The sequence below is a fragment of the Oncorhynchus keta genome, chromosome 9, assembly GCF_023373465.1.
Source record: "Oncorhynchus keta strain PuntledgeMale-10-30-2019 chromosome 9, Oket_V2, whole genome shotgun sequence".
In the NCBI taxonomy this organism is placed as follows: Eukaryota; Metazoa; Chordata; class Actinopteri; order Salmoniformes; family Salmonidae; genus Oncorhynchus; species Oncorhynchus keta.
Window position 1 is genome coordinate 19,411,169 of NC_068429.1, and position 72,089 is coordinate 19,483,257.

General features: G+C 41.8%; 1 protein-coding gene and 1 long non-coding RNA gene across 27 annotated transcripts; one reads left to right on the top strand and one right to left on the bottom strand.

Annotated features, from left to right (window-relative positions):
- The first annotated feature begins 21,488 nt into the window (after positions 1–21,488).
- LOC127931787 (uncharacterized) lies at positions 21,489–23,010 on the top strand. Of its 26 annotated transcripts, XR_008143015.1 has the most exons (5): positions 21,489–21,803; positions 22,148–22,242; positions 22,457–22,551; positions 22,628–22,760; positions 22,878–23,010. It is a non-coding gene; the product is annotated as an uncharacterized LOC127931787 (long non-coding RNA). The 26 variants fall into 26 exon arrangements; XR_008142994.1 differs by lacking the exon at positions 22,148–22,242 and adding an exon at positions 21,993–22,068 and having other exon boundaries at positions 22,495–22,722; XR_008143000.1 differs by lacking the exon at positions 22,148–22,242 and adding an exon at positions 21,993–22,049 and having other exon boundaries at positions 22,476–22,722.
- Positions 23,011–23,674: 664 nt separating this feature from the next.
- On the bottom strand, positions 23,675–52,900 carry LOC118373187 (neuropeptide FF receptor 2-like). Its single transcript, XM_035759269.2, has 6 exons — positions 52,720–52,900; positions 47,979–48,335; positions 27,185–27,284; positions 26,907–27,027; positions 25,979–26,749; positions 23,675–23,821 (listed from the first exon to the last, which is right to left on the bottom strand). Exons 2-6 carry the CDS (start codon positions 48,325–48,327, stop codon positions 23,804–23,806), a joined length of 1,359 nt encoding a protein of 452 aa, XP_035615162.1. The 5' UTR covers positions 48,328–48,335; positions 52,720–52,900; the 3' UTR covers positions 23,675–23,803.
- Between the last annotated feature and the right edge of the window lie 19,189 nt (positions 52,901–72,089).

The window sequence follows — 72,089 nt, forward strand, 5'->3', positions numbered from 1 at the left end:
ATGCTCCTTACAGTAGACCTTACAGTGAAATGCTCCTTACAGTAAACCTTACAGTGAAATGCACCTTACAGTAGACCTTACAGTGAAATGCACCTTACAGTAGACCTTACAGTGAAATGCACCTTACAGTAGACCTTACAGTGAAATGCTCCTTACAGTAAACCTTACAGTGAAATGCACCTTACAGTAGACCTTACAGTGAAATGCACCTTACAGTAGACCTTACAGTGAAATGCACCTTACAGTAGACCTTACAGTGAAATGCACCTTACAGTAGACCTTACAGTGAAATGCACCTTACAGTAGACCTTACAGTGAAATGCACCTTACAGTAGACCTTACAGTGAAATGCTCCTTACAGTAGACCTTACAGTGAAATGCTTACTTACAAGCCCCTAACCAACAATGCAGTAAAAAAAAAAGGAATAAGAAATAAAAAAGTAACAAGTAAGTAAAGAGCAGCAGTAAAATAACAATAGTGAGACTATATACAGGGGGGTACCGGTACAGAGTCAATGTGCGGGGGCACCGGTTAGTTGAGGTAATTGAGGTAATATGTACATGTAGGTGGAGTTATTAAAGTGACTATGCATAGATGATAACATTAGAGAGTAGCAGCGGTGTAAAAGAGAGGGGGGTGCAAATAGTCTGGGTAGCCATTTGATTAGATGTTCAGGAGTCCTATGGCTTGGGGGTAGAAGCTGTTTAGAAGCCTCTTGGACCTAGACTTGGCGCTCCGGTACCGCTTGCCGTGCGGCAGCACCCTATAACTAGGGTGGCTGGAGTTATTGACAATTTTTAGGACCTTCCTCTGACACCACCCGGTATAGAGATCCTGGATGGTAGGAAGTTTGGCCCCAGGGATTTACTGGGCCGTACGCACTACCCTCTGTAGTGCCTAGGGGTCGAAGGCTGAGCAATTGCATACCAGGCAGTGATGCAGCCAGTCAGGATGCCCTTGATGGTGCAACAGTAGAAACTTTTGAGGATCTGAGGACCCAAGTCTCTTTTTGCCACTTTTGTATGTCACTTCTGGTTACAGTAAGTGATTTCTCACTTAATGAAAGTTATCTTGGAGAATGTCATGTAGCATTGCACTAGGTCATGGTCTAAGCCATTGAGATACATCTGTATTACGCACTTGATTTATCTGGTAAAAGCTTTTTTCCTTTGCTGACAGGTGTGTAAAATTGAGCACACAGCCATGCAATCTCAGTAGAATGACTTTACTGAAGAGCACAGTGACTTTCAAAGTGGCACCGTCATAGGATGCCACCTTTCCAACAAGTCAGTTCATCATATTTTTTGCCCTGCTAGAGCTGCTTTAAGTGCTGTTATTTTGAAGTGGAAATGTCTTGGAGCAATAATGGCTGAGCCGCAAAGTGGTAGGCCACACAAGCTTACGGTACCGCCGATTGCTGAAAAAATAATCTGTCTTCGATTGCAACACTCACTACCGAGTTCCAAATTGACTAGTCGGGAGCATCATTAAATGTGTCTCCATGACCGAGCATCCTAAGCTCAATGCTAAACATCGACTGGAGTGGTGTAAAGCTTGTCGCTATTGGACTCGCATTCTCTGGAGTGATGAATCACGCTTTACCATCTGGCAGTCCAACGGACGAATCTGGGTTTGGCAGATGCCAGGAGAACGCTACCTGTGCCACCATAGTGCCAACTGTAAAGTTTTGTGGAGGAGGAATAATGGTCTGGTTCTGTTTTTCATGGTTTGGGCTAGGCCCCTGAGTTCCAGTTAAGGAAAATCTTAACGTTACAGCATACAATGACATTCTAGATAATTCTGTGCTTCCAACTTTGTGGCAACAGTTTGGGGAAGGACTTTTCCTGTTTCAGCATGACAATGCCCTGGTGCACAAAGTGAGGTCCATACAGAAATGGTTTGTCGAGATTGGTGTGGAAGGATTTGACTGGCCTGCACAGAGCCCTGACCTCAACCCCATCGAATACCTTTGGAATGAATTGGAACATCAACTGCGAGCCAGGCCTAATCGCCCAACATCAGTGCCCGACCTTACTCATGCTCCTGTGGCTGAACAGAAGCCCCCGTTGTAATGTTTCAAATCTAGTGGAAAGCCTTCCCAGAAGAGTGGAGGCTGTTATAGTAGCAAAGGGGAGCAACTCCATATTAATGCCCATTATTTTTGGAATGAGATGTCAGATGAGCAGGTGTCCACATACTTTTTGTAATGTAGTGTATGTCATATATATATTAGGAAAAGTGTTTATTTCCAGCAAGTATATTTTATGGGTTTTGTTTCTGTAACTAGCTTGACTGGCTAGCCATTTCGGTCTGTGTAGCTAGCTGAACCCGAAGACATGGCATTACTTTTTTTCTGATTGAAGCAGATACAGTGCCTTCAGAAAGTATTCAGACTCCTTGAATTTTTCCACATTTTGTTACGTTACAGCCTTATTCTAAAATGGATTAAATAAATAAAAATCCTCAGCAATCTACACACAGTAACCCATATTGAAAATTGATAAACAGGTTTTTAGAAATTTCTTACAAATTAAAAAAATATCTTATTTACATAAGTATTCAGACCCTTTGCTATGAGACTCGAAATTGAGCTCAGGTGCATTCTGCTTACATTGATCATCCATGAGATGTTCCTACAACTTGATTGGAGTACATCTGTGGTAAATTCAATTGATTGGACATGATATGAAAGCCACACACCTGTCTATATAAGGTCCCACTGTTGACAATGCATGTCAGCGCAAAAACCAAGCCATGAGGTTTAATGAATTGTCCGTAGAGCTCAGAGACAGGATTGTGTCAAGGCACAGATCTGGGGAAGGGTAGCAAAACATTTCTGCAGCGTTAAAGGTCCTCAAGAACACAGTGGCCTCCATCATTCTTAAATTGAAGAAGCTTGGAACCACCAAGACTCTTCCTAGAGCTGGCCGCCCGGCCGAACTGAACAATCGGGGGAGAAGGGCCTTGGTCAGGGAGGTGACCAAGAATCCAATGGTCACTCTGACAGAGCTCCACAGTTCCTCTGTGGAGATGGGAGAACCTTGCAGCAGGACAACAACCCTAAGCACACAGCCTAGACAAACCAGGAGTGGCTTCGGGACAAGTTTCTGAATGATTTTGAGTGGCCCAGCCAGAGCCTGGACTTGAACCCGATCAAACATCTCTGTAGAGACCTGAAAATAGCAGTGACGCTCCCCATCCAACCTGACAGAGCTTGAGAGGATCTTCAGAGAAAAATTAGAGAAACTCCCCAAATACAGGTATGCCAAGATTGTAGAGCAGCGTTTCTTAAAGTATGGGTCGCGATCCACCTGCTAATGGTGGGTCGCGACGTAAATTTATAATTATTTAATTAATTACTGGAATTGATTTGGCCAAGTGCAACTGCGCTCTTGGTTCAGTGCACTCTCTGCTTATCAGTGGTCTCTGCACATTTTGGCAGCTGCGCAAGTGGGAGTGAGAGAGGTAGAGGGAGATGCCCATATGCTTCGCTGTTTAACTGATTATTTTCTGCAGTTTTCTTGAAAATCACTCTGTGACCCACACGCTGCAGCGCTGTCATTCAAGCCACTGACTTGTTATACCCAGTCCCACTCGCCATCACTCACCACTGTCATGAAGTGGACTCATGCTAGCCACAAGTTCTGACTGAGCTCTGGTCCCCCCTTGAGTTGTGCCGTGGCGGAGATCTTTGTGGGCTATACTCAGCCTTGTCTCAGGATGGTAAGTTGGTGGTTGAAGATATTCCTCTTGTGGTGTGGGGGCTGTGCTTTTGCAAAGTGGGTGGGGTTATATCCTTCCTGTTTGGCCCTGTCCGGGGGTGTCCTCGGATGGGACCACAGTGTCTCCTGACCCCTCCTGTCAGCCTCCAGTATTTATGCTGCAGTAGTTTATGTGTCGGGGGGCTAGGGTCAGTTTGTTATATCTGGAGTACTTCTCCTGTCCTATTCGGTGTCCTGTGTGAATTTAAGTGTGCTCTCTCTGATTCTCTCTTTCTCTCTTTCTTTCTCTCTCTCGGAGGACCTGAGCCCTAGGACCATGCCTCAGGACTACCTGACATGATGACTCCTTGCTGTCCCCAGTCCACCTGGCCATGCTGCTGCTCCAGTTTCAACTGTTTTGCCTTATTATTATTGGACCATGCTGGTCAATTATGAACATTTGAACATCTTGGCCATGTTCTGTTATAATCTCCACCCGGCACAGCCAGAAGAGGACTGGCCACCCCACATAGCCTGGTTCCTCTCTAGGTTTCTTCTAGGTTTTGGCCTTTCTAGAGTTTTTTTTGGCCTGTTCTATGGAGTTTTTCCCGGGACCACCCCGTAGAATGTAGCACACCACCGTGCTAAATGGCTACAACTGCATTGCTTGCTGTTTGGGGTTTTAGGCTGGGTTTCTGTACAGCACATTGAGATATCAGCTGATGTATGAAGGGCTATATAAATAAATTTGATTTGATTTGATTTGATTTGAGTCGTCATGAAACGCAAATACAGTGATGACTTTTTGTCTCTTTCATACAAACTTTGAGAAATGACGAGGAGCATCCACAGTGTGTTTTGTGTGGGGAAGTGCTTAGTAATGAGTCTCTCAAAACAAACAAATTAATAAAACGACACGTTTTATCCAGGCACAACATGACGGTAAACCCAGGGAGTTCTTTCAGAACAGGGCAGATTGCTTCCGGAAACAGTACTTCGAAAGTGGAAAAGTAAGTCAACTAGCAATTCATTGTTGTCATTTTATAACAGGTGATGATATCAGAAATAAAGGAGTACTATCTCTCACAGAAGTAGATGTGAATTTCTCTTTCAAACCATCCCCTGGTCTTGTAATGTTACACAGCTAATAGCTAACAGTAGCCAAAGCAAGTGTTGTGTCTTTGGCTATGCCAGATTAAGTGATATGACATGCTATTCTACAAAATAATTTCTCCATAATTAATATTACCTGATTGAGCTCATCATGTAAATGTAATTAACTAGAGAGTTGGGGCACCACAAAATAATTTTATAGAGCTGTTATCTTCTGAATAAACTCTTAAAGACCTATTAATATTTTACATCAATAGCAGTCAATATTAATCGTCATCTTAATTCAGTCTCATCTGAAAGTTGTAAATTCTTGGTTATCTGCACGAACCCTGGCTAACAAGTTGAATCAGCAATACCAAATTGGGTTTAATTATTTATTTACTAAATACCTAACTAATCACACAGAATTACACATACACATAATTAAATCATAACTTGATTACAAATTACGTCATAGGAAAGGAAAAAGGAAAATGTCCCTTGTGGGCGGAACAGATATGACAGCTTGTTACACAAAAGAAAAGGGCTGGGTTTGAGTGAAAGAGCGGGAAGACTGGGGAACAAAGGGCGAAGCTGTGCTATCGTAAATACAGTATCTTATGCATTCTAAATTACCGCTCATGTTCATATAGCCTAGGGGCTATTGAGCTTCTTATCTGTCATGTGTTGGAGTTGAGTTGCTCTGTTACACAAACACTTACATTTTTCTTTACAGTTAAGTTGCCCTGGTCATGTCAGTATACAGAAACTTTTATTATGAACTAATGGCATGTTGTACCTCTACCTTGCTACCTTGCAGATAAGCCAAGGAGGAGGACAGATGAGAACAGCAGCAGCCAGGGACAACTGGTAGGGAAGAGGATGATTTAGAAGACCCAGACACAGGCCCAAAGCAAGTTAAGCTACCCCAGTATCCCCTTGACCATTTTGGATTGCAAAACTAGTCGGAGACACACCAGACAAGACACAGAGACAGCAACAGAATATCAGGTGATGGAGAAAGACACCAGACAAGGCACAGAGACAGCAACAGAAGAATATGATATGATGGATAGAGACATCAGAACAACAGAACAGGCCATAAGAAAAAGTGGACAAAGGAGACTCAGACAGCAACTGACAAGACACAGAGAAAGTGACAGAAGAGGGCAGATAGAGAAAAAACAGTTTAAAAAATAAATAATCATTTAACCTTTATTTAACTATGCAAGTCAGTTAAGAACACATTCTTATTTACAATGACGGCCTACCAAAAGGCAAAAGGCCTCCTGCTCGGACGGGGGCCTGGGATACATTTTTTAAATAAAATGCAATATAAATATAGGACAAAACACACATCACAACAAGAGAGACAACACAACACTACATAAAGAGAGACCTAAGACAACAACATAGCAAGGCAGCAACACAACATGGTACAAACATTATTGGGCACAGTCAACAGCACAAAGGTCAAGAAGGTAGAGACAACAATACATCACACAAAGCAGCCACAACTGTCAGTAAGATTGTCCATGATTTAGTCTTTGAATGAAGAGATTGAGATAAAATTGTCCAGTTTGAGTGTTTGTTGCAGCTCGTTCCAGTCGCTAGCTGCAGCGAAATGAAAAGAGGAGAGACCCAGGGATGTGTGTGCTTTGGGGACCTTTAACAGAATGTGATTGGCAGAACGGGTGTTGTATGTGGAGGATGAGGGCTGCAGTAGATATCTCAGATAGGGGGGAGTGAGGCTTAAGAAGCATCAACCAGTGGGTCTTGCGACGGGTATACAGAAATGACCAGTTTACAGAGTGTGTGTCCTATAAGGAGCATTGGTGGCAAATCTGATGGCAGAATGGTAAAGAACATCTAGCCGTTCGAGAGCACCCTTACCTGCCAATCTATAAATTATTTATCCGTAATCTAGCATGGGTCGGATGGTCATCTGAATCAGGGTTAGTTTGTCAGCTGGGGTGAAAGAGGAACGATTATGATAGAGGAAACCAAGTCTAGTTTTAACTTTAGGTGGGTTGAGCACACAGTAGATTGTATTACTTCAAGCTGCTCTACAGATTCTAATTTGTTGTATTTATTAGCAAAAATTATAGCAGATGAAATACAGTGAAAAAGTAAAAACATGGTTTACAAAGAATTTGCAGGTGAAAAAGCCTGTAATATTACTGTTAAAACAATTGTTTACTGCCGCAAAGTACACATCAGGGTCATATCGGTTGTTCCAAAATGTGAGGTGTGATGTTGCATGCAGAATGGTTTGGATAGAGAATGGTTTGCCACAGTGACATAAAAATACTAAATATACTGATGTACAACACATTGACAAAACAGTTGAGGTACAAATAAATAGTTTCTCTGAATCAAAATAATTACACAAACATAGTGGAGACACCACACAACGGTTGTGGAAACATTTTTGTACAGAGTGACTCTCCGTTGAATCAAAAATATGCTGTGCATCAGTTGTAAAACCTCAGTGTACAGTCCACTGTGAGGTGTAAAGTAGTTGAATGGTTTAGATCGTGAATCGTTTGTATATAAGATGGTTTAGATACAGGGCGGTTTATATAGAAGATGGTTTAGATACAGGACAGTTTGGATACAGGGTGGTTTGGATACAGGTCAGTTTGGATACAGGATGGTTTGGATACAGGATGGTTTGGATACAGGATGGTTTGGATACAGGACAGTTTGGATACAGGGTGGTTTAGATACAGGAGGGTTTGGATAAAGGATGGTTTGGATACAGGATGGTTTGGATACAGGACAGTTTGGATACAAGATGGTTTGGATACAGGAGGGTTTGGATACAGGAGGGTTTGGATACAGGATGGTTTGGATACAGGAGGGTTTGGATACAAGATGGTTTGGATACAGGAGGGTTTGGATACAGGAGGGTTTAGATACAGGAGGGTTTAGATAATGGACAGTTTGGCAAAGTGACAGAAGATCCGGTCAGGATGAGGGTTTTATAACCTCTATTTCCAGGTATACTTGGCTGACTGTATGCAGAGACATAAAAATGGTATCCACGAGTTTATATGTCTCTGGGTAAGCAAAAAAACATAAAATGTCTCTGGTTCGAATACCCAGAAAAATCGGAGAAATCTGAGAACTCGAGAAAGGCACTTTGCTCCAGGGGCACTGTACTACTATGGCTGACCCTGTAAAACAACATATTTCACTGAACCTACCGACCCAGTGTCTCCTAAAAATCTCAAATTACCTGGTAGAACTGACACAATTAAGTGAATCATAGAGGTCTTATAACTTATTCCATTCTACAGGAATTTGTTTTGGCTCATGTCTCTTTATATTCATGTATACTTGGGGCTATATAGCATCTTATCTGCCATGTTTGGAGTTCTGTTTCTCTGTTATGCAAAGACTTGAATGTTTCTTTACAGTTGAGTTGCCCTGGTCATGTCAGTATACAGTCATTTATTCGGACTCCCAATCATGGCCGGATGTGATACAGCCTGGATTTGAACAAGGGACTGTAGTTACGCCTCTTGCAATGAGATGCAGTGCCTTAGACTGCTGCGCCACTCAGGAGCCCAGACATGTTGTTCCTCTTCCATCCTACCTTGCAGAGGAGCTACGGAAGAGGCCGGATGAGAACAGCAGGCCAGTGGAGCATTTAGAAAAGCAGCAGCCAGAGACAACTGGTAGGGAAGATTTTGGTGACCCAGACACAGGCCCAAAACAAGTTAAGCTACCCCAGTATCCCTTTGACCATTTTGGATTGCAAAACTAGTGGGAAACACACCAGACAAGACACAGAGACAGCAACAGAAGAATATGTGATGGAGAGAGACACCAGACAAGACACAGAGACAGCAACAGAAGAATATGTGATGGAGAGAGACACCAGACAAGACACAGAGACAGCAACAGAAGAATATGTGATGGAGAGAGACACCAGACAAGACACAGAGACAGCAACAGAAGAATAGGTGATGGAAAGAGACACAACAGACAAGACACAAGTTGCTAAGTGATATATAGGTTTTTGGCAATACACTGTAGATGTATGTGTTCCATCGAAGAAAGTAGAGAGTGTTCTAGAGTAGAGCGATCCACAATACCTACTGTAACTGAATTCTGTTAGTGTCTGCTGTGTCAGGTGGGAAGATGCAAGGTACCTGAAAAAAACCTAGTCTCTCAATGTTCTAATCTCTCAATCTCTCTGATCTCAAAGTGCACCAAACTCATGCATTTAGCTGTTGAAATTCCTTATTTTTTGTCTGGGGAGGATGCCCCCAGACGCCCCTTCTGGCTTTGAGCTAAGCCACCGATGTCTTAAAATCCCCAAAATGCCCCTGGCATCTGGTGGTTTGTTTAACATAAATTACCAACAACCAAGGAGTGAAACCAAACTTCTCCTGATATTATGCTATTATCCTTAACTATTATCAATAACAACCCCATTAGCTGAATATTTTACTGTGATTGTTTAATGACAAAACAGAGTGGGATACATTTGCTTTAATTAAGGCTTAGTTTAATCTAAAAAGACCACACAATTTCAGACACTTTCTGAACCACACATGGGACAAAGGATTTCACGAAGAAAAGAGCACTCAGTGTAGGCAGCCATTTTCTAAGTTGGCAAAACACTGTATGGTGATGTGTAGCTTCTATAATGCTTCAGATAAATAATAAAAGACAGTATTACACGTAAGAATCGATTGAACACTACTCTACTTCTATGTGGAATAGTGTGTTGTATTTTCAGAGTAGAACATAAAATGGACAGCATTTAAAATATTCCAAAGGTTCCATTTCAATACAGTATTCATCATCAAAACCAGAACCAAAAACAAATGATTGATATACACTGCTACAGGGCTCCCCAACTGGCAGCCCGAGGGTGAAATGATTTTTTTCTGGCCCCCCAAGTGTTCCCACGCTTTATAGAGAGATACGTGATTGTATACATATGTCAGCAAGATTTTAAATGCTTATGTTTGGGCTTCTTGCAGTCCATTTTCAGGCTATAAATTATTTGTAATTATCTTCCGTCCCTCCGACCATCCGCTCAAGAAAAAAAATCGCCTGCAGCTGAATCTAGTTGAATATGCACGACTACATTGTGAAAATGTGTTGCTCTTTTCAACTGCGAAAAAAAGACACAACCATTGATGGTTTGTTTGATTTATTCCATTATTTAATATGTGTAGATCACTTTACTCCTTTTAGCAGTGGAGTAGCGCATTTTCTCTACGCCCCCCACTAGGTCCGAGCAAGTTCTTTTTAGTGGGGGCTGCATGGCGGGGCCTGTGGGTGCTGTAGGGGCTGCGGGGCCTGTGGGTGCTGTAGGGGCTGCGGGGCCTGTGGGTGCTGTAGGGGCTGCAGGGCCTGTGGGGGCTGTAGGGGCTGCATGAGCTGCGGGGCCTGTGGGTGCTGTAGGGGCTGCATGGCGGGGCCTCTGGGTGCTGTAGGGGCTGTGGGGCCTGTGGGTGCTGTAGGGGCTGCGGGGCCTGTGGGTGCTGTAGGTGCTGCAGGGCCTGTGGGGGCTGTAGGTGCTGCATGAGCTGCGGGGCCTGTGGGGGCTGTAGGGGCTGCGGGGCCTGTGGGTGCTGTAGGGGCTGCGGGGCCTGTGGGGGCTGTAGGGGCTGCATGGGCTGCGGGGCCTGTGGGTGCTGTAGGGGCTGCGGGGCCTGTGGGTGCTGTAGGGGCTGCAGGGCCTGTGGGTGCTGTGAGCCACTGTATTTTAGCTCCTAGTGTAGAAAAGGGCCTCAAAGTGCACACCAGGGTCATATCAGTTGTTACAAAACCCTGTGAGGTGTGATGTTGCATGCAGAATGACTTGGATAGAGAATGGTTTGGCACAGAGACTTTACCCCATGCACTCTTTGTTGTACAACTGACAAAACAGTTGTGATACAAAGGAATAGTTTTTCTGTATCAAAATAATTACACAAACATAGTGGAGACACCAAACAATGGTTTTGTAAACATTTTTGTGCAGACTAGCAGACTAACTCTCCATTGAATCACAAATGCACTGTGCATCAGTTGTAAAACCTAAATGTGTACAGGCCACTGTGAGGTGTAATGTAGTAGAATGGTTTGGATGAATTATATTTTGGAAACAGGATGGTTTGGATACAGGATGGTTTAGATACAGAATGGTTTGGATACAGGAGATATTAGATACAATATGGTTTGGACACAGGATAGTTTAGATACAGGATGGTTTGGATACAAGATGGTTTGGATACAGGAGATATTAGATACAATATGGTTTGGACACAGGATAGTTTAGATACAGGATGGTTTGGATACAAGATGGTTTGGATACAGGAGATATTAGATACAATATGGTTTGGACACAGGATAGTTTAGATACAGGATGGTTTGGATACAAGATGGTTTGGATACAGGAGATATTAGATACAATATGGTTTGGACACAGGATAGTTTAGATACTGGATGGTTTGGATACAAGATGGTTTGGATACAGGAGATATTAGATTCAATATGGTTTGGACACAGGATAGTTTAGATACAGGATGGTTTGGATACAAGATGGTTTGGATACAGGATGGTTTGGATAAAGAATGGTTTGGATACAAGATAGTTTAGATACAGGACAGTTTGGCACAGTGACAGAAGGTCACACAGAGAAACAGAGGGGAACAGAGAACGAAGAGGGGATGTTTTGGGATAGCTGCAGTAAAGGAAGAGAATGTGCTCAATTGTAAATCCTCTTGTGTTTTGAGAAAAGCATATTGTTACAGTATAATCCCCTTCGAAAGGGAAACTGCGATACATACACAAGCGTACCTGTAGACTTCCAGTCATTGCGCTAATGCTAGACAGCATTTGCTATGCGAAACTACCTTTAACTTCCTTCATACTGCACACAGAGACATGCAAATGGTATCACAAGTTTACTTTTTTTTTTATCTCGCAGTATCCCTTTAAACACCTACTATATCATGGTGAGACAACTGTTTCCACATAATTAACTACAGCACTACGTTCCTCTTTTCTTCTTTTGTATTCTATTTTACTCTGTGATTGCACCACAATCAGACTGAGTCATCAACAGCATGATTATCTGTAAAAGCATATGTGAAAGAATCTGAAACTAATTTAATGTGAGACTTTTTGTGGACTTTATCAGCAACATTCCTACATGGCAATCTGAGAGACATATATATTGATTCAGCTGGGGCACTGCGTTTCTCTAGGTATAGTAGAGCCAGTGGGAAATCTGTGGTGGAATCAGACATAATCAGTCTAACCTTATCAGAGGGAGAGATGGAGAGAAGTAGGTAGGGAGTGAGAGGGTGAGAATGAGGGAGAGTAAGAGAGAGAGAGAGTGTAAGGGAGAGAGAATGGGAGAGTAAGAGAGAGAGAGGGAGAATGAGGGAGAGTGAGGAGAGAGAGAGAGAGAGAGAGAGAGAGACGGAGAATGAGAGAGAGAGAGAGAGAGAGAGAGAGAGAGAGAGAGAGAGAGAGAGAGAGAGAGAGAGAGAGAGAGAGAGAGAATGCAGGAGAGTAATCTGCCCTGCATCTCATTTTCCTTCTTAAATTCATATGCATTATCTCCATTTAAAAAAAAAACTGAAACAGCTTTTTCCTGGAATCTAGAGCTATAATCATTATGCCTACATCTCCGTAAAAAGATATTTATATTTATATATCTAAGCATACCTCTTGAGCTGTGTGTATCCTCCTGACTGGTGGTTCTTTTTTTTATAAAGAAACAAAATATGCTTCTCTGCATCACTCCAAAAATCTTGATAAAAGATTAGAAGGAATGTGAGTCTTATTCGGTACATTTAGTTATCGCTTGCTTTTCTACCAACCTACCAACCTTGCCAGCAGGTCATACTGCAGCACACCTTGCGGACTGCCGCAGAATTCAATGACGTGTTCAATGCCGAACTCCACCATTTACGGTCGGCTTTCACGACACCATGGAACTGTGATTGGCCACCATAAGGCACGGTTGCAGAAATTATCGGATGATTTAAGAACTCTTGTGTCTGCAGACAGGACAGACGGGAGCAACATCTGCTGCACCTTTGGCTGTTCCTAATCCTCCACTCCCTACCAGCTCAACGTCTTCCTCTCTTCGGGAGCCTCCTCTCCTGGCACCGGAGCGCTATGAGAGGCATCCTGGGAGGTGTCGTGGGTTCCTGCTCCTCTCTGGTCTTCGAGCTGCAGGCATCAACGTTTTCAACCAAGTATTCCAGAGTGGTATACGTCATCTCCTTGCTCTCAGGACGGGCTCTGGCCCGGGTCATGGCCATATGGGAGCAGCAATCAGACATTTGTTTTAATTGTCAAAGCTTCACAGAGAAGATGAGGAGATATTTTGATCACCGCACCCCAGGCAGGAATGCTGCTCAAAGACTAATTTTAGCCGGAGCGTAGCAGATTACACTATTGACTTTCAGACTCTCGCTGCTGAGAGTGGTTGGAATACAGAGGCACTTCACTCAGCCTTTCTGAACGGACTCAGCGAGAATCTCAAGGATGAACTGGCTTCCCGGGACATTGGACATTCCTGCTTTCATAGACTCTGGGGCTACCGGCTGTTTTTTGGATCGCACATTAGCTCGACAACACGGGCTGCCTCTCACGAAGCTGGACATTCCATTGTCAGTCACTGCGCTGGATGGTCAATCCCTAGGGTCTGGGAGTTCTGGATTACCATGCGGACCTTATCCACTTACATCTGGGGGACTCTCCTGAGCTTCCACTGGTTCTTGGACATCCGTGGCTTTCTATCCATAATCCTCAAATTGACTGGCCATCGGGAAGGATTCTGGGATGGAGTCCTTCATGCCAGCTCACCTGCCAGCAGCTCTCTCCTCATCCTTCCGGTCCTGCTCATCTGGAGGCCCTGATGCTCCTGTTCCCCCGGTTGGGGATGACAAGCCTGATCTTTCCCACGTACCTCGGGATTACTTTGATATGGGTCAGGTCTTCAGCAAATGAAGGGCCAGCGAACTGCCTCTTCACAGGTCCTACAATTGTGCCATCGACCTCCTGCATGGCACTACTCCTCCGAGAGGAGGGCAGTAATTCTCTCTCAGGGACAGAGAATACAGCCACGAAAAGTTATATTAAGGAGGTGCTGGTAGCTGATTTTCTTCGGCCATCCACGTTATCTGCAGGAGCGGGTGTTTTCTTTGTTGGGAAGAAGGATGGAGGATTACATCACTGTATAGATTACCGGGGTTTGAATAACATTACCATCAAGAACCATTACCCTCTGTCTCTTATGTCATCAGCTTATGAGAGACTCCAGGGAACTATGTTTTTTTTTAATGGTTTTACAGAACGCGTACAATTTGGTGCGCATCAGACAGGGAGACAAGTGGAAGACACCGTTCAACACCCCTAATGGACATTATGAGTACCGGGTCATGCCGTTTGGACTTACTAATGCTCCAGCAGTTTTCCAGGACCTGGTTAATGGTTAATGATGTGCTGCGTGACTTCCTTCACCAGTTCGTGTTTGTATACCTGGATGACATCTTCTCCAGGTCCATGGTTGAACATGTCCAACATGTACGCCAGGTCCTTCAAAGACTCCTCTCTCACCACTTATTCGTGAAGGCAGAAAAGTGTGAATTTCATGTTCCTCACATCTCCTTCCTGGGGTACATTGTGTCTCAAGGCTGTGTACGGATGGATTACCAAAAGGTAGAAGTGGTGGTCAACTGGCCGCGGCCCAGCAAGTCCAGCGTTTTGGGGGTTTTGTTAACTTCTAGATTTGTGAGAGACTTTAGTTCTGTGGCTGCGCCATTGACAGGGCTAGCCAAGGGCTCGGCTGGGCATGCAAGCTGGACCTCTGCTGCTGAGAGGGCATTCCAGGACCTGAAATGTCGGTTTTCTTCTACACCCATTCTAGTTCATGCAGAGCCTTCTCTTCCCTTCGTCGTAGAGGTGGATGCCTCTGACATTGCCGTTGGTGCGGTTCTGTCTAAGCGCTCGGCTAAAAACCAAAAGCTTAATTCCTATGCCTTCCAGATGTCTCACTCCAGTGGAGAGGAACTATGATGTCGGCAAGCAGGAGCTGCTTGCAGTCAAACTGGCTTTGGAGGAATGGCGGCACTGGTTGGAGGGTTCGGAACATCCTTTTACGGTTTGGACGGACCACTAAAACATAACCTACATTCAGGAGGCTAAACGTCTCAATCGCCGACATGCTCATTGGACTCTTTTCTTCACTTGATTCAGATTCATGTTATCCTACCGCCCAGGGTCTAAGCACTTGAAGCCGGATGCTCTGTCTCGCCAGTTCCCCAACTCCAGTGAGGATCGGCCGCTTGGGATCCATCATCCTTAAGTCGTTCATCCTCGCGACAGTGTCCTGGGGTATAGAGACTGTAGTGAGGGAGGCGCAAGGTAGGGAGGCAGTTCCTGATGGCTGTCCTTCTAACATACTTTTTGTTCCTCTTGGGGCACGGTCCAAGGTACTTCAGTGGGCTCACTCGTCGCATCTCATCTCTCATCCGAGAGGGCAGCGAACGCTTTTTGAGGAGGAGGTTTTGGTGGCCCTTGGCGGAGGTGGACACTCGGACCATCGTGGCTGCCTGTCCGACATGCGCCCGAAACAAGACTCCTTGTCAGCAGCCTCTGGGGCTTCTTCATCCGCTGCCAACACCTTCTCGACCCTGGTCTCATCTATCTACGGATTTCATCATGGGTCTTCCATCCTCAGAGGGCTACACTGTCATCCTGGTCATTGTGGATAGCTTTTCAATGGCAGCACATTTTGTTCCAATGCCTAAGCTTCCAAGTGCCCGAGAGACTGCTCAGCTAGTTATTCAGTATGTTTTCCATCTTCACGATCTTCCTCTGGACATTGTCTCCGACCGGGGCTCCCAGTTTGCCTCCAGATTCTGGAGGGCGTTCTGTACTCTTCTGGGGTCGTCAGCCAGTTTGTCCTCGGGCTATCACCCTCAGTCCAATGGCCAAACGGAGCGGGTGAACCAGGATCTGGAGACCGCCTTGCGGTGCAGTGTGTCCACCAACCCCACCACTTGGAGTCAGCATCTTCCCTGGGTGGAGTACGCACACAAAACTCTCCAGTATTCCTCCACTGGCCTGTCACCATTCTGGGGGTTGTATGGGTACAAGCCTCCTCTGTTTCCAGATCAGGAGATTGAAGTGGCGGTTCCATCCACTCAACATCTCATCTTTTGTTGCCGTCGGACTGGAAGAGGGCTCGTTCAGCGCTCCTGAGGTCCTCTGCCCGGGCTCAACGACAGGCCAAGCGTCATCTCCGTTCTCACCATCTCCTGCGTCCAGGCCAGATGGTCTTGTTGTCTACTAGGGATCTGCATCTATGCGCGGAATCTAGGAAGTTGGCACCCCAGAACATTGGGCCATTCAAGGTTCTACGGTGCATCAATCCAGAGGCCTATCGCCTTTGTCTTCCCTGGCCCATGAGGTTTCACCCCACCTTCCACATCTCCAGACAAGCCGGTGGTGTTCAATCCTCTGGTTCCGGCCACTCGGCCTCCAACTCCGCCTCGCAGGATAGCAGGACAGCCAGCCTACACTGTGCGACGCATCCTCTCCAGTCACCATTTCCAGCATGGGACTCAATATCTCGTGGACTGGGAGGTTTTACGGTCCTGAGGAGCGATCTTGGGTTCCGGCTCCGGACATTCTGGACCCCGGACTCATTTGGGAGTTCCGTCGCCTCTCTGCTACCCCTAGTGGAATGTCAGGAGCCATTCATTGGGACCATAACCCCCCCAAGGGAATGTCAGGAGCCATTCCCTCAGGTTACCGCTGGAGGGCACCCTTGCCTTGTCTTCTAGTTTCCAGGTTACCCTAATTATTACTTATTGGTTTTGATTACCTTCTCTGTTCACCTGATTGCCTTGCTATTTAGGTTCCTCTGTTGCTTGTATCTGGGCTTAGGTCTTAAGTTTTGTTCAGTGCACTCTTGTGCTGTTGCCCTGTTTTTGTCAAGACTTTAAGTACCTTTACCTCTGCTTGCTGTGTTTCTCTGTGACGAGATTTGAGTTTGTACATGCATCAGTGTAACAAGGTGTAGACCTTACAGTGAAATGCTCCTTACAGTAGACCTTACAGTGAAATGCTCCTTACAGTAGACCTTACAGTGAAATGCTCCTTACAGTAGACCTTACAGTGAAATGCTCCTTACAGTAGACCTTACAGTGAAATGCTTACTTATGAGCCCCTAACCAACAATGCAGTTAAAACATATATGGATAAGAATACGAAATTAATGTAGCAAGTAATTAAAGAGCAGCAGTAAAATAACAATAGCGAGACTATATACAGGGGGCACCGGTACAGAGTCAATGTGCGGGGGCACCGGTTAGTTGAGGTAATATGTACATGTAGGTAGAGTTACAGTATTAATGTGACTGTGCATAGATGATAACAACAGAGAATGCAGCGGTGTACAAGCACCAAATACGTCAAGGGGTATGTAGGCACTGTATGTAGACATTGGATTGATGCTGGAGATAATAAATATGAGGTTGAAAACTAGCGGAGTTGCCATTTAATACTGTTCTCTGATTCATGTTATACATTTACGACTGTTGAAATCACTGATGCATTGAAACTTTATTTTTTCAGGTTGAAGGACAAATAAATAAATACAGGACAATAAGGGGAGGTTTAAAATCACAATGCTGCACAGAGTACCATAATGTACCTTACATGCCCTATGGTTCGTGAATGGTGTACTTGATTTTGACATACACTGTAGCTATATGTGTTTATCATATTTATCATAAGGCTGTTGTTTTGTATTTTACTATACAGTATATAATGACGATGTACGTCATCTATGGAACGATTATTTTTTTACTTATTTGCCGTTTATACAATGAAATAAGATGCTACTATATCTGTAAACACATATTTTTGATTGGGTTGCTGATAAGCAGATAAAGGAATCAGAATGAATTACACATTGTGGAAAGGAGATCCAAGCTATATAGCCACATATAGAAGCACCCGCCTGCTGCATTCATGATTTACTATGTCAATGGTGTTGTGAGTTCACATTAAAGTTGCATTAGCCTACCAGGAACAGGGTTTGAGAGCCCTGGCCTATGTGATGAGAGTTAAACATGCGCCTGTGAACAGATGGGAGGTGCAGGCTGCACTGCCTTAGCCTGGTAGCAAGTGATTTACCTTTCAACGAGGAACAGTATGTGAGAATTAAATACAACAACAATAACAACTGTAACAGCAGCAAACATGCAGAGTACTTTGCTAGGTTTGATTAAGCATTAGCAGGCACCGGTGGATGTGATTTGGCAATGTGCCATAGGAGGGCCGTGAGTGTGTAATCCTGCAGGATTAGTTGGAAGACAGACAAAGATGGGAATGGAGAGGGATAAAGGAGAGAGAGAGGGAGAGGGAGGCAGAGTGGGAGAGAGAGCAGCAGAGAGAGAGAGATGCAGAGAGGGAGAGAGAGAGAGATAGTGGAGAGAGGCAGAGAGAAAGAGAGAGAGGAGAGAGAGAATGAGTGAGAATGAGATAGAGAAAGAAGGAGAGTGCAAGTCTCAGGGTTTTCATTGACAGCGTATACCGTATACCTTCCATGTTCATCCATTAGGATTAAAAACATCTGTGGATTAAAAAGGTTTGCACATTTATTTTTGACATTTGTTTCATCCCCTTGTTTCATCCGTAGCCTGGTCTGTTTATTTTGGAATTAGGTATTATTTAAATTGAAAATTCACAGAATCCATTAGCTTAGCTAAAATGGCTGGAATCGCTACAGGGTTTACTGAACTGAACAGCCACACTTAACATGCCATAGATCTTATACAAGTGTAGCTGCCAGTTTATTACCCTGTAACAGAACCATATAATACCGTTAGTAGGCTATAAGTAGACTAGGTGTGCAATTATGCAGTAGCACTTCACTTCACTTTCCAAAAATGGTAAGTGCTACTACAGTAGGTTCAGTAATTATAATGCTCTGTGCCATTCCTGTGAAATGTGTTGCCAACAACAAATCATCAAATCAAATCAAATGTATTTATATAGCCCTTCGTACATCAGCTGATATCTCAAAGTGCTGTACAGAAACCCAGCCTAAAACCCCAAACAGCAAACAATGCAGGTGTAAAAGCACGGTGGCTAGGAAAAACTCCCTAGAAAGGCCAAAACCTAGGAAGAAACCTAGAGAGGAACCGGGCTATGTGGGGTGGCCAGTCCTCTTCTGGCTGTGCCGGGTAGAGATTATAACAGAACATGACCAAGATGTTCAAATGTTCATAAATGACCAGCATGGTGGAATAATAATAAGGCAGAACAAGGGCATTGTGGTGAATTCCATGTCTAAATGTGGTGGAGTCCTTGTTGAATAGACAATAATATAACTTTATTGAGTCCCGGGGGGGCATTAAGATGGAATTACTTTTATACTACTTCTGTATATGACTACTAGCCAAAACTCAGACAAGGATGATGGAACTCTAGGGACTATTTGAGCTCTCTAAAACCCAATTGACTCCATACTCCTCTTATAAATATCCAGCACAGTCCAAATCTCACAGCAGACTTGGTATACTATTCACTATTCTCTATGTTTCATCTCCAGACATAGCATACAGTAGATTTCTGGATTTTGCTAGTGAACAGAACATTGATATATTGAAAAAGTGATGTGAAACTGATAAGTGAAAATGAATTTCATGGTGAATTACAAGTCCCTCAAAGCATACATTCGTTCACAAACTCAGTGACTCAACCACTTCTTTTCCATGTAGATTTATAACATGTTTATTTTGAAGCCACAATGTTCTCCTCCATTAGCAATGATACGCTCATACAGAGTACAAAGCATTTACGCAGAAGCCCAGTAACACAACATAACAACCCACATGTAAAATAGTACAGTTTACTATAGAATACTACAGTACTTACTATAGAATTCTGTGGTAAACTGTAGAATACTATACTACACACTGTAGTATACCTCGAGCATGTGTAGTACTTACTATAGAATGTTGTAGTATACTGTAGAGTAAATACTACAGTATACTACAGACCACAAAAACACCACAGCAAATACTATAGTAATGTTCACAAAAACACTAGTCTGCAAAACACTTTAATAGTACAGTAATATCCGCAAAAACACTACAGTAATTACTATAGTATACATTCAAGTATTTGATTTGCATATACACTGCCCATTAACCCATATCCCAATGTGTGCCACCCATACGAAACCTACATGCCAAGTATAGGCCATATAATGTGTTCCCTACAGTTTATTAAACAAAGAGCAGAAGCTCTGAATCCTACCTACGTGTTATGGAAAATGTGCTCTTTGAGTATTTTGTCCAGTAGGTTTCCTCAAAGACAAAAGCCCCCACTGCTATGTCAATGATATAACAAAAACAGTATTGTAAATACTACTGTAATGTCTTCACAAACACTACAGTAAATACTACAGTACTTTAGCCTGCAAAACCACTACAGTGAATACTACAGGAAAGTCCGCAAAACCACTACAGTGAATACGAAACCTTTTGTTCATGTGGGAACACACGCCTGTGACATCTTCAAAATTAAATCATTTTTAACTAATTTATTATGATTACTTAGCAGCTGTAAACAGTTCAAATGATTGTACAATCTCAGAGGCTGGGTGGACTCATCTTCAACCGATAAGCGGAGGTATTTTTTTTTTAATGTTACATCTTTCTTGAACCGGACAATCACAACACCGCTATTGTGGCAACACTTCATGACAAATCACAGCCCTGTCAGTTTCATGACAACAACAGACAACCTATCATAACATTTGATGACATTTGATGACTTTGACAGATATGATACAGTACATCAACAAACAACAAACCCTTTTATACAACAAACCCCGTTCCTGTCACGCTCTGACCTTAGATATCTCTGTTTTCTTTATATTTTGGTTAGGTCAGGGTGTGATGAGGGTGGGTATACTAGTTTTTGTATTGTCTAGGTTTTTGTATGTCTAGGGGTTTTGTAGGTCTAGGTAATTTGTATGTCTATGGTGGCCTGATATTGTTCCCAATCAGTGTCAGCTGTTTATCGTTGTCTCTGACTGGGGATCATATTTGTTTTTTGTGTTCGTGGGTTCTTGTCTATGTGTAGTTTCCTGTTAGCACTCATTTGTATAGCGTCATATGTCGTTTTGTTATTTTGGTTAGTTTGTTCTGTGTTCATCCTTATAAAGAATGTACGCATACCACGCTGCGCCTTGGTACGATTCATATGACGAACGGGACAGTTCCTGTAGGTTTTTGCTCCAACCCTAATTTAGCACACCTTAATCTGATAATTAGCTGGTTGATAAGCCGAATCAGGCTATACTTCTGGGGTTGGAACGAGAACCAACAGGAGGATAGCTCTCCAGGAACAAGTTTGGAGAGCCCTGGTCTAGATCCATAATTCCCTGTTTCCAAACAGTGTCATTGTGTCGACTGACATAACTGTGAGTCAATCACCACCTTCCGGAGACACCTGAAACCCCACCTCTTCAAGGAATACCTAGGATAGGGTAAGTAAGGGTAGGTAATCCTTCTCCCCCAACAAGATTTAGATGCAAGTGGCTGTTCCACTGGTTGTCATAAGGTGTATGCACCAATTTGTAAGTCGCTCTGGATAAGAGCGTCTGCTAAATGACTTAAATGTAAATGTAAATGTAAATGTTACTATTTTAAGACACAGTGTTGCGTGGGAACTAGAAACCATGATGGAAGTGAAATATTAGGCTACCAGTTATTTTCCACATCATAAAGGTTGTCCAACATCATAAAGGTTGTCCAACATCATAAAGGTTTTCCAACATCATAAAGGTTTTCCAACATCATAAAGGTTGTCCAACATCATAAAGGTTTTCCAACATCATAAAGGTTTTCCAACATCATAAAGGTTGTCCAACATCATAAAGGTTGTCCAACATCATAAAGGTTGTCCAACATCATAAAGGTTGTCCAACATCATAAAGGTTGTCCAACATCATAAAGGTTTTCCAACATCATAAAGGTTTTCCAACATCATAAAGGTTTTCCAACATCATAAAGGTTGTCCAACATCATAAAGGTTTTCCAACATCATAAAGGTTTTCCAACATCATAAAGGTTTCCAACATCATAAAGGTTTTCCAACATCATAAAGGTTTTCCAACATCATAAAGGTTTTCCAACATCATAAAGGTTGTCCAACATCATAAAGGTTTTCCAACATCATAAAGGTTGTCCAACATCATAAAGGTTTTCCAACATCATAAAGGTTTTCCAACATCATAAAGGTTTTCCAACATCATAAAGGTTTTCCAACATCATCCAACAGGTTTTCCAACATCATAAAGGTTGTCCAACATCATAAAGGTTTTCCAACATCATAAAGGTTGTCCAACATCATAAAGGTTTTCCAACATCATAAAGGTTGTCCAACATCATAAAGGTTTTCCAACATCATAAAGGTTGTCCAACATCATAAAGGTTTTCCAACATCATAAAGGTTTTCCAACATCATCATCAAAGGTTGTCCAACATCATAAAGGTTGTCCAACATCATAAAGGTTGTCCAACATCATAAAGGTTTTCCAACATCATAAAGGTTTTCCAACATCATAAAGGTTTTCCACACATCATAAAGGTTTTCCAACATCATAAAGGTTTTCCAACATCATAAAGGTTGTCCAACATCATAAAGGTTTTCCAACATCATAAAGGTTGTCCAACATCATAAAGGTTGTCCAACATCATAAAGGTTTTCCAACATCATAAAGGTTTTCCAACATCATAAAGGTTGTCCAACATCATAAAGGTTTTCCAACATCATAAAGGTTGTCCAACATCATAAAGGTTTTCCAACATCATAAAGGTTGTCCAACATCATAAAGGTTTTCCAACATCATAAAGGTTGTCCAACATCATAAAGGTTTTCCAACATCATAAAGGTTGTCCAACATCATAAAGGTTTTCCAACATCATAAAGGTTGTCCAACATCATAAATCCAACATCAAAGGTTGTCCAACATCATCCAACATCATAAAGGTTGTCCAACATCATAAAGGTTTTCCAACATCATAAAGGTTTTCCAACATCATAAAGGTTTTCCAGCATCATAAAGGTTTTCCAACATCATAAAGGTTGTCCAACATCATAAAGGTTTTCCAACATCATAAAGGTTGTCCAACATCATAAAGGTTTTCCAGCATCATAAAGGTTGTCCAACATCATAAAGGTTTTCCAACATCATAAAGGTTTTCCAGCATGAATACAGCTACAGAATTCCACCGCCACAGTATTTATATGACATATAGATTCCTTAGCATCCAAATGAAGTAGGCTGTCAGTCATAAAGTAATATTTTCTTTGTTAACAAGGATAAATTAGTCAGAACAACTATTCCTGTTCAGCAGAAGAGTTTACAATATTTTGGCACACAGAAAAGCAGCAAAAATGAATATTCACAATCACTATTAAAATACAAACAAAACAACATAAAATAATATCCTTCGCTGTATCTCATAAGTACACTGCTTTAATTGTTGGTGGTTGGTTGATTCTATTCCCTTTTATTCCCAGTCCTCTTGTCTAAAGTGTGCAGCAGCAGGAGGCATCTCTCATCCCTGCATGGTCTCTTGTCATGTTCTAATCAGTCCCAAGGCAACTGAATAGGCACATCACTGCGTTCGCCTCGGCTCTGAGTGCCCCTCCCTTTGACTGAGAGGTGTGGAGCACAACAAGTGTCCCTCTGCATCCATCCTCTCACTCCCCTCTTTGACTGAGCATAGCCCAGAAAGAGGTGCAGGTACTCTATTGTCCACTGGTAAGGATGAATCCATGCATATCATATGACATTCAATAAGATGTCCCTCTTAAGTGTGAGATGTCATCCTTAAATGTCACCAGTCAGTCATGACCCTAAAGAGCCATGAGGAAATTGATGTCCATTGGCTACTGCTCGGCTGAATGAAGGTTGACTGCACAATTTCTTTGTGACATTAAGTGTGTCTCATAGGTCATATATAACCTGTGGAAGGAAAAAAAGGAGAAAATGTGCCCTCTTAAACATCAGTTTAAGAACAATATGTTCTACTTATGGTTTTCAATACAAAAGAGGTACTGGAATGGAAGGTTGCATATTTGGTGCAAGCAAATGGAATGCAATGTTTGAGACAAGACAATCAAAGTGCAGTATGATACAAGATGATGCTCAAATCAAATCTTTCTTACATCTATAGTTAATGTTGTCTTTTCCAATCAGACTTACCCCATAGAGAGATTGGCATGTAATTGAACATAATCAAGAATTGTGTATAAAAAGAATTCCCTGTTAATCATCTTCCCTCTTTGCCACAATCAGTGTCTCTGTATGGATTAATCCACCATCCACTAAACACGGAAACATATTAATGACATTCAGAAAGAGATGTTTAGACAGATTGTACATACTTCTGCTAAGCAGAGATGTGCCTGCAGCGTAAAACATATTGTGCTAGTTTAGTGACAGGTAGTCTAGCGGTTATGGCCAAAAGGTCCCTAGATCGAATCCACGATGTGACTAAGTGAACATTCTGTCAATGTCCCCTTGAGCAAGGCTTTGCTCCTGTAAATTGCTCTGGATAAGAGTGTCTCCTAAATGATGTAAATGTAATTTGAAAAATACTCAACATTTTGAGTATTTCCAAGATGAGGTATTTGTATGTATAATATACTTAACATTTGGTTTTTCACAAGTCCAGCATCTAAAAAATGCCTTAGATCCAACTGTTATCTGTTAGATCTAGTTCATCATTTTGATTAGTTACTTTCAGTGATTGTGTCTTATTGTTTTAACATTGATTTATGTTTTTGATTATCAGTCATTTTAACCCACTTTCGCAGGCATTGTTGAGCATAGTGCTCAATCCACTAGCAGTAGAATAAGTGGTGGTAGAGCTGCAAGCAGTGTGGAATGTTGCATTTGCCTCGGTCATAAAGGGTGGTGCTCATGACATTGTTGAGCATAGTGCTCAATCCACTAGCAGTAGAATAAGTGGTGGTAGAGCTGCAAGCAGTGTGGAATGTTGCATTTGCCTCGATCATTAAGGGTGGTGCTCATGACATTGTTGAGCATAGTGCTCAATCCACTAGCAGTAGAATAAGTGGTGGTAGAGCTGCAAGCAGTGTGGAATGTTGCATTTGCCTCGATCATTAAGGGTGGTGCTCATGACATTGTTGAGCATAGTGCTCAATCCACTAGCAGTAGAATAAGTGGTGGTAGAGCTGCAAGCAGTGTGGAATGTTGCATTTGCCTCGGTCATTAAGGGTGGTGCTCATGACATTGTTGAGCATAGTGCTCAATCCACTAGCAGTAGAATAAGTGGTGGTAGAGCTGCAAGCAGTGTGGAATGTTGCATTTGCCTCGGTCATTAAGGGTGGTGCTCATTACATTGTTGATGTTGGGAAAATGTTGTGTCATTGGCTTTGATATCCATGTACCATGATCCAGTACACCTCAAAGCACAACAAACTGCTTAATACTAATATAGAAATATAGTTTTCTTTCTTCAAACATGCATATAATATTGTGTAAAAGTGTCATGAAATCTAAAAAAATGGAATTACCCACAATCCTTTAAAAACGGGGCCACATGGCAAGTTGTTGCAATAATTTAGAGAATATGGTGCAATTTGGGCCTCAGCCTGTATCCTCTGTGCTCATTGCAGGGTCTGGCTCCTCTGGCCGGTCCCAATGGGCAATGGCACGTACAGTGTATGTGTTATAGTACATGTTAAAATGCTGTGTTTAAATCTGGGATATCTTCTCCATGGACACATTATGTGGGTGTTAGGGTCTTCTCAGTGCAGCGTCTGCCTCAGGTTTCTATGGCAGGTACAGTATTATGTGTTCTGGGATACCTTCTGCATTTCCTGAATGTCTATAGCACAGTATGGGTATTGCAGTAAATGTAACAGTACATGTTTAAATGTCATGTTTAAATCTGATACCTACTCCAGGTTATATGAATGTCTCTCTATGGCATGTACAGTACAGTATGTGTGTTACAGTATATGTGATTAAAATCACATCTTTAAATCTGTCCACTACATGTCCCAATGGCACATACAGTATCTATGAAATGTTTAAATCTGTCCTGTACATGTCCCAATACAGTATGTTTTGAAATGCTCAAATCTGGGATACCTTCTCCAGATCCTCCATGATCAGATCCTGCTCCTTCACGTCGCTCTCTGACGATCGCCCGCCGGATGTCCGCCCGACAACTTCCTCCCGACCCAGCCCCTTCCTGTTCACCAAAGCCAATTCCGACCCCCCTGAGCCAGCCCCGGTGGGCAGGTGCAGGTTCGCTGGTAACACTGCGTTGCCTTGGATACGATGCGAGTAGGTCTTCTGGCGCTCCATGACTGCGGAGCACAGCTGGAATTTAAATGCGGCCTGGAACCCCCGTCGGAAGTTCTCATTGAAGAAGCCGTAGATGATGGGGTTGACGGAGGAGTTGAAGAAGGCCAGCCAGTGGGCCAGCGGGTACACGTAGATGTTGATGATGCGGTGCTGGCTTGCCGTCAGGCTGGCGTAGTCGCTTAGCATCATCAGCGTCCACAGCGGGAGCCATGACAGGATGAAGAGAAGCGCCACTACCAACAGCATCTTGATCACCCTCTTCTTCTTCTTCGACTGGCGGTGGTTGTCCAGGCTGGGTTTCGTCCCACCGCTGCTGCCACTCCCACTGCACCCGCCGGAGGAGGGTATGGCCGTCTTAAAGAGGGTGAATCCGATGCGGGCGTACATGATGACAATGAGTGATAATGGGGCTAGATAGATGTTAGCGAATAGGACGGTGGTGTAGATCTTCCTCATCTCTTGATTGGGCCAGTTCTCACGGCACCAGTAGAAGGGGCGGGTGTTGTTGTAGCCGTCCCCCAGTAGGATAAGGACACGCTGCTCCTTGGTCACCTTGGAAATACAGAGTCACAATTTTAAAAAACAGAAAGGGATGAAAATGTGTCTGATGCTTACACTTTACATTGATGTTAAACTTGACATGTTGATGTGTCCCTCTCAAATCCGTTGATTAATAAAACCTGACATGCACCAGCATTAGACAGTGTACCTGGAGCATGACCCCTGAGGGACACATTATGGAGATAGCCAGCACCCAGATGATGATGATGATCAGTGTGGAGGTGGAGATTGTCAGCTTCTGCTTGAAGGGGTATACGATGCAGCGGAACCTGTTCAGATGGGAGGTGAGGGGGAGAGCATTCTGTAAAATGTCTGTATTGTGAAATTGTCTGTTGTGTTGTGAAATTGCATTGAAATTTACTAAACACACACAAACACGCACAATAAATTTCATAAAATGATTTAATCAGTTGAAAGAAACCTCACCTATCCACAGCTATGGCCACCAGAGTAAAGACTGAAGCTGACACTGATATGCCTTGAACCATCCCACTCAGTTTACACACTAACCTCCCAAAAGGCCAGCCTGTCAAAAGAGACATATTTAGAATATACAAGAAAGGAGATATCTGGGACAAATAATGAGTCATGTGAAATGGATTCTGAGGTGAATCTCTTTTCACATAAAATGTTATTTGTCAGTTACGCTGAATACACCAAGTGTTGCCTTTAATGTGAAATGCTTACTTTACGAACCACTTTCCAAACAATGCAGTTTGAAAATTAACAAAGAAATAAAAATAAAATAGAAGTAACACAAAATAACACAACAAAATAACGATAACGAGGCAATATACAGATTATATACAAGGAGTAACGGTACCGAGTCAGTGTACTGAGGTACGTGGTAGTTGATTGATTAATTGAAGTACTATGTACATGTAGGTAGGGGGCAAAAAGCAGAACATCCGGGTAACCATTTAATTAACAGTTCAGCATTCTTATGGCTTTGGGGTAGAAGCTGTTCTCAAGCCTTTTAGTCCCAGACTTGGTGCTCCGGTAACGCACTGCGGTAGCAGAAAGAACAGACTGTGACTTGGGTGGCTGTAGTCTTTGACAATTTTTCCTCTGACACCGCCTGGTATAGAGGTACTGGATGGCAGGGAGCTGAGCCGTACGCATTACCCTCTGTAGTGCCTTATGGTATGATGCCGAGCAGTTGCCATACCAAGAGGTGATGTAGCCATTTAAGATGCTCTTGATGGTGCAGCTTTAGAACTTTTTGAGGATCTGAGGGCCCATACCAAATCTTTTCAGCCCCCCGAGGGGGAAAAGGGTGTTGTCATGAATGGGGTGTGCTCGGCCCTCCATTTCCTGTAGTCCACGATAAGCTTCTTTGTCTTGCTGATGTTGAGGGAGAGGTTGTTGTCCTGGCACCACATTGACAGGTCTCTGACCTCCCTGTAGGCTGTCTCATCGTAGTCGGTGATCAGGTCTATCACTGTTGTGTCGTCAGCAAACGTAATGATGGTATTGGAGTTGTGTGCAGCCTCGCAGTCGTGGGTGAGTACGGGAAGGGGCTAAGCACGCACATCTGAGGGGCACCCATGTTGAGGGTCAGCGTAGAGAACCGTATTGTTGCCTAACCTCAACACCTGGGGTATGCCTGCCAGAGGGTCCAGTATCCAATTACAGAGGGAGGTGTTTAATCCCAGGGTCCTTAGCTTAGTGATGAGTTTAGAGGGCACTGAGCTATAATCAATAAACAGCATTCTCATGTATGCATTATTTTAATCAAGGTGGGAAAGGGAAGTGTAGAGTGCAATAGAGATTGTTTCATTTGTGAATATGTTGGGGCTGTATGTGAATTGGAGTGGGTCCAGCCTTTCAAAGCATTTTATGGCTGCAGATCTGAGCGCTATGGGGCAATAGTCATTTAGACAGGTTACCTTGGTGTTCTTGAGCATGAGTACTTTGGTAGTCTGCTTGAAACATGTGGGTATTACAGACTGGGTCAGGGAAAGGTTGAAAATGTCAGTGAAGAAAATTGCCAGCTGCCAGAAGCGAGCATAGAAGGCATTTAGCTCCTCTGGTAGGCTTGCGTCACTGGGCGGCTCGCGGCTGGGTTTCCCTTTATAGTCCATGATAGTGTGCAAGCCCTGCCACATCTGACAAGTGTCAGAGTTGGATTAGATTTTAGTCCTGTATTGATGTTTTGCCTGTTTGATGGTTCATCGGAGGGCATAGTGGATATCTTATAAGTGTCCAGATTTGTGTCCTGCTCCTCGAAAGTGGAAGCTCTACCATTAGCTCAGTGTGGATGTTGCTCGCAATCTATGGCTTCTGGTTAGGATATGTACATACGGTGTGGGGACTATGTCGTCGATGCACATATTAATTAAGCTGGTGACTAATATGGTAAACTCCTCAATGCCATTGGATGAATGCCGTAGCATATTCCAATCTGTGCTAGCGAAACAGTCCTGTAGTTTAGCGTCCGCTTCATCGGACCACTTCCATTTTGAACGCATCCTTGGTACTTCCTGTTTGAGTTTTTGCTTGTAAGCAGGAATTGAGAGGATAGAGTATTGGTCAGATTTGCCAAATGGAGGGCAAGGGAGAGCTTTGTCTGCGTCATTGTGTATAGAAAAGAGGTGACCTAGAGTTTTTTTCATCTCTAATTGCATAGTAGACTTGCTGGTAGAAAGGAGGTAAAATATTTCAGTTTCCCTGCATTAAAATCCCTGGCCACTTGGAGTGTCGTATTTGGGTGAGCATTTTCTTGTTTGCTTATGGCCTTTGTCGTGTCTTTGGCATCATTAACTTTTTATGGCTGCAGGGGCAGTATTGAGTAGCTTGGAAAAGGTGCCCATTGTAAATGGTCAGCTCCTCGGTCTCAGTTGCTAATGTATGCATATTATTATTAGTATTGGATGGAAAACACTCTAAAGTTTCCAAAACTGTCAAAATATTGTCTGTGAGTATAACAGAACTGATATTACAGGCAAAACCCTGAGGAAAATCTAAACAGGAAGTGGCCTCTATTTTGAAAACTCCATGTTCCATAGCCTCCCTTTGCTGGATTTAAAGGGATATGAACCAGATTCCTTTTCCTATCGCTTCCTCAAGGTGTCAACAGTTTTCAGACATAGTTTCAGGCTTTTATTTTGTAAAATGAGCCAGAACGATAACATCGCGTCAAGTGGTCACATGAGTTTTGCTCGTGCAACAGAGTTTGGATAGGTATTGCTTTTCCCTCTCCTACTGTGAAAGACATTTGCGGGCGATATATTATTGATTATATATTTTAAAAACAACCTGAGGCTTGATTATAAAAAACGTTTGACATGTTTCTGTGGACATTATGGAAACTATTTGGAATTTTCATCTGCGTTGTCGTGACCGCTCTTTCCTGTGGATTTCTGAAAATAATGCGGCAAACAAATGGAGGTATTTTGGATATAAAAATAATTGTTGTGTAACTGGGAGTCTCATGAGTGAAAACATCTGAAGATCATCAAAGGTAAACGACTAATTTGATTGCTTTTCTGATTTTCGTGAACAAGCTACCTGATGCTAAGTGTACTTAATGTTTTGTCGTGCGATCGATAAATTTACACAAACGCTTGGATTGCTTTCGCTGTAAAGCATAATTTCAAAATCTGACACGACAGGTGGATTAACAAAAGGCTGTGTTTTCCTATATTGCACTTGTGATTTCATGAACATAAATATTTTTAGTAATATTTATTGAATGTAGCGCTATGCTATTCAGCGGTTGTTGATGACACTTATCCCGTTAGATTGAAGACATATTTTATCAAATAATTTCTCTAATTATTATTACGTGATTAAACTAATCATGTAAATGTAATTAACTAGGATGTTGGGGCACCAAGGAAAATCTTCAGATTACAAAGTTAGAATTTTCCTAATATAACTCAATTAATCTTCTCATTAATTAATTATTCTTTACCACACATTAGTCTCATTCCAAACGTCATAAATTGTTGGTTATCTGCACAAACCCAGCCTTTACTATGAATCATCCATACATCAATTGTCTTAATAATTAATTTACTAACTAACTAAATAATCACAGAAATACACAAACAAACAAACAGTAGATATGGTTACAAGGAAATGATAGGGGAGGTTCCCTAGTGGGCTAAGCCGATATGACGAGGTACGCATGGCCCGAAGAGGATTTCTTCAGGTGTAGGTTTTATTCGTAACAGTAGAAAAGGGCTGTCCCATGAGCCAGACTTTAAAGGGAATACAATTCTGTCACGTTCTGACCTTTATTTCCTGTGTTTTGTATTTAGTTAGTATGGTCAGGGCGTGAGTTGGGTGGGCAGTCTATGTTTGTTTTTCTAGGTTTTGGGAATTTCTATGTTTCGGCCTAGTATGGTTCTCAATCAGAGGCAGGTGTCATTAGTTGTCTCTGATTGAGAATCATACTTAGGTAGCCTGGGTTTCACTGTGTGTTTGTGGGTGATTGTTCCTGTCTCTGTCTCTGCACCAGATAGGACTGTTTTGAGTTTTCACATTTCTTGCTTTTCTGTAGTCAGTTGTTCATGTGTACCTTTACGCATTAAAAAGAACCATGGACAATTACCACGCCGCGTATTGGTCCTCTGATCCGTTTCGCCTCTCCTCTTCGGAAGAAGAGGAGGAAATTCATTACAAATTCTCTCACATTAATGGTTTAAAATCATATTACATAATTTCACAAATAATTTAATCTGTACTCATTCATTTTATACAATAATTAGACGCTAACCTCATAATGGAGGCTCCTGTATAAACAGAGTTATGGTAATGTGGCTGTATTGTCTTTCATGAGGTCACAAACATGAAACAAAACGGACCGGGTTATATCTGGCTTCTCCACCGACCGTTTATACATTCTCCAAAACATGGATATTGTTCAGTTCTCAAGTTCTGTGATGTAGAAGGAGTTTCTTTGCTCTCTATGTGTCTCTTTCTGCATGGCCAGGAGGAAAGAGTCTCCTCCAGGAATTTACGACCTGAGATAACAGAACCTGGGTGTAGGAGGGAGAGAGGGGGAATCCACTCACTATACCCAAAGAGGGCCACGTCATGACACCTTATACAACTCATTCAGTGCGGTCTTAGTGGCAGCATGTATTTGTGGAAGTAACAAAAACAATATTATGAAAAAGCACATAAGCATTAACAAAAATGTATAGGGACTGAGCAAGGGGATACTTGGAAAGACAAGCAGAGTGATTGGAAACTGTGTAATAGACGTTGGGCAAAAATAGATAGCACTCTAAGCACTAAGTTCATGACTTTGTCACTTTAAGTAAGTGCTGTAGGTATAGAAGTAGCAATGGTTGATGCTCTTGGACTGATTTTATCCATTGGACCTATCAGCTGTCAGAATATGACCATTACAGTACACACAAACATTCAAGAAAATAACCACAATACCACAAACAACATGTTAGCAATACTATCACAGAGAAAGTGTGGAAAGTGTGTGACATGTTATAAAGTTGTTGGCATGCAGGATTGTTAGGGTTAGGGTTACTGTGGTTAAAGTTGAGCCAGAGGGTGGACATGAAGCTAGAGCTAGGGTTGTAGTTGAGGGTTAGGGTTGAGTCGGAGTGTGGACATGAGACTAGGGCTAGGGTTGTGGTTGAGGGTTAGGGTTGAGTCGGAGTGTGGACATGAGGCTAGGGCTAAGGTTGTGGTCGAGGGTTAGGGTTGAGTGGGAGTGTGGACATGAAGTTAGGGCCAGGGTTGTAGTCGAGGGTTAGGGTTGAGTCTGAGTTTTGACATGAAGTTAGGGCTAGGGTTGTGGTCGAGGGTTAGGGTTGAGTCGGAGTGTGGACATGAAGCTAGGGTTAGGGTTGTGGTCGAGGGTTAGGGTTGAGTCGGAGTGTGGACATGAAGCTAGTGTTAGATTTAAGGTTGTGGTCGAGGGTTAGAGTTGAGCCAGAGGGTGGACATGAAGCTTGGGCTAGGGTTGTGGTCGAGGGTTAGAGTTGAGCCAGAGGGTGGACATGAAGTTAGGGCTAGGGTTGTGGTCGAGGGTTAGGGTTGAGTCGGAGTGTGGACATGAAGCTAGGGTTAGGGTTGTGGTCGAGGGTTAGGGTTGGGTCGGAGTGTGGACATGAAGTTAGGGCTAGGGTTGTGGTCGAGGATTAGGGTTGAGTCGGAGTGTGGACATGAAGCTAGGGTTAGGGTTGTGGTCGAGGGTTAGGGTTGAGTCGGAGTGTGGACATGAAGTTAGGGCTAGGGTTGTAGTCGAGGGTTAGGGTTGAGTCTGAGTTTCGACATGAAGTTAGGGCTAGGGTTGTGGTCGAGGGTTAGGGTTGAGTCGGAGTGTGGACATGAAGCTAGGGTTAGGGTTGTGGTGAGGGTTAGCGGAGTGTGGACATGAAGTTAGGGCTAGGGTTGTGGTTGAGGATTAGGGTTGAGTCGGAGTGTGGACATGAAGCTAGTGTTAGATTTAAGGTTGTGGTCGAGGGTTAGAGTTGAGCCAGAGGGTGGACATGAAGCTAGGGCTAGGGTTGTGGTCGAGGGTTAGGGTTGAGTCAGAGTGTGGACATGAAGCTAGTGTTAGATTTAAGGTTGTGGTCGAGGGTTAGAGTTGAGCCAGAGGGTGGACATGAAGCTAGGTCTAGGGTTGTGGTCGAGGGTTAGGTTGAGTCGGAGTGTGGACATGAGGCTAGGGCTAGGGTTGTGGTCGAGGGTTAGGGTTGAGTGGGAGTGTGGACATGAAGTTAGGGCTAGGGTTGTGGTCGAGGGTTAGGGTTGAGTCAGAGTGTGGACATGAGGCTAGGGCTAGGGTTGTGGTCGAGGGTTAGGTTGAGCCAGGAGTGTGGACATGAAGTTGGGCTAGGGTTGTAGTCGAGGGTTAGGGTTGAGTCTGAGTTTCGACATGAAGTTAGGGCTAGGGTTGTGGTCGAGGGTTAGGGTTGAGTCGGAGTGTGGATATGAAGCTAGGGTTAGGGTTGTGGTTGAGGGTTATGGTTGAGTCGGAGTGTGGACATGAAGCTAGTGTTAGATTTAAGGTTGTGGTCGAGGGTTAGAGTTGAGCCAGAGGGTGAACATGAAGCTTGGGCTAGTGTTGTGGTCGAGGGTTAGAGTTGAGCCAGAGGGTGGACATGAAGCTAGGTCTAGGGTTGTGGTTGAGGGTTAGGGTTGAGTCGGAGTGTGGACATGAAGCTAGGGTTAGGGTTGTGGTCGAGGGTTAGGGTTGGGTCGGAGTGTGGACATGAAGTTAGGGCTAGGGTTGTGGTCGAGGATTAGGGTTGAGTCGGAGTGTGGACATGAAGCTAGGGTTAGGGTTGTGGTCGAGGGTTAGGTCGGAGTGTGGACATGAAGTTAGGGCTAGGGTTGTAGTCGAGGGTTAGGGTTGAGTCTGAGTTTCGACATGAAGTTAGGGCTAGGGTTGTGGTCGAGGGTTAGGGTTGAGTCGGAGTGTTGACATGAAGCTAGGGCTAGGGTTGTGGTTGAGGATTAGGGTTGAGTCGGAGTGTGGACATGAAGCTAGGGTTAGGGTTGTGGTCGAGGGTTAGGGTTGAGTCGGAGTGTGGACATGAAGCTAGTGTTAGATTTAAGGTTGTGGTCGAGGGTTAGAGTTGAGCCAGAGGGTGGACATGAAGCTTGGGCTAGGGTTGTGGTCGAGGGTTAGAGTTGAGCCAGAGGGTGGACATGAAGCTAGGGCTAGGGTTGTGGTCGAGGGTTAGGGTTGAGTCAGAGTGTGGACATGAAGCTAGTGTTAGATTTAAGGTTGTGGTCGAGGGTTAGAGTTGAGCCAGAGGGTGGACATGAAGCTAGGTCTAGGGTTGTGGTCGAGGGTTAGGGTTGAGTCGGAGTGTGGACATGAGGCTAGGGCTAGGGTTGTGGTCGAGGGTTGAGTGGGAGTGTGGACATGAAGTTAGGGCTAGGGTTGTGGTCGAGGGTTAGGGTTGAGTCGGAGTGTGGACATGAGGCTAGGGCTAGGGTTGTGGTCGAGGGTTAGGGTTGAGTCGGAGTGTGGACATGAAGTTAGGGCTAGGGTTGTAGTCGAGGGTTAGGGTTGAGTCTGAGTTTCGACATGAAGTTAGGGCTAGGGTTGTGGTCGAGGGTTAGGGTTGAGTCGGAGTGTGGATATGAAGCTAGGGTTAGGGTTGTGGTTGAGGGTTATGGTTGAGTCGGAGTGTGGACATGAAGCTAGTGTTAGATTTAAGGTTGTGGTCGAGGGTTAGAGTTGAGCCAGAGGGTGAACATGAAGCTTTGGCTAGTGTTGTGGTCGAGGGTTAGAGTTGAGCCAGAGGGTGGACATGAAGCTAGGTCTAGGGTTGTGGTTGAGGGTTAGAATTGAGCCAGAGGGTGGACATGAGGCTAGGGTTAGGGTTGTGGTCGAGGGTTAGGGTTGAGTTGGAGTGTGGACATAAAGCTAGTGTTAGATTTAGGGTTGTGGCTAAGGCAAAAAATAAATTGGTGTTGCGATTCTGAGCTTCAGTGTTTTTTATTTTTTAAATACACTTCAGGAAAGGTGATACCTAGTCAGTTGAACAACTCAATGCATGAGAGATTTTATATTTCTAGGACACATTTTATACCTATAAAACCATTGTTTTAAGTGTTTTATTGCGGGATACGGTGTTAATGCTGTTCTTAACAGACCGTGTTCGGCTGTATTTTACCGTCTCCTGTAGCTGTCAAGTGTCAAGCCATAAGATGTGAGACCTGTTATACAGTTTATTCACTGTAGTGAAAGTAAAATAATTTACTGACTTAAACAATTAAGAAGAGAATGGATGCCGTTTTTGATGGAACCTAGGGGATGATCCAGGGTTCTCCATGAGATTCAGTTTCTTTCCTGTAGCTACTGAGGATACTACCTTGCACCACTTTTTCGTTTTAACACATCAGGAGGTTGAAAAGATTTGGCACAAATCCTCAACAAGTTCTTCAGCTGTACCATTGAGAGCATATTGACTGGCTGCATCACTGTTTGGTATGGCAATTACACTGACCTTGATCACATGGTGCTACAGAGGGTGGTGCAGACAGCCCAGTACATCATTGGGGCTGAGCTCCCTACCATACAGGACCTCTATATCAGGTGGTGTGATTGGAAGGCCCGGAAAATTGTTAAAGACTCCAGCCACCCAAGTCATAGAGTGTTCTCACTCCTTCCGCATGGCAAGCGGTACCGTTGCCTCAAGTCTGAGAACAACGGCTCTTGAACAGCTTCTATCCTCAAGCCTCTCAAGAAACTACACTGGACTTTGTGCAAACTAGAAACTGCATATCCTGAGGCTGCATTTATTTAATTAAGCAAATCTGAGGACAATGTGACAGAAGATGTATGAAAACATCGCCTTCACAACTCGCTCATCAAGAATTCTAAACCATTGTTACTCCCCCTTCCGGGATGGCTACAAGGCCCTCCCCCACCCTCCCTTCAGCAAATCAGATCACACCTCCATTCTGCTCCTCCCTTCCTATAGACAGAAACTTAAACAGGAAGTACACTTGGTAAGGACTGTTCAACGCTGGTCTGACCAATTGGAATCTATGTTTCAAGATTGTTTTCATCCCACAGACTGGGATATGTTCTGGGTTACCACTGGTAATTACATTGACGTATACACGGATTCTGTGACCTAGTTCATCAGGAAGTACATATAGGATGTTGTTCCCACTAGGACAATTAGATCTTATCCAAACCAAACTCAGTGGATAGATGGCAGCATTTAAAGACAGCAAGGTGACTAGGAACATGGATGAGTACAAACAGCCCAGCTATAACCTCCCTAAGGCAATCAAACAGGCAAAACATCAATACAGATACAACGGCTCAGATGCGAGACGTATGTGGCAGAGACTCCAGACAATAACAGGGAAAACCAGGCACATCGCCTTGCTTCTGGATAAGCTAAACACCTTCTTCACCCACATTGGGGAAAACACAGTTTTGCCGATGCGGTCCATCTTTGCTCATGAGAACTTTGAGCTCTCATTTTCCATGGCCAATATGAGTAAGACATTTAAGCGTGTTAACCCTCACAAGGCTGCCTGCCCAGATGGCATCCCTAGCCACGTCCTATGGCCTCTCCCCTGAAGCCCTTCTCTCCCTGGCTCTCGCTCTGGTAACCCAGCCTGGATTCTTTTGCCATCGCGTGGGCCCCAGCCGACTATCGCATTGAGTAAGTCTCCTCTCTCTCTCTTTGCTTTTGCTCTGCTGGCGAGGTGTGTTTTAGACTGTGGGTTCACATGCTTTTTCAGTTCTGCCCACAAAGTTTCTATGATGGTCATTATGGCCAAACAGTTATATTTTAGTTTCATCAGACCAGAAGACATTTCTCAAACAAATATGATCTTAGTTCCCATGTACAGTTGCAAACCGTAGTCTCGATCTTTTATGGCTGTTTTTAAGCAGTGGCTTCTTCCTTGCTGAGCGGCCTTTCGGGTTATGTCGATATAGGAAATATTTTACTGTGGATATAGATAGTTTTGTACCTGTTTCCTCCAGCATCTTCACAAGGTCCTTTGTTGTTCTTCTGGGATTGATTTGTCTCTAGGAGACAGAACACGTCTCCTTCCTGAGCGGTATGGCGGCTGCGTGGTCCCATGGTGTTTATACTTGCGTACTATTGTTTGTACAGATGAACGTGGTACCTTCAGGCGTTTGGAAATTGCTCCCAAGGATAAACCAGACTTGTGGCGGTTGATTTCTTTAGATTTTCCAATGATGTCAAGCAAAGAGGCACTGATTTAAAGGTAGACCTTGAAATACATCCACAGGTACACCTCTAATTGACTCAAATGATGTCAATGAACCTATCAGAAGCTTCTAAAGCAATGACATCATTTTCTGGAATTTTCCAAGCTGTTTAAAGGCACAGTCAACTTAGTTTATGTACATTTCTGACCCACTAGAATTGTGGTACAGTGAATTAAAAGTGAAATAATCTGTCTGTAAACAAATGTTGGAAACATTACTTGTGTCATGCATAAAGTAGATGTCCTAACCAACTTGCCAAAACTATAGTTTGTTATTAACAAGAAATTTGTGGAGTGGTTGAAAAATGAGTTTTAATGTCTCCAACCTAAGTGTATGTAAACTTCCAACTTCAACTGTAGATACCGCTACCTGCATCGTAGCACACATCACAACTGGTCTGTCAACAATACTACTTGTAGCAACATTAACTCTCTCTGGTTTCACTCGCATCCTGCCCCCAATCCATAATCTCGTACTGTAAACCATGACTGCCTACGCCCCCTTCAACCATAATCCATAAACTCACTTCTCAGTCTCGTAATACTAACTTTGTTCTCCTCAACACTCGATCAATGAAAAAAGCCCCCTTGCTAATATCTGACAACTAATATCTTTATAACAAGCTAGACTTCCTCCTCTGAACTGAAACTTGCCAACAACCTGGTGATTATTTTTCTCTTAACCAAGCTACTACGGGTAAGAATACTGTATTGGATGGATGATGTGGATGACAGTTTGTCCCATGAATTAATCACAAAAATTGAGGATTAGCTGATAACTACGAAACAATCATTCTGGATAATATAGAGAATCTGGAACTATTTATTGATCAGCATTTTGATATGCTCGAAAAAGAAACAGATACATCGAAGCGAACAAGAGAAGACCTTTCCTCGAGTTCTGCGAGCGAAACGGGAGGAAAGTCAACGTCTAAAATTCAAAACTTAACATTGGAGGAGGACGTTTTTATAACTAAGTCTCCAGAAGATAGAGTATTGCTTGCAAGCATGAGCAGTTAAGAAAAACTGGATCTTTTGCCTGGGCTACTGGGGGAGGTTGAGGCCAACAGGCATGGATTACAGTAATAAAACTATGGAAGAAATACGAGCGGAAAATAAGATATTGAAAACTACTGTGGACTCCCTAAAATACACTACAGAGAGGCTATGGTATGATAATAAAACAGCTGAATTACTTGATCTAAAGGGCAGGAGTATGAGAAATAATATTGTTATAATGGGAATAAAGGAGGATGAAAACTAAAACTATCAGTCAACGGAGGAAAAGGTCAAGGTGTTCATGAAACATAATATCAAGATGACGAACGAACAGGTGGAAACAATTGCTTTTCAAAGAGCTCACCGTTTTGGTGGCAGAGCAGAGGGAAGGCCCCGTCCGATCGTAGCTATGCTAACCCACTACAAAATGAACATTGCCTTGTTACAACAAGGTAGAGAATGGAAGAACACCCCATTCTCTATTAATGAACAATTTCCTCATGAAATAGTGGAAAGACAACGTGCCCTGTACCCCTTCGTCACGTGGTCAATAAATGATATGTAAATCATCAAACGTTCAAGGATTCGAAGATTACAACATGGCTGTGAGGGATCGCTACCTTCTGTTGAAGTAGTCCCTGATACATATTTGCACAGTTCTTACACAGTACAAATATGGATTCATAGTTTTTTTACCAAAAATATTTTTTTGCATGAACAACTTTTTTACATTTTATTCACGCATTATGGAACCGTGAATTATGTGGATTTAAAATAAGGTTGGATTTATGGTAATGCAGATCGGGTGTGATGAACTTATCCTTTTTCTATTTAGGCAATATGGAACTTTGGACTGTATGGACGTAATATCAGGTTTTGATTGAGGGGAAGGCGAGGATGGGTAAGCCAAAACTTTTTTTCTTTAGGATTTTTTACGTATTTAAATTGGAGATTGTACATTAGAAATACCAAGGTACTTTTTTTTGTTCAGTATGATACGTCCTAATTGTAGAGGTTGGGTATATTAAGACTTAAACACTGTTATATAGTGTGACCCTTGTTCACAAATGTGAATCAGAATTTTGGTATTTGGTATTTTATAAGGATCTCCATTAGTTGTTGCAAAAACAGCAGCTACTCTTCCTGGGGTCCACATAAAACATGAAACATAATACAGAATGACATAATACAAGAACATCATTAGATAAGAACAGCTCAAGGACAGAACTACATACATTTTTTAAATGGCACATGTCGCCTACATATCAATGTATACACACAAACTATCTAGGTCAGAATTATTAGCTTTTAAGATAAAACGTAATAAATATGAATAGATGTATTATAGGGCTAGGATAAAGGATTATATAATTAAAAACCTGCTTAGGTTCTCTATTGGAATAGGCCTATACGATCCTAAAACAATTCGTATTATTATATTTGACATTTTTTAAATAAATCTCAATATAAAAATGTAAAGGATGATTATTCTTCCGATACACACCGGCAAATGGATGGATTAGGTATTGTCAACAGGGTTGTTGTCTCTAGTGTGTGTGGGCTGGTTAACAGTGGGATAAAGGGATTCAAGTTAACGATATACCTAATACAATAATTGTCTTATGGAAGCACTTCTCTTAGCGAGAGAAAGGTATATTATATATTTCTATATAAGCTATTTATGCTACCTTTTATATTCTTGATCCTAATGATATAGGCCTAGGTGTAAAACAGCTGAGGTGATAGAGCAACGACCCTGGAATAAAAAACATCATGTGTAGGTTGGAGAGAGGGTTGGTTTTACAGCTATACTCGCTCTGGATTGTCACTACTACATGTGTTCTTGGCTGTCGTGTCGTGGCTGTGTCGGAATCGATTGTGAGTTGAACTTGAGTATGCCTTCCCATAAGGGAGTGCCCAAGGTTGGCTTGCGGTCGGCTCTGGCACGATACAACAGGATATAATGTGATGCCTAAGACACATTTTTTACTTGCGGTCATGAGAGGCCGTTAGAATCTGTTCCTTTTTCCTTCTTCCTTTTTTTGTCGGAATACAACATGATATAATGAGGACTACATGAAATATGTCTTGCATGTAATGGACATTAAAAATAAGTACTGGACTTGCGATATATTTTGGTTGTTTTCTTTTTTGAACAATTGAATCCAATGAATTGAGCAGGATAGACTGACATACTTATAGCCCAGCTAGGACTTTCAAATATGACCATGCATGTATAAGATTGTGCTGTGTGCTATTATTATTTATTTAAATATTATGTATTAATATTTTTTTTTATCTGACTGTTTTACATGTTATTTGGTTAGTTCTCTTAGGCATCCTAATAGATAATTATGTTATCATGGGACTGCCCACATTTCCCTCTGGCCAACGCCAATTGGCGGCCAAGGGTTTGCCTTAGGAAACAAAGGTGCATCGTGAGTCAGGGAGATGGTCTGATGGTCTTAGTGACAACAGACCTAGATATTGGGGGAGGTTTTAGTGGGTGGAAAATGAGGAAAATTGGTTTACAAAGTTGCAGCTACAGTATGCTTAACAGTGCAAATTATATGGACACTTAATCATCATGGTGCTTTTTTTTACAGACATTGGTTGTGGTAAGTATAATTGAAACTTGAGTATCATTATGGTAAGTGGGAAAATAAGTATAGCAAGTTATAATTGTAAAGCAGTTCATAAAAAAGAAGCTACATTTTTACATGGCTAAAAGAGAAATAATATAATATATATTGTTTACAGGAAACTCATTCTAAGAATATAGATGAGGTTGGGTGGAAAAAGGACTGGGAGGGAGAAATATATTTTTGTCATTGTCAAAGAAACTCAAAAGGGGGGGATATAACTAATTAATACAAATTTTGCTCTGATCGTGCAAACTGTGCAAACAGATCCACAAGGAAGATGGATTATTTTAAATATGCTACTGGACCAAAACCAGATCTGACTAATTAATCTATATTGGCCAAATAACGATGAAAATATTTGAAAATATATATAATAATCTATTGAGCTCACAAGCAACAAAATAATATATTATTATGGTGGGAGATTATAATTAGGTTTTAAGTACCTCAATGGATCGTAAAGGAAATCACTCTACAAACTATCACCCTCAAGGAGATCACAAAGATCATGGATACATGAGAACTAGGGGATATATGCAGGTTGAAAAACCCTGACCTAGTGAGATGCATATGGAGGAGGCTTAATCAACCAGTCTTGATTACTTCCTTGTCTCATTCTTGCTAGAATCAAAAGTTTTTTTTAAAGTATTCATAGGAATTGGCCTCCATTATAACTCTTACAGAATTTCCACGTGGACGGGGATATTGGAAATTTAATCAAAGCCTATTGGATGACAATTTGTTCTTAACTAAGACAAAATCATTCATAATTAACTTTGTTTTGTACAAAGTCAAAAGAGATTAGACTAATAAAATAAATAGAGGAAGTAATAGCGCAGGTAGACGTTAATGGCAACTGTACTATAGAGGCACAAAAAATGTTAGAGGAACAACAAAAAGAAATGGAGGTACTTATTCAAGAACGATCAAGTGTAATGCAGTACAAAAGGAAAGCGAATTGGATGAAAAATGGGGGAAAATACACAAAAATGTTCTTGAATCTTCAACACAGAAATTCTACCGAAAATAATTTACAGAAACTCGATACAAATGATGGAGTTATCTATGATTCACCAAATTATATTTTGAAAGAGGAAGCAAAATATTTTAAGCATATGTTTTCTTTTCAGTCTCCTCCATTTCCACTGAATTATGTTAACTGTAAGGATATTATGTTAACTGTAAGGACTGTAAGGATTATTTCCTACTACTACTAATAATAATAATAATGTAAAATTAACAATTTTACAGAAAGCCCCGTGTGAATGCCAATTTACAGAAGAGGAACTTTTTGAGGCAATAAAATCTTTTCAGTCTGGAAAAACACCTTTGTTGATGTACTAAAATATCCATTATTAGAATGTTTTAATTACATTACTGTTATACAAATGGTAGACTTTCAGGTACTCACCAAGAAGGTCTGATATCATTACTATAACAGTACCCAGGTGGTAAGTATAAAGATCCAGTCCATTTAAAAAACTGGAGGCCTCTAACACTTCAATGATGTGAAAGTCCTGGCAAAATGCAGAGAATATAGAATAAAAAAAGTTTTAAAAAAGTTATACCAGATATTGTTAATCCTGATCAGACAGGTGTTTTGCATGGACAAAATATTGGAGATAACATACGACAATTACTTGAAACAATTGAACATTATGGAACATTGAAGATACCAGGTCTGGTCTTCATAGCAGATAAAGGACGATTTGAATTTATATATAAATGCCTGGAATACTTTAATATTGGTGAATCTCTTATACATTGGGTTAAAGTTATGCACAGCAACCCCAGATGTAAAATAATAAACAATGGTTCCTCTCAGAAAGTATTGAGCTTTTAAGAGGAGTAAAACAAGGCTGTCCATTGTCACCATATCTATTTATTATGGCCATTTAAATGCTAGCTATTAAAATTAGTTCTAGAGGAACATCAAGGGGTTACAAATCCAGGGGATAAAAACAAAAGTGTCAATGTATGCTGATGACTCTAGTTCTTTTCTTAAATCCGCAATCTGGATCCCGGCACAGTCTCATTGAAGATCTGATCACTTTTCTAGCCTCTCTGGATTAAAATCTAATTATGACAAGTGTACCATATTACTTATTGGATCATTAAAAAAGACATTGTTTCACACTACCTAATAAAATGGGTGGATGATGAGGTAGACATACTCTCAAAAAATATAAATGAACTTAACACAATTAATTCCAAGAGAAAGTTAGCAAACATGGGTGAAATTTTTATTTTATTTTTTGAAATATATATTTACAAAAAAATAGCTACTCCCGCTGGTTTTGGCTACCTGTGTCACCCTCACTCCACCGGCCGTGGTGGCATCCTAGCTGTACTGTGCAACTCCAAAATCAAAATAACTCAACTGTCCTACTATCTCCCCATTTGAATACATTGCTTACAATCATCTTGCTCCATGATCACTATTCGTGTGTACTGTCCTCCTAAAGCTAATGAATAATTCCTGTCTGAACTGCTCACCGTTGCGGTCCCACCCTCCCTCCGCTTACTGTTGCTTGGTACGTGGATCAAACTCAAAACTTACCTCTAATTTCATTGCTGTTCTGGACTGTTTCAATATTACCCAACATGTCAATTTTCCCACTCATATCAAGGGACACATACTTGATCTTGTTGGAGACTATCTGACTTGAGCCCGTTTTAATCTGTTTATAATTGTATAATTAGCCTGCCAGTAGTAAATTTTGTGTTATGGGTTAGATGGGATGATCTACTGTATGTGCATTGTACTTGGGCAGAGAGCAAGGATGTTTCCATATGGGTTGAATAGAAGCCATACTCTGTAAAACATACAAGTCAAAACTGTAACTAGGCCACTCAGGAACATTCAATGTCGGCTTGGTAAGCAACTTCAGAGTATATTTGGCCCTGTGTTTTAAGTTATTGTCCTGCTTAAAGGTGAATTTGTCTCCCAGCCTCTGTTGGAAAGCAGACTGAACAAGGTTTTCCTCTAGGATTTTCCATTTATTTTTATTCCCCCCAAAAACTCCCTAGTCCTTACCTGACAAGCATACCCATCAATGGCAGTCAATGCCGTTTAAGATGAGGGATGACTTTTTTTAAGTGAGCATGACCTTATTTCTATTACAGCATATTGGTTGACTGTCATTCATATTCCATTCACCCAGCTCAATGTAACATCGATAGGTTTAGGCTACTACATGATACTAAAATGTTCCCTATACCCATCATGGAGGTTGCTACAACCTAGCTACGAATGAAAGTTTACAACATAGGTGCACAGGTCAAGAGGATTTTTTTGTAATCAAGGTGACAGACAGTGACACATTCAATACACATTCAATCTTGCCTGCATCTAGCTGATCTAGGGTGTAATCATTAGTCCAACAGTTGCAAACAAGAGTTTCTATTGGACAAATTTCATATGTTCATCCCAGTTTTGCTCCCGTTTAAGAAATGTTTTCAACAGAATTGGCGGAATGAATACACCGCTGATCATCGCCAGTTCACTTTCATAGCAGCCATACGCAAACAGCATGATAATTTGCTCGTTGTATAATTCCTTCTCAGACCTACGCAATCTCCTCCTCTCACCTTTTCCCATCCCTTGTGGACTTCCGTGCACTACAACAGCTGTCTATGACCAGGCGAAAAATCCTTTCCAAGCCTAACCTTCATACCATAACCACTAACCACTACACACGGCCTACATCATTGTCACCATATTATTATTATTATTATTATATATTATTATTTCATAGTCAACATAGCTAGCTACAATAACTAATGCCTTAGTAAACATGCTACAATTATGCAGTACAGTGTAGAGAAAGCCGTTGAGCAGATACACTGGCAGGCCCCGGTGTCAATAAATTTATAAAACCAAAAGCTTACTTTGACTTGGAAAAGTTCCCATGTTAGATAACCATAGCCAGCTAGCTAACATGGCATCCCTCTCTGTTTGAGACCGGGGTTTGATTAGGCTAAACTAGCCAGCTGCATTCTCTAGCTAGGTAGGTGAAAGTAAGAAAAAATCTCTCTCTTTCTATTGCTTCTCCTTCATTTTTGAAGTAATTAATTTGTTAAAAACTGTTCAAATATTGTGTTTCTCACTCTTTAAGTCAAAGTCACATTCTCTGCACCGCAGTGATAGCTAGCTGTAGCTTATGCTGTTGTAATTCTTTTCATTTTTGATTGGGTCGAGAAAATGTCAGTTCATACTGCAAGTGCTCTGATAGGTTGGAGGACGTCCTCCAGAAGTTGTCCTAATTACTGTGTAAGTGTCACGCCCTGGTCAAAGTATTTTGTATTTTTCTTTATGTATTTGGTCAGGCCAGGGTGTGACATGGGTTTTTGTATGTGGTGTGTAGCTTAGTGGGATTGTAGCTTAGTGGGGTGTTCTAGGAGAGTCTATGGCTGTCTGAAGTGGTTCTCAATCAGAGGCAGGTGTTTATCGTTGTCTCTGATTGGGAACCATATTTAGGCAGCCATATTCTTTGGTTGTATTGTGGGTGATTGTCCTGAGTGTCTTGATGTCATTAGTCTGTGTTAGTTTGCACCAGTTAAGGCTGTTTCGGTTTTCACTACGTTTGTGTTTTGGATTCGTGTTACTTGTGTGATTAAACATGGATCGCAATATACACGCTGCAGTTTGGTCCGACTCTCCTTCACTTCTCCTTCATTAGTTAAGAAATTAAGAATTAAACTAGGCTTTTATAGCAGGGTAGTCAACTAGTTTCAGCCATGGGCCATCTTTGAACACAACTAATTGAACACAACTAATCCCAAAGACAGATTGTATTTGAAAATAACAATCATTTCAGACCTTGATTACAGTGAGGCATTATCTCTTTTTTTTCTTTGTGGGAATACTTGGGAACAGATTTCCTAAATTAAACTCACTCTAGCTGAATTCCTGATGATTGTAGTCCTTTTTACTTTGAGAGAAACAAGTATTTCTCCCATTCTTCTCAGTCGATCCTCTCAACCTCTGTCAGGTTGGATGGGGAGCGTCGCTGCACAGCTATTTTCAAGTTGTGCTACAGAGTTGTTCAATAGGGTTCAACATTCAAGACTTGTCCTGAAGCCATTCCTGCGTTGTGTTAGCTGTTTTCTTTGAGTCGTTGCCTTGTTGGAAGGTGAACCTTTGCCCCGGTCTGAGGTCCTGAGCATTCTGGAGCAGGATTTCATCAAGGATCTCTCTGTACATTGCTCCGTTCATCTTTCCCTCGATTCTGACTAGTCTCCCAGTCCCTGCCAATGAAAAACATCCCCACAGCATGATGCTGCCACTACCATGCTTTACCGTAGGGATGCTGCCAGGTTTCCTCCAGAAGTGACACCTGGCATTCAGACTAAAGAGTTCAATCTTGGTTTCATTAGACCATAGAATCTTGTTTTTTCATGGTCTGAAAATCTTTAGGTGCCTTTTGGCAAACTCCAAGCGTGCTGTCATGTGCCTTTTCCTGAGGAGTGGATTCTGTCGTACCACTCTACCTGAGGCCTGATTGGTGGAGTGCTGCAGAGATGGTTGTCCTTCAGGAAAGGTTCTCCCATCTCCACAGAGAATCTCATCGGGTTCTTGGTCACCTCCCTGACCTCCCTGACCAAGGCCCTTTCCCCCCGATTGCTCAGTTTAGTCGAGAGGTAGAGTCTCGGTGGTTCCAAACTTCTTCCATTTAAGAATGGAGGCCACTGTGTTCTTGGGGACCTTCAATACTGCAGAAATGTTTTGGTACCCTTCCGCAGATCTATCCCTTGGCCTTGGAGCTCTACTGAATATTCCTTCGACATCATGGCTCGGCTTGACATGCACTGTCAACTGTGGGACCTGATGTAGACAGGTTTGTGCCTTTCCAAATGATGTCCAATCAATTTAATTTACCACAGGTGGACTCCTATCAAGTTTTAGAAACATCTCAAGGATGATCAATGGAGGGAGGATGCACCTGAGCTCAAATGATTTAAAGTGGGGAAAAAAAGTGGGAAAGTGGGAAAAAGGGCTGCCTAAGTATGATTCCCAATCAGAGACAACGATAGACAGCTGCCTCTGATTGGGAACCATACTCGGGCAAAAACAAAGAAATACACAACATAGAATGCCCACCCCAAATCACACCTTGACCTAACCAAATAGAGAAATAAAACGGCTTTCTAAGGTCAGGGCGTGACATCATATGAGGAAATCAGTCAATTTAAATAAATTCTTTAGGCCCTAATCTATGGATTTCACATGACTGGAAATACAGATATGCATCTGTTGGTCAAAGATTCCTTAAAAGAAATGGGCCTCACAATGGGCCTGAGGATCTAGTGACGATTTTTCTGTGCTTTCAAATTGCCATCCATAAAATGCAATTGTATTTGTTTTCCATAGCTTATGCCTTCCCATACCATAACCCCACCTCCACCATGGGGCACTCTGTTCACAACGCCAGCAATCCGCTCGCCCACATGATGCCATCAGTAGCATTGTGTTGTGTGACAAAACTGCCCATTTTAAAGTGGACTTTCATTGTCCCCAGCTCAAAGTGCACCTGTGTAATAATCATGCTGTATAATCAGCTGCTTGATTTGCCACAACTATCTGGTGGATGGATTATCTTGGCAATGGAGAACTGCTCACTAACAGGGAGGTAAACAAATTTGTGCACATAATTTGAGAGAAACAAGTTTTTTGAGCATAAACAACATTTCTGGGATCATTTTTTCAGTTCATGAAACATGGGACCAACACTTTACATGTTATGTTATTAATAATTATAATAATTATATACTATAATTGCAGTTAAACTAGGGTTGAGCAGGAGTGTGGACATGAAGCTAGGGTTAGGGTTAGGGTTGTGGTTGAGGCTAGGATTAGGGTTAAGAGGCCTTTGGCTACTAACCTGTTATGATGTTGTCCACCAGGGTAGTTGGCATGCAGAAGATGCCCACCAGTAGGTCACTGATGGCCAGGTTGAGTATAAAGAGGTTGGTTACCGTCCTCATGTTCTTGCTCCGCAACACAATGAAACACACAACACCATTCCCCACCATGCACACCAGGAAAATGAGCAGGTAAGACACAATGAAGACTACCACTACCGAGGGCTTGTGGAGGTAGAGGTCAACGTAGGTGATGTTCTGTTGGTAATATGGGTATGGGGGGTGCTGGAGGTCCCTGGAAGAGTTGAAGAAAGTGGTGTTCCAGTCTTCTGTGCTGTTGGAGCTGATGGGATCCAGAGCGTGCGTCATGGTGGAATCTGAGGAGAGAGAGAGAGAGAGAGAGAGAGAGAGAGAGAGAGAGAGAGAGAGAGAGAGAGAGAGAGAGAGAGAGAGAGAGAGAGAGAGAGAGAGAGAGAGAGAGAGAGAGAGAGAGAGAGAGAGAGAGAGAGAGAGAGAGAGAGAGAGAGAGAGAGAGAGAGAGAGAGAGAGAGAGAGAGAGAGAGAGAGAGAGAGAGAGAGAGAGAGAGAGAGAGAGAGAGAGAGAGAGAGAGAGAGAGAGAGAGAGAGAGATCCATCTTTATGTAATACATGATTCACTAGCCACTTTAAACTATGCCACCTTTATGTTTACATACCCTAAATTACTCATCTCATATGTATATACTGTACTCGATACCATCTACTGCATCTTGCCTATGCCGTTCTGTACCATCACCCATTCATATATCTGTATGTACATATTCTTTATCCCTTTACACTTGTGTGTATAAGGTAGTAGTTGTGGAACTGTTAGGTTAAATTATTCGTTGGTTATTACTGCATTGTCGGAACTAGAAGCACAAGCATTTCGCTACTCTCGCATTAACATCTGCTAACCATGTGTATGTGACAAATACAATTTGATTTGATTTAGTCATTCACAAAATAGAAGTTCTGGCTGAGATGGTGTGCTACCTTCTGGTTATTTTTTATTTTATTTTTCTACTTTAAAAGCCATCTTTCTATGGTGGGGTGAAACCTTGAAGGCACTTTCCATTGACATACAGTGCACCTTATGGGAATAATCTTCTAATGTATGTACATAATGTGTGTGTGTGTGTGTGTGTGTGTGTGTGTGTGTGTGTGTGTGTGTGTGTGTGTGTGTGTGTGTGTGTGTGTGTGTGTGTGTGTGTGTGTGTGTGTGTGTGTGTGTGTGTGTGTGTGTGTGTGTGTGTGTGTGCAACAATGGATGGGCGGAGGTGTAACCTTTCCATTCACATCAATAAGATTTCAATTACCATGACCGTGTGCTGAGACCTTGTTAGAAACATCCCCTTGACAAAGTCATCCAATCAAGAGAGCCCATACTTAGACAGATTAGAGCCGTTACAATGCCTAGGTAATAACAGGCAACACCACACTCACAGGAAGTGGACATCGATTGGTTATTACGTATAAAACACAACATAGTCTCCAGAAATCCAAAACAACCATTTTTCTGCCTTGATGATTGTGTAATGATTCAGTCAACTATATGCCGTCTCTCTCACACACACACACACTCACTCCCCCACTCAAACACACACTCAAACACAGATGACAAAAGAATGAGCGAAGTGAAAAATGTCATGGTATTTTTGCTAGTGATTATATTCTGCTGGTGTGCTGGTACCCTGCTGAGCACCATGGCATCAAAACGTTATTCATCAATCACATCAGCTCTGCCTCAAAAACGGTCAAAGTTTCTTCTCAACTGGAGAGAATAACTATTGACTTTAAGCTCCTTTCTCTCTGAAGTTTCTAACCTGCCAATGATTGATAAGTGGCCTAAGCTCCCTTGGGCTTGTGTTAATTAACTTTCACATGTGAAACATTGACAGAATTGACAAGTTGTTTTGAATTCCTAAGTACTGTAAGCAAGGAATTTTAATTGGATGGAGAATAAAAACCAACCTGGGAAATGAGCAGCTGCAACACCTCATAACTAAAACTACAGGTGAGAGATCTGCTGATCAAATGTACTCTAGTAATCATTTAGAATTTCAATCAGCCTATTCTCCAGGGATGTCTCCTGGGCAGATCTGGGTCCAGATTTTCAATCCCAGTGCTAGGCACTTGTTTTTTGTTTTAAGCCTTTCCCAAACCTTCACCCTTTACTCAACCACTCGGAATTATTGCCTAAACTTAAGTTTAACCCTATCCCCAACTTTACCCCAGTGGTGTAATGGGGATATACAAGTGCAGAAGTGGAAGTATATGTCATATCAATTAACAAGGATGATGGAATAGATCAGAATGTTTAGCTTAAAATGTTGATAAACTATTATTTCTTCACATTTTAGGCGCAGAAATGTACACACGGCAGGAGGCCTATGCGTGAACGCTGCACAAAATGCAAATGTGCATGCGAGCAGTTTCATGGACAGAGATGGAAATATCCGTTCGAAATTTAGGAAGAGGGGGCATTTAAAGATGCATCAACTATCATGGGTTGCTAATATGTTTAGGATAATGCCTTTGGCTGCTAGACAATGAAAGAAAGTTTAAAGAAAACCATTAGAACAGGAGATATTGGCTATGGGCTATTTTGACGCAAGGCAAGACATGACTCATAATATCAAGTAAATCGTCCAGGTGTCAAACAATTAAGGAACAGGACAAATATAGCCACATTAATGATAGACCTGACTGTTTTCTGGTAGATGGCAAGGCTTTCCCAAAAATAAATGTTAAATGTTACCTAGCTACAAAGTAACCTATGCTTACCTGTCAGAATATAATTTGCATCAATCCAGTGGCCAACTCCTTCTCATGTTCAATAGAAACACTGCTAATCAAACAACAGTGCTAGGTGCCCGCACAATTGAATTAAAAGGCAATTAAATAAAAATATAGAGAATTCTTAGATTTTTTCAGAGACCTCAAAAGTGGTCTGCTGATGTTGATCAAGCATTGTCATGGTATTATAACATACAATTGTGTTGTATTTATGTTTTTGTATTGTATTTTTTATATTTTTTAAGTGTGACATTGAGAACGAAATCCTGAAAAAATGGGGGGAAATCGGAAATCTGACTCAGTTTAAAGCCTACATTTTCTGTTTCAATAGTCGGCCTACTATTAATCTACTTGCACAGTACAGCTTGGGTTGGCCTGACTTAAATACCAATTTGTGATTTTTTATTTTAGGTCATTCAGGTTGTGTCACTCTTTCTCAGCGAGCTGGGCTACTGAGCGGTGCAGCGGTCTAAGGCGCTGCACCGCAGTGCAAGAGGCATCATTACAGTCCCTCGTTTGATTCCAGGCTATTGTATAATGTATCACATTCGGCTGTGATTGGTAGTCCCATAGGGCAGCGCAAAATTGGCCCAGCATCGTCCGGGTTTGGCGGGAGTGTGTTCCTAACTGTGTTCTTAATAAGTGACTTGCCTAGTTCAATAAAGGTAAAATAAAAAATATATATAATTCTCATAGAATGTTTCACACAGTGAGCCTTTCCTTCGCTGGACGGGCCGTTTGGAAATGTTTTGGCATAATTAGAGTATACTGACAGCTTGACTGACAGCTAAGATATGGCACCACGTGGCATAATTAAAACGTCAAGCCATGGCGTAATTTTGTGACAGCTAAAATATGGCACCACAATGTCCAGACATGGCGTAATTATGTTGCTGCACGGGTTGGCGTTGTATTGGAGCTGAGGTTGTCTGTAAACCTCTTCAACCTCCAGTCAACAACTAGACAAAACCAAGACCGAGATATTAAGGTAAACAAGCAGGATGACTGAGCAGAAGTAAGTCACCCTCCCTCTGCACGTATACAGAATGTCAGATGTGAACAAATCCAGAGAGATTTCATTTCAGAACCATGGACAGCGGGATAGCAGCGTTCTGAGGTTCCAACCTTCAACACCACAGGTCAATGGATAACGACAGTTATGGAAATAATTCAAATTCTACTCATGTAGGTGTTAATTCGATATGTAATGAAATATCCATATTTAATTACATTCACATAAACCCAATTTCAGTTCCTGAACTAGCTAACTATAAACTGGGGCGGCAGGGTATCCTAGTGGTTAGAGCGTTCGACTAATAACCGAAAGGTTGCAAGTTCGAATCCCCTAGCTGACAAGGTACAAATCTGTCGTTCTGCCCCTGAACAGTCAGTTAACCCACTGTTCCGTAATTGAAAATAAGAATTTGTTCTTTAACTGACTTGCCTAGTAAAATAAAGGTAAAATAAAAAAATAACTTGCATTACATTATGTGGATGGGAGAGGGTATACTGCTATACCATCTGCCATTGTTCAGAAAGATCAGTCCTATACACTGTAGGCCAGCCCTCTGCTCACTGAGCTCCGTCAGTCAACTCTGCAAGAGTTGAGCAAATGACACGAATATTTTAATTTGCAGTTGCAATCAAGCCCGGTCAATAATTAGGTTGATGATTGACTACGGGACGGAGTCGTTCTCTTGATTTGAAGAGGCGATGCAATCTGTATGCATTTCAAATGAAATAAAGCCAAAGTATTTTTCAATAGGTAGGCGAATGCATTGATGATTGATCATTATTTTCTAACATACTTCATGTAATTATTAAGCTATTACAATTTCTGCTCACATTCACTCCTAAAATATGCTTTTGTTGTTATAAGATTATAAGATGTTGTATTATTATTCAATCAGCAAAACCAAAAAAGAAAAACAAGAAAGATCTTACCTTGAGTAACTTGAAAAATATGTCCAATTTACATTTCCTTCCAAAATGTGAATATGGAAGACTCAAAAGTCCAAAGAGATGTATGTGCGCCACTTGTTAATGAGAAAACATTGATGTGAAGATGCTCCGTAGCCTACATCGCAACGACCGAGAGGACAGACACGGACAGAGTGCTGTTGCTCCACGCGCTTTGGCACAAATAGCTAAATCCACTAACAAGCGCAAGATACATTGAATGGGGTGGGAGGAGGCGCGCAGGGCGGGTAAGTAAAGTGCGTGCCACCCAACGCCCCACTGTTCCTCGCGCAACAAGAGGTTGCTTAAAAAGGGAATTATAGAGGAGAGCAAAGGTGACGAGATCACACCAACTGCGTGGGTGGTGGTGGTGCTGTAATTCAATTAAATGCCTCCAATTAAAATGAAATTGTCATATCTAGCTCCATACAAAAGCAAATCCGGTAAATATCGACTTTTTGGCATCTCACAGTATCTGTCTTCGAGTTCATGCTTATTGCTATGTGTGGATTTTAATTCATAAAAAAATGTGATAAGGATTTATCCAGAGCTTCAAAAATGGAGCTCTAGCCAAGCCAGGAGCTGGTGGAGGTTGAAGTGGAGGGAGTAGTTCTTAGCATGTCTCTTGAGGAGGCTTAAAAGAGATTTATGTTTGGAAAAGTTGAATATGTTCAGAAGGAGTTGGGTAATTGGTTAAGGAAGGAGGACTGGTGGGAAAAAGAGGGGGTTGAAAAGACGGAGGGAGGCGGATGATGGTTTGAATCTGTTGAAGCTAGCAATAACAAGGGAGAAGGTATGTTGAGGAAGATGTCAAATTCAGTGTCAGCCAGAAGCCAGTTTGAGTTCTGGAGGTGAACTGGTGGTGGTAGAAAGTGTTGTGAGGAGCTTGGAGCCTCAGCCGTTGATGGACATGGTTATGATAAAGTTGCGTTTGGTCCAGTAGGAGTGATATTTTTTGAGAAAGTGGATCCTTGCCTTTTGGTGGATCTTTTCAGGGTGGGTGTAAAAGGAGTTGAATCAGTGAAGGTAACCTGTAGTGGACTTGTGATTGTTTCTTCTGAGCAGAGGGAGTGGACACTCTGTGTCATGCAACTTGGGTCAATATCTGTTTCTTGCTTTGCTCTTAAGAACAGGGCACTTTTGAAAGGAGTGATTTGTGTGGAGGTGTGGAGATGGAGCCGTTGAAGATCCCTGGTGTTTGTGATGCCTGCTGTTTGGTGCGACACAGAGCCGGTGGTGAGTGTGGTGAAACAGAGGCATCACATCAGTCCTTTTGAGTCAGTCTTTACCTGACAAGGTCTTATCATTGATCCTGTTAGAGCTTTTTTGGCGAGTCCACCACGCTGTTTCAAGTGCAACTTTATGGTCATGTCGCAGCAGTGTATGAGGGAGATTCCAAGATGTGGAAAGTGTGCAGGAGGGCTTGGGATAGAGGATTGTGTAGTTTCGGTGGATAAAGTTGTCAACTGTAGGGGTGCACATGTTGCAGAGGTCTAGGCCAATGAGTGATATGCTTCGGTAAGGTTGGCTTCTTAGTGCTCACAGCAATGGTTATCAACTGTACTGCAGAAATTGAAAGTAAATCACAGAAAAGAGATGTGGTGGAAGCTGCAGAGAAGTACTTCGGGTTATGAGATTTGACTTCAGAAGTTACAAGGTGTGTTGAGTGGTAGTGTCCCGTCCTCTCAGGCTGTTGGCCTGGGGTAGGATCAGATGGGGTTAAAATAATGGAATAAGGTGATAGGTTTTAATGAGTATAGGGTTAATTGGTAGGGTAATTAAAATGTATGTATTTTTAGTTTTCCTGGTTCCCCTTTCCAATTTTGTGTCAAAGTGTAATAGATCTATAGTTCAGTTGGGGGCGGTAATGCAACATATTGGATGACAACTGCCGTTAAACCTCACTGAAGAAGTGTTCTAGGCGGCTGCGCATGGGAATTGATGCAGTCCAGAGACGTGGCAGCTTCCTGGGCCATGTGTGAGATTTGGGTTTAGAGGACAATAGAAGCTTATAGAAAATTAATACCTGCAGTTTTGTCACAACACAATGCCACAGATGTCTCAATTTTGAGGGAGTGTACAATTGGCATTCTGACTGCAGGAATGTTTGCTAGAGCTGTTGCCAGAATGACATGGCAATTTCACTACCATAAGCCGCCTCCAACGTAATTTGAGATAATTTGGCTGGACATCCAACTGGCCTAACAACCGCAGACTATGTATAACCATGTCACCCCAGGATCTTACATTCAGCTTCTTCACCTGCGGGATCGTCTGAAACCAGTCCCCCAGACAGCTGATGGAATTAGTATTTCCTTCTGTAATTAAGCCCTTTTGTGGGGAAAAGCTCCTTCTGATTCTGCGCGCCTGCTTAGCAAAGTGAAATCCATAGATTAGAGCCTAATGAATGTATTTCAATTGACTGATTTCCTTATGAACTGTAACTCAGTAAAATCTTTAAGTGTTGTATGTTGCGTTTATTTTTGTTCAGTATAATTTATGGGTACAACTTAAAAGTGCGATGTTATGGAAAGAACCATGCACTAAAATGTTATGGAAAGAACCATGCCCTAAAATGTTATGGAAAGAACCATGCCCTAAAATGTTATGGAAAGAACCATGCCCTAAAATGATACAAACTGTTCCTTTGTCTGCCTCTACTTCACGCTGTCTGTTCAACCCAGATTCTAAAGAACTTGTCACTTTTCCACATCGTGACAGAATCCTAAATGTTTCTGAGAACCACATGGTGCCATCTTCCTCTGTAATTTTCCATAGACTGCCTGCTTTCTTCTAGCCTAATGGCTTACACTTCCATTAGCTACAGATTGTAACACCAGACAATGTGATTTAACTAATACATTTTGGATCATTATACTGGTAGTTACAGATGTGGCTATACAAAATGTTGCCAGAGATTTTTCAACCAACCTGGTATTCGTCTTCAATTCGTGGAAATGGGAGTTTCAAGTCTGTGTCCAGTTGAAGGGGCTCAGTTTGAATTTAGAAAATGCTCCCTTATTAAAATAAATGTGTTAGTCCAAGAAGTAATACAACAATGCATACACCGCCTCTTGTCTTTTTCAAATCTCTCGAGACAGGTCGGTCCATTCCAAATTGCCGCATGTCATGATGTCAGACACCTGTCTCGATCAATAAGAGAAGACTTGAAATAGACAAGATGGTTACTATACTATACTAGGTTTGTTGAACAATCTCTGCAAACTTTTTGTATAGCCACATCTGTAACTACCAGTATAATGGTCCAAACTGTTTTGGTTAAATCACATCTCGTGTTACAATCTGTAGCTACACTTCCTGGTTAGAGCACACAGCATACACACTGGTGTTCACATACTATTCAACATCTTTCAAATACTTTGAGTTTTTGCTTTAGCCTGCCTAGTTTAGCCTGCCTAGTGCCCATGCAAGGATTACACTTTTGGGACTTTTCTATTGGTTGCAGCGTAACTGGCAAGCTCATTCAAGAGCAGCAGAACTATTTGAAATGATTTCAAATAGAGTTTGAACACAGTCTTGGTTAGATCACATTTTAATGAGCTTCTACTAGCTTCTACATCTACTGTATCTTGCCTATGCCGCTCTGTACCATCACTCATTCATATATCTTTATGTACATATTCTTTATCCCCTTACACTTGTGGTTTTGGAATTGTTAGCTAGATTACTTGTTGGTTATTACTGCATTGTCGGAACTAGAAGCACAAGCATTTCGCTACACTCGCACTAACATCTGCTAACCATGTGTATGTGACAAATAAAATTTGATTTGATTTGATTGGATTTGATTTACTGATTGCCGGAAACAGTGAATTCTCTTCTAATGAAAACAATGTGTTATATTCTGTAAACTGACCACTTAATAGTGCATTTTGTTTTCGTTGATTGCATTTGTATTTAAAGTTGTGCAAAAGGTGGTCTAAGCTATGCAAGTCGGGTACTAAGGCAAGAAAATGATCAGAACTTCTCTAAATGTATTTGAGCATTTGATCATTGCTGTTCTGCTGTAGATACATTTCACCACAAATCGCAAAATTGCTTGTACGTGATTAAGAATAACTTTAATGAACTGATACAGGCTATGTTTTATGAATCCAAAACATGTTTGTCTTGACAATGAGTAAAGGAGTTGGCAAGAGCACAAACAGATCTGGGACCAGGCTAACATGGAGTTTGCTCTTCCAGTAATGTGTTTATCAACTGTCTTTACTCTTTACTTTCTTCCCCATTCCAGGTGTGCAAGGTGTGATGTACCTTAGGCTATGATACAGACAGGGTTCCAATTACCTGTGCCATTGACGAAAGAAGTCAATATTCTTGATGCTGTCACCCTGCGCTTACAGAGGCTCCGCAGAGGAGGAAGGGGAGGACCATCCTCCTCAGTGAATTTCATCAAAATAAAAAGTGAAACATTAAAAAACGTATCCTTTTTAGATAAAACTATACTAAATATATTCACGTACCAAATAATTTATTAAAACACACTGTTTTGCATTGAAGATCTACAGTAGCCTCGGTAGCACTCTGTAGCACCATGCTTTAGCCGGAGGACAGCTAGCTTCTATCCTCTTCTGGGTACATTGACTTCAATACAAAACATAGGTGGCTCATGGTTCTCAACCCCTTCCATAGACTTACACAGTAATTATGACAACTTCCGGAGAACGTCCTCCAACCTATCAGAGCTCTTGTCGCATGAATAACCTCTTTGGGCTGAGATCCCGCTAACGGGATCTAATGTAATTGTTAAGATTTTTTACAATATTGCGGACATGCATTGATGCAGAGAATTATGTTATGTTACTTCTAAGTAACTTTGAGTTACTATTAAGTCATCATCTCCAACATTGTGACCTACAATGCATTGCTTTAGTGTGGATCGAGGCCTACACTTGGGGTCGGCAGGTAGGCTAGTGGTTAGAGCGTTGGGCCAGTAACCGAAAGGTTGCATCCCTGAGCTGACAAGGTAAAAATCTGTTGTTCTGCCCCTGAACAAGGCAGTTAACCCACTGTTCCCTTGTAGGCTGTCATTGTAAATAAGAATTTGTTCTTAACTGACTTGCCTAGTTAAATAGCCAGTGAAAGTGCAGGGCGTCAAATTCAAAACAACAGAAACCCCATATTTAAAATTCCTCAAACATACAAGTATTTTACACCATTTTAAAGATGCACTTCTTGTTAATCCCACCACAGTGTCCAATTTCAAAAAGGCTTTATGATGAAAGCACACCAAATGATTATGCTAGTTCAGAGCCAAGTCACAGAAAAACACAGCCATTTTTCCAGCCAAAGAGAGGAGTCACAAAAAGCATAAATAGATATAAATTAATCACTAACCTTTGCTGATCTTCATCAGATGACACTCAAAGGACTTCATGTTACACAATACATGTATGTTTTGTTTGGTAAAGTTCATATTTATATCCAAAAATCTGAATTTACATTGGCATGTTATGTTCGGTAGTTCTAAAATATCTGGTGATTTTGCAGAGAGCCACATCAATTTACAGAAATACTCATCATAAATGTTGATGGAAATACAAGTGTTATACATGGAACTTTACATAAACTTCTCCTTAATGCAACCGCTGTGTCAGATTTTAAAAAAGCTTTACCGAAAAAGAACACCATGCTATAATCTGAGTACAGAGCTCAGAGACCAAAACAACCCAAACAGATATCCGCCATGTTGTGTAGTCAACAGAAGTTAGAAATAGCATTATAAAAATTCACTTACCTTTGATGATCTTCATCAAAATGCACTCACAGGAATCCCAGTTTCACAATAAATGTTTGTTTTGTTCGATAATGTCCATCATTTGTGTCAAATACCTCATTTTTGTTTGCACGTTTAGCCGAGTAATCCAAATTCATGACGAGCGATCACTAGGTCCAGACGAAAAGTCAAAAAGTTCTGTTACAGTCCGTAGAAACATGTCAAACGATGTATAGAATCAATCTTTAGGATGTTTTAACATAAATCTTCAATAATGTTCCAAACGGAGAATTCCTTTGTCTTCAGAAATGCAATGGAACTCAAGCTAACTCTCACGTGAATGAGCATGGCCAGCTCGTGGCTCTCTGGCAGACCTCTGACTCATTCCCCTCTCATTCGCTCCCACTTCACAGTAGAAGCATCAAACAAGGTTCTAACAACTGTTGACATCTAGTGGAAGCCTTAGGAAGTGCAATGTCACCCCATAGACACTGTGCATTCGATAGGGAATTAGTTGAAAAACTACTAACCTCAGATTTTTTCTCAGGTTTTTGCCTGCCATATGAGTTATGTTATACATCATGTTTGACATCATTCAAACAGTTTTAGAAACTTCAGAGTGTTTTCTATCCAAATCTACTAATAATATGCATATATTAGCAACTGGGCCTGAGTAGCAGGCAGTATACTCAAGTGTTAACTGACATGATGTCCACCCAATCAAAGGATCAGATAATTAATATAGTACTGAAAGCATAAGCTACAGCTAACTAGCACAGCAGTGCATAAAATGTGGTGAGTAGTTGACTCAAATAGAGAGAAATACAATAGTTTGATAGTTTTTAAATATTAATTTCTTCCAAAATGAAAGAGAAGCAAGAGAGAGAGAGAGTGTGTGTGTAGGAGAGAGAGAGAGATACAGTGCCTTGCAAAAGTATTCATCCCCCTTGGCATTTTTCCTATTTTGTTGCATTACAACCTGCAATTTAAATTGATTTTTATTTGATATTTCATATAATTGACATACACAAAATAGTCAAAATTGATGAAGTGTAATGAAAAAAATAACTTGTTTCAAAACATTTACAAAACAATTAAAAACGGAAAAGTGGTGTATGCATATATATTCAACCCCTTTGTTATGAAGCCCCTAAATAAGCACTGGTGCAACCATTTTCTGGATTTTTTTTCTAATTCTGTCTGTCATAGTTGAAGTGTACCTATGATGAAAATTACAGACCTCTCTCATCTTTTTAAGTGGGAGAACTTGCACAATTGGTGGCTGACTAAATACCTTTTTGCCCCACTGTAACCCTGAAGGAGCTGCAAAGCTCCACAGCGGAGATTGGAGTATCTGTCCATAGGACCACTTTAAGCCGTATACTCCACAGAGCTGGGCTTTACGGAAGAGTGGCCAGGAAAAAGCCATTGCTTAAATAAAAATTAAACAAACACGTTTGGTGTTCGCCAACAGGCATGTGGGAGACTACCCAAACATATGGAAGAATGTCCTGTGGCCAGATGAGAGAAAAATGTTGCTTTTTGGCCATCAAGGAAAACACTATGTCTGGCGTAAACACAAAACCTCTCGTCACCCCAATAACACCATTTCCACAGTGAAGCATTGTGGTGGCAGCATCATGCTGTGGGGATGTTTTTCAATGGCAGGGACTGAGAAACAGTTCAGAATTGAAGGAATGATGAATGGTGCTAAATACAGGGAAATTCCTGAGGGAAAACTGTTTCAGTCTTCCAGAGATTTGAGACTGGGACGGAGTTTCATCTTCCAGCAGGACAATGACCCTAAACATACTGCTAAAGCAACACCCGAGTGGTTTAACCAGAAGGGGACTAGGGTTCCAATTTGGGAACACCCCCCCCCCACGTTCAGCTGGAAGCGCATGGAACGCAAAAATATTCCTAAAAGTATTTAACCTCCACACATTAACAAGTCCAATGGCTCAAATGAAAGATAAACACCTTGTTTATCTACCCAGCAAGTCAGATTTCTAAAATGTTTTACGGCGAAAACATAGCACATATTTATATTAGATCACCACCGAAACAAAAGGCAAGCGGCGGCCATTTTGTCCCAGAAAAAATAAAATTTAAAAGTAGGATTAAAAAATAAATAATTCACTAACCTTTTGAAAATCTTCATCAGATGACAGTAATATTACATGTTACACAGTACATTTAATTTTTTTTCAATAATATGCCATTTATATCCATAAATCTCGGTTGACAACATTTCAAAAAAGAAACTGCTACTCAAATGTCCGGAGAAATGATGATAGCTCCGACAGATAACGTCAGATAACAAGCAATAAACATGACTAAATATACATGTTCTACATATATTTACAAAGATACACTTCTTCTTAATGCAACCGCTGTATTACATTTATTTTTAACGTTACAGACATCGTTCACTGGGCTATGTTTTATAGCCAAAACCAAATTCGCACTCATTTCTAATTAATTAATGATTTGTAAGTTCATTAATTATGCATGAAGTAGATTGAGACCAGTCTTAAAAGCCAAGGTAACAGTGTTTAATTCCAGAGAGTACTAAACACATACACATATTTCCACATGTTATAAACTGAAAATGACGTCAGCGTTTTCTAAACGTTGTATCTATTTCACAAGTAGAGGGGCCCTCTAGCTCTCGAGCCTTCGCGTTATCAGCACGAAGTCAAGGTCAGTCAGTATAAATCAACATTTTAGACAGTCTGGAGATGGGCCGTTCCTGCCACCTGGAGATTGTACAAATGTATGAACTAAGGAACAGACCTTCATTGTTACTAAACTCCTGACTACATTATATACAATTGGGAATGGGAGCAAGAGAGAAAATTCACATGTACAGTACATTATAAAATTTGGACTAGTGAGTTCTGATTGGAATGTATACATAATTAGTCATTTCAACCATAATTTCCTCTAACAATCCTCCCTTTGATCAAATATTATACATTCAAATCTACATCTAGTTTACATTATATCATAAAAAATGAAAATATTAACCTACTCACACTAACCTTATTATAAAGGTTTATCAGATTATCATATGAATAGACACATAACCAACATTATTATAAATGTTTATCTGACTCTTCACGCATCATTAATCAAATCTAACCTTTAACCTTAACTCCAACTGTTTTTAAACCTACATCAGAATCATAACTATTCTTTCAGGATTTTCGTTACAATCTTTATTAAAAAAAACAGTCTAATATTGAAACAAGTACAATCTAATTCCCCTTCATCTCAGCACTAGTCTCATCAAACATAAATTCCCCACAAATGAAAGATCCAGATTCGTCCACTTCCTCTGTAGACATGCCTTCAGTCCTCCACGGGTCAGAACCTGGAATCGGCCCACACCGCATCATCTATTGTCATAGATTACTCCAGAGTCCTGGAAATAATAACCTTCATACATACACGCAATCAACCACGTCCGTACAAAACGAACACAGTCACACAGGTGAAGGTAGCCCATAACACAACATTTTTCCATACACACTGTCAACCCACTTTAGTTCAGAGAAGTATCCACCCCAGAGTTTCTGCCAACCCGTGAGCCAGGGTGGTCAAACCAGCTGAGGCTTCGGGCACTGATTCGTCCGGAGCTGTGTTATTTGGGATGTAAGCACAAACATGGTCCTGATTATCACGCATACTTCTCCTTTTTCATCCATTAACATATCTAATGCAATTCTATTCTGTCAGGCCTTCCAGCTGGTTGCTTCAGTCTGTTCTACAAAACCTTTAATAACACCTCTGATATACCTGTTAAAGCGCTGTTGATTATCATAACTATGATTAATCCAGTCCACGTTCTTGTGAGAGTAGAGCCCCGGAAATGCTTAACTCTAATCCTGCTAGGATCTGATTTCTTGCTTTGACTCATCTGGCACCTCCACTGGAACCCCAATGTTATCAATGTATACCTTGTCATCAAATGACCCAGATGGAGTGCTTCTCTTTTCCCGTTTAGATAACTTCATGTCCTGGTGTCTGAATGAGTGTAAAAGACATCCCCAACGCACATGACCCCACCCAATCTGTGGTTAATAGATTTGATCCCCCACACAACCACTAGATTTCAGCCCTGGCCCACCTTTCCTTATTGAAATCCCCAGAGTTCAACCAGCCTGTCAAATCAGACATGGTCTCGTCAGTGGTCATATTCTCTGTCCTATTGCAAGTACTAACTTCCCCCACGTATTTCCCATGTGTACCGTACCGGGCCAGACAGTAATATTCTCCTCCTGTCACTGTAAAGGGAGGAAGTCTTGATTAAAGGGGAAACTGGGGATATAAATAGTGCAAATCAATACAACTGTCATTATCTGGCATTCCTGCTTTCATGAACAGCTTTACCATACCGACCCAAACTCCTCTACCCAGAACCTTACTAGGGTGTCGACCAAGACCTGGTCATCTCCCTACCACAATCCTTGATCCTCCTTCCTTTCTATTTAAAGGGTTAAGCGTATCTTTATGCCACTCTACTCTACATTCTTCCATACTGGGTGAGTGGATTCATATAGCCCTCTCTCCCAATGAGCTATGACCTGTGTCCACGATCAATATGGGAACCTGCACCGGTATCTCTTCTATTTTGGAACAAAATCCTCACCGTCTAAACCATGGGTCAAATTACCACTCTCCGCATACTCGAGTAGGACGTGCTGTATCAGGAATATGTCACCCACGATAAGACAGCTCAGATGAACAGCTTCCATGTGAAGCCCCACCCTCTCCCCTAGAACACATCGCTTAGCAAGAGCCAGACACATCTTCACTTCTATGAACAACAACAGTGAGGAAAGGACAGGTAAGGTATTTTTAATTCGAGAGATGGCCCCCAGAATTCTGTTAATTCCAGTTCTCCTCTCGAACTCTGTTATTGTTCGACAGTTTCAAGGTGCCTTACCCTCCCGCAGTGCGATATGAATCCGGGTAGCTCTTTCAGCTAGCTGTCACCAGGAGTCCTTGGTATGGCCCCCCCAACAGGCCTATGGGACTGGATTGAGTGACTTCACCTGTAGTTCACCTGTAGTGCATAAAATCTTGGACATACAGGTTTGGTTAACAAACAGTTTCTCATTTGTTCTGTTTATTAGCTAAAAAAAATGTTTTATCAGTTAATTATCCCATTGGTCACATCCTATTCTAGAACACAATTTACCCATCCCCCCTTTGTTACCTGGCTCTGCCCAGGTAACAACCTTGCCTTATTCTTAAACAATGACTTAGGTAAGATTTAGTGAATTATCCTTCTGTCTGACATCATGTAGGAGCCCCCTTTAATTTTCCACATGTCCAATTCTCCCTTGGGCGTCCCCTCGTGTCAATCCTGTACCAATTCCCCGTCAAGTTTCTTATCTACTTTTATGAACTATCTGCGCTACCTATATATTTTCTTAAATATATATTTTTACCAATTTAAACCTTTTCTCTCATATCTCTCAAATAGCACTAAGCTTCCAAACGTTTGACTTAATCTAAAATCATTGATTTTTTGAAAAAAAAAACATGTCTATGCGCGGCTTTTCTCTAAAGTCCTTACATTTCCTTAATCCATCTATCTTAATCCTAACAATAATCCTAAATCATCACAGATGTCCTATATTCTTGTTAAATGTAATACTATTTAAAAAACTTATAATAATCAAACAAGGTCTAATAAATGCTAACCATATTAAAAATCCTTCCTTCACTAACAAGCCCTCTCCTTCGGGGACCCTCAGTATTCTATCTGACAATAACATGAATTTAATGTGTTACAAAGTGTGGAATACCTTATCTACAGTAATTTATCACCCTTAAAAAACTGCTTCATTTCTAATGAATTTACCTTAAAACTAGTAACTCAATATGACCACATTCATTATACAAATGACTCTCCCCTGAGGCTGATCAGACCTCAGAAGACAGTCACGATAAGGTCAAAAGGTCATACCATATTAGACATAAAGAACCCTTTATCCTTAAAATAGAAATAGTCACCTGTGTAATTAAAACCCATAAAATAAAAACACATAAGGTTCCATATGTGAGCGTGCCTCTTTAAAATACCTTTGCACTAAAACAAATAGTTCTAACAATTGTTTTATGTGTATATATTTACAGACCTTTTTCAATTTGGTCGTTCATGGCTGCTCTCTCCCCCAGGTTATAATCCCAGTAAACATCTAAAATTGAGACACTTTAAACATCAATTTTCCCAGAAAAACACAACACTCCTGACTAGCATTCACTATGCTAATTCCGATTCAGAAACTCAAAGGTGAACTATAAACTAAACCTAATGATGATTCCCCTTTAACTAAAATCATTAATCATAAGTTTTAATCACCGTCAATGTATATATTTACTTAAATGAACATGTTACCCTTAGATACAATTATCCCGATAAATTTCTCAGTGTAAGAAATCCGTAATTTAATCCCCGATATTTAATAAATATGCATTCGCTTTCTCCCATGGCTACTTTAATTGACTTATTTTAGATAACTTCCATCCGTCCCGGAGTAAAGAACCTACTTAAACACGCCAGAACACAATGTTTAACTAAGTTAAATCAAACCCTAAAATTGACCATAACCAGTAAACAAATAAACAAAACACTTTTACCAGCAAAAAACAAACTATACGGAAACTCACTACTATAATGCTTCAGATGGCAAACTTACTCAGAGACTCACGTTTACATCTGTTAGTTCCTCAAGAAAAAAAACACTTGCCCCTGTTACGGATGTCAACGTGTCGGGGGAAAAGCTTGAATAACCAAATTCAACCTAGCTAATTTCCCGAAACATATGTCGTTATGTTTTTCTATAGAGGTTGCTTTTCAACTTTAAATACCCTAACATGATTCCACACAATTGAAAGTGCTCAAATTCACTGGTGTTACGTAAACAATCAACCCTGGAATCCCAACCATGGAATCCATTACCACGATGTTTTACGAATTATACATCCAGTCTCTCCCTCTCTAACATTGTTCAACCCAAACCAACGCCACAAACCTTGATGCCTACCTAGGTATCAGCTGATCGTTTTTATTATCTTTCCTGACTATCCTGGCAACTCTCAAATTACTGTTAAAAATGTATTTTGTAATTTATATCAACTTCTGAAAAGTTACTCGAAATCTCGATACCCACACTAACAGACATACAATTTGCTCCGTTATCCCCAGTCCCTGGCGACAAAAGTGCCTCGCTAGTGACGTCATCATCAAGCGCTCAACCTGCCAATTCGTAGCGACTTCAAATGAATTGTAAATAATTCTTGTTCGATTAACCAAACCTAATTTATCCCATCTGTTCAAATCCTGAATTATAATTTACCACCTCAACCAATATCTCTAAATTGGCTAATTTTATAAAAACATTTCGATGGGCATAAATCATAATTGTCTCTTTGTTATCATTTAGAATCCATTTTGCTCTAAGTAACTGTCTCGTCTTTGACTTAGTATTTTAATTACAACTCTATTCCCAATACGTTATTCACTTGTCTAATTAAAAACTCACCTTTAAAATGCCTTGTCTCTGGGAACAGGGAAATCCCCTTAACCCAAATTTTTACTCCTACAACGACACCCAATAATTCTGATAATCCATTCACATCGTTTGTTTTAAATCTCTTGATGTATCATGTAACTTATTTTTCTATCTTCAAATTGTCGTCCCACAATATTTTTTCCACTGTCATACACTCAAACCACTGTGATTGACGTGCACTGTCCTTTTAAGATAAGACCTTATTTTTCCCCGTAAAGAAAAACATTTTTTTTTTGTTTTTCTTTTTTAGGATACTTTAACTTCTAGTTCGAATTCCCAGGCGTTACCTAACCAAAAATCAATACTCGGAAAAGCAATCACAACTTTTTACGATTAAACTATTCTTACCTATTTTATAGTCCAAAGCGTTGCACTATATAGCCCATTTAGTGCTTGGCACTTCCGTTGCAATCTGTGGCATCTTTACGATACTTCTCCTTTTTTACATTAAATGTATCTGGAACTTCTGGCCGCTTTTGAAAAGTAACTCTAAGCTATAATGCACGCATTTTTCCCTATTCAGATTGCGTTCAGTTTTAAATTCTAATCATCAAAGCATAACCAACCTAACTTCTCAACTTACCATACTCTAACATTTAAATGTACCACGTTTTGGGCTAAATTTATCATATGTCAGTCGATACATAAATAGCTATAACGTCCGGATAGCCCGAAATTGTATCGTATCTCTCCGTTATCCCCTACATTTAACTTTTAGGTGACTTTCTCTTCTATGATACATTTATTTAAATATGACTCCCATCTCAATACATTATTCCACCAGATCATTTTGGGCAAAATAGCGTATTACATCGAAATTGTCTCGCCATTATTTTTAATGCCTTCTTTTTTTTTTTACAAAATGTATTCAATCTAAAACACATAATAAACGTTCAGTTATATTTAGTCAAACACTGGCAAAACATGCAAATGGATGAATTTCACTCTAATATCAGTTTTAGTTAACCGCCTCGGCCGGGATAACAATTAAACCATCTTGTATTTTTCTTTTGACTCACCTTATCCATTTTTCTCAACATTATTATTTTAATTGTCCGTAGTCCCAAAACTTCGACACCAGGAATTCCCAGAAAATCGTCCTAATTACGGATATAGCAAGGAAGGGTTTTAAATATCAGCTTCCATTCAGGTTCTTTGTCTGAGTCAGATTTTGGCTGTTTCCCTTCCATTCTCTTTGTTCTCGTATTACGGTAATCTCCCGCTAGTTTTTCGACACTTCTTTTAAGGAATTTCTTTTGTGTGTCTCTTTTATGGAAATCTTCAATAGCTTTGACTTTTGAATCTGATATTAGGTCTGACCTTACAACTATAAGCCCAGGGTTTGTAAATCCCTAGTTAATATCTTATTTTCCGGTTGTGTCAGAGGGCTTTTAACCTGTTACTCCTACCCCCTACTTTTTCGAACATTCTGTTAAAAATCGCGCAACATTTCAGCGCCCTGCTACTCATGCCAGGAATATAGTATATGCATATGATTAGTATGTGTGGATAGAAAACACTCAGACGTTTATAAAACTGGTTGAATCACGGCTGTGACTATAACAGAACGTGCGTTTCATCGAAAAGCGCAGGAAAATCTGATCACTGAAAATGGGAAAATATATCCATGCGCCACTAGAACCCATTGTTGAATGTGATCCACATTAAATGGGGCCGAGGTTGCAATACCTACAGCTTCCACACGATGTCAACAGTCTTGTCATTTGCCTACGATTTGTTTCTTGGTCAAACGGACACAAGGCAGCTCCTTTCTTCGGTCTCCGACCGGATATTTTGGTTGAGATTTACCCGGACATTATTTCCAGACGTACAGCTATAGAATATACATCGCCTGGTGATCAATTTGATCGCTTATTAACGTTTACTAATACCTAAAGTTGCATTACAAAAGTATTTCGAAGTGTTTTGTGAAAGTTTATCGTCAACTTTTTTAGTTTAAAAAATCATGTAGTAGCCTAAACCTATCGATGTTACATTGAGCTGGGTGAATGGAATATGAATGACAGTCATCCAATATGCTGTAATAGAAATAAGGCCGTGCTCATTAAAAAAATGATAATCCTCCCTCATCTTAAACGTCACCGACCGCCACTGGTCTATACCAGGGATAACAATTACTACAGCATTCTTTACTATAAAGTCTGGTTGCAGACGTGGGAGGAATTAACAGTGTGATTATGCAGTGTGTGTGTATATACGGTATATAATGTATGTATGCTGTAACAACTCTGATATACATTAGTCTCTAATTATTATTCACCATTTTCAAGACTTTTATATCAAACCATAGGCTACATCCCAAATGGCACCCTATTCCCTATATACTGTAGTGCACTACTTTTGACCAGAGCTCTATGTGCACTATATAGGGAATAGGGTTCCATTTGGGATGAAGGCATTTTCTCCTTGCCTTTTACTATGCCCTTTGTACTGGCCTTGTTTAACCCATCAGCTGTTCCAGGAAAGAGAACAGAATGTCTCTTTCCATTCTATTCCTAGTCACAGAATTCCAGAGGGGGAAAAACGCTCATTATTGTTCTGGCCTTTATGTAATGTATTCATCAACTGGGTCAAAGTTCAGTGTTTTCCTCTATATTAGAGTCATTAATAATGGATGGCTATAAGCCTATTTGCATGTGTGATTCCGGTCTCAAAGGGTTCTATCCCAAAATGTTCATCCTATTTCAGGGTTGTGTCCTGAATGGCACCCTATTCCCAATACAGTATAAACAGTGCATTAAAAAAAAAAGAATCCTCATCAATCTACACACATCGATCGGGTTCAAGTCCGGGCTCTGGCTGGGGCACTGAAGGACATTCAGAGACTTATTCCGAAGCCATTCCTGTGTTGTCTTGACTGTGTGCTTAAGGTCGTTGTCCTGTTGGTGTCACGCCCTGACCTTAGTTATCTTTGTTTTCTTTATTATTTCGGTTAGGTCCGGTTGTGACGAGGGTGGTTTCTTTAGTTTTTGTATTGTCTAGAGTTTTTTGTAAGTCAAATCAAATCAAATCACATTTTATTTGTCACATACACATGGTTAGCAGATGTTAATGCGAGTGTAGCGAAATGCTTGTGCTTCTAGTTCCGACAATGCAGTAATAACCAACAAGTAATCTAGCTAACAATTCCAAAACTACTACCTTATATACACAAGTGTAAGTGGATAAAGAATATGTACATGAAGATATATGAATGAGTGATGGTACAGAGCGGCATAGGAAAGATACAGTAGATGGTATTGAGTACAGTATATACATATGAGATGAGTATGTAAACAAAGTGGCATAGTTAAAGTGGCTAGTGATACATGTATTACATAAAGATGCAGGAGATGATATAGAGTACAGTATATACGTATACATATGAGATGAATAATGTAGGGTATGTAAACATTATAGTAGGTAACATTGTTTAAAGTGGCTAGTGATATATTTTACATCATTTCCCATCAATTCCCATTATTAAAGTGGCTGGAGTTGAGTCAGTGTGTTGGCAGCAGCAACTCAATGTTAGTGGTGGCTGTTTAACAGTCTGATGGCCTTGAGATAGAAGCTGTTTTTCAGTCTCTCGGTCCCAGCTTTGATGCACCTGTACTGACCTCGCCTTCTGGATGATAGCGGGGTGAACAGGCAGTGGCTCGGGTGGTTGTTGTCCTTGATGATCTTTATGGCCTTCCTGTGACATCGGGTGGTGTAGGTGTCCTGGAGGGCAGGTAGTTTGCCCCCGGTGATGCGTTGTGCAGACCTCACTACCCACTGGAGAGCCTTACGGTTGTGGGCGGAGCAGTTGCCGTACCAGGCGGTGATACAGCCCGACAGGATGCTCTCGATTGTGCACCTGTAGAGGTTTTTGAGTGCTTTTGACGACAAGCCAAATTTCTTCAGCCTCCTGAGGTTAAAGAGGCACTGCTGCGCCTTCTTCATGATGCTGTCTGTGTGGGTGGACCAATCCAGTTTGTCTGTGATGTGTACGCCGAGGAACTTAAACTTACTACCCTCTCCACTACTGTTCCATCGATGTGGATAGGGGGGTGTTCCCTCTGCTGTTTCCTGAAGTCCACAATCATCTCCTTAGTTTTGTTGATGTTGAGTGTGAGGTTATTTTCCTGACACCACACTCCGAGGGCCCTCACCTCCTCCCTGTAGACCATCTCGTCGTTGTTGGTAATCAAGCCTAGCACTGTTGTGTCGTCCACAAACTTGATGATTGAGTTGAAGGCGTGCGTGGCCACGCAGTCGTGGGTGAACAGGGAGTACAGGAGAGGGCTCAGAACGCACCCTTGTGGGGCCCCAGTGTTGAGGATCAGCGGGGTAGAGATGTTGTTGCCTACCCTCACCACCTGGGGGCGGCCCATCAGGAAGTCCAGTACCCAGTTGCACAGGGCGGGGTCGAGACCCAGGGTCTCGAGCTTGATGACGAGCTTGGAGGGCACTATGGTGTTAAATGCCGAGCTGTAGTCGATGAACAGCATTCTCACATAGGTATTCCTCTTGTCCAGATGGGTTAGGGCAGTGTGCAGTGTGGTTGAGATTGCATCGTCTGTGGACCTATTTGGGCGGTAGGCAAATTGGAGTGGGTCTAGGGTGTCAGGTAGGGTGGAGGTGATATGGTCCTTGACTAGTCTCTCAAAGCACTTCATGATGACGGAAGTGAGTGCTTAGCTCAGTTACCTTAGCTTTCTTGGGAACAGGAACCATGGTGGCCCTCTTGAAGCATGTAGGAACAACAGACTGGGATAGGGATTGATTGAATATGTCCGTAAACACACCAGCCAGCTGGTCTGCGCATGCTCTGAGGGCGCGGCTGGGGATGCCGTCTGGGCCTGCAGCCTTGCGAGGGTTAACACGTTTAAATGTTTTCCTCACGTCGGCTGCAGTGAAGGAGAGTACGCATGTTCTGGTTGCGGGCCGTGTCAGTGGCACTGTATTGTCCTCAACGCGGGCAAAAAAGTTATTTAGTCTGCCTGGGAGCAAGACATCCTGGTCCGTGACGGGGCTGGTTTTCTCTTTGTAATCCGTGATTGACTGTCTAGGTATTTATATGTCTATGGTTGCCTAGATTAGTTCTCAATCCGAGGCAGCTGTTTATCGTTGTCTCTGATTGGGGACCATATTTAGGTACCCATATTCCTTGAGTAGTTTGTGGGTTCTTATTCTATGTTTAGTTATTCTATGTTCCCCGCACTCGTCTTGAGGTGCGTGTCAACAGACCAGTACCACCAGTGCCGGCACCAAGCACAAGGCCTACAGTGCGCCTCGGCAGTCCAGCATGCCCTGTTCCTGCTCTTCGCACTCGCCCTGAGGTGCGTGTCCCCAGCCCGGTACCACCAGTGCCGGCACCACGCACCAGGCCTACAGTGCGCCTCGGCAGTCCAGAGCGTCCGGCGACAGTACCCAGTCCAGAGCGTCCGGCGACAGTACCCGGTCCAGAGCGTCCGGCGACAGTACCCGGTCCAGAGTGTCCGGGGACAGTACCCAGTCCAGAGCATCCGGCGACAGTACCCGGTCCAGAGTGTCTGGCGACAGTAACCAGTCCAGTCCAGAGCGTCCGGCGACAGTACCCAGTCCGGAGTATCCGGCGACAGTACCCAGTCCAGAGCTTCCGGCGACAGTTCACAGACCGGAACCTCCAACGACGGGCCAGAGTCCGGAACCTCCAACGATGGGCCACAGTCTGGAACCTCCAGCGACGATACCACAGTCCGGAGCCTCCATCAATGATCCCCAGTCCGGAGCCTCCAGCGACGATCCCCAGCCCGGGGCTTCCAGCGACGGTCCCCAGCCCGGGGTCTCCAGCGACAGTCCCCAGCCCGGGGTCTCCAGCGACGGTCCCCAGTCCAGATCCTCCGGCGATGATCCACGAGTCAGTGCTACAAGGGTGGAGGGATCAGTGTAAAGAAGGGGGGCAGCGTCCAGAACCAGAGCCGCCACCGAAGTTAGATGCCCTTCCAGACCCTCTCATATAGGTTTATGTTTGCGGCCGGGAGTCCGCACCTTTGGGGGGAGTA

Excerpts from the sequence above, each read along its gene's own strand:
- LOC118373187 (XM_035759269.2), bottom strand. The coding sequence starts at position 48,327 with ATGACGCACGCTCTGGATCCCATCAGCTCCAACAGCACAGAAGACTGG. Across the intron at positions 27,285-47,978 it reads GGTGGACAACATCATAACAG|GCTGGCCTTTTGGGAGGTTA; the intron begins GTTAGTAGCCAA and ends CTCTTTTGACAG. Across the intron at positions 26,750-26,906 it reads CCTCAGGGGTCATGCTCCAG|GTGACCAAGGAGCAGCGTGT; the intron begins GTACACTGTCTA and ends TGTATTTCCAAG.